Source organism: Pongo pygmaeus, chromosome 23 (assembly GCF_028885625.2).
Source record: "Pongo pygmaeus isolate AG05252 chromosome 23, NHGRI_mPonPyg2-v2.0_pri, whole genome shotgun sequence".
Taxonomy (NCBI): Eukaryota; Metazoa; Chordata; class Mammalia; order Primates; family Hominidae; genus Pongo; species Pongo pygmaeus.
Genome location: NC_085931.1, coordinates 60,799,211 through 60,869,742, shown reverse-complemented (window position 1 = coordinate 60,869,742; position 70,532 = coordinate 60,799,211). Strand labels below are relative to the sequence as shown.

The following is a 70,532-nucleotide window of genomic DNA, read 5'->3' as shown; positions in this document are numbered from 1 at the left end:
GCTCAGAATGGTCCCGGATAGTGGGCAGCATATGTGTTAGCTGTTTATAAGTTATTATTATTTTTAAAATTTCAGAACTGGGTATAGACATGTATCAGATGGATGCTGTATTTGTCATGTGATCACACAATCACATGATCTCGCAGCACCAAGAATCTCGGGGGGATCTGATCTCCTTCCACGGTTGGCAGAAGAGTCCAGGTGGGGGTGAGGGGCACGGGTGTGGCGGCAGGAACACAGCTGCTTCACACTTCTGGGCTTGTAGCTCCCCCCAAGGGTGGGAGAGATCTCGAACCTGCCAGCACGCCCGCTGCATAACGCTCTGGGCCTTGGGTCAGCCGAGTATTCTGCAAATTGGATCTGGGGCCTGGAAATCCCAAGTCATCACCTTGGACCCCATCCGTCTAGACCTGGGACTCGAGTCTTGCAAGTTCCCTGCTGACCGGCCCATCTACAGCAGCCTCCACGCAAAGTTCAAGAACCTCACAGCCAGTGATATCTGGGTAAACAGATTCTTCTTTCCCTCTTGCGTTTGAAATTATGCTTTGAGAATTACGGTTGAAAGTACAAATTATAACTCTGTCTGATGGGGTTTTCAATGAACATAAATGTATAAGATGACCACAAGAAGGGTGAGGATAAAGGGGCCTGACTGGCAGTAAAGTCTCTGTAATACACGTGAAGTGGTAAAATACGATTCTAAGAAGACTGAAAAGCTAACTGCGCGTAGTGTAATATAATCCCTGGAGCTATCACTAAAGAGGTTATGCAAAGAGATACAGTCAGAAACACAATAGAGAAATTAAAACGGAACACTAAAAAAAGTCCAGATAAACCAGACAGAAGGAAAGGAGAAACAGAAAAATGAAAACCAGAGGGAGGAAACAAAAAGCAAAGAAAATGGGAGATCTCAATCCAAATCTCAATGAAATGTATCAACAGTTACAATAAATGTAAATAATTTTATTAGACTGGGTATCGTGGCATGTGCCTGTGATCTCAGCTGCTCAGGAGGCTGAGGTGGGAGGATCTCTTCAGTCCAGGAGTTCAAGGCTGCAGTGAGCCATGATCGCACCACTGCACTCCAGCCTGAGCAACAGAGTGAGACTCTGTCTCAAAAAAACAAAAAGCAAAATAGAAAGAAAGAAAACATGTCCTAATCATGTGCTATGTACAAGAAATTTACTTCAAATATAATGATAAAGGTGGGTTGAAAGTAAAAGATAAAGAAATACATACAATGGAAGCACTAAACAAAAAAAGCGGGAATGGCTACATTAATATCAGACAAAACAGAGTTTAGAGCAAAGAAAATTATGACAGGAAAAAGACGGATATTACGTAATGCTAAAAAGATCAATTCACAGAACACGTAATAATCCTATATGTATATATGTACCTAACGAACAACAGAGGTTCAAAATACATGAAGCAAAATAGACAGAAATGAAATGAGGAGGAGACAAACCCGCACTTGTTGGAGATTTTGGCATCTGCTTGTACTGGGTAGAATTAGTAGAGCGCCGGGAAGGATACACAATAACCGAACATTATCATCAACCAACTGGATCTAATTGACATACTTTTCAAGAGTACATGAAACATTCACCAAGATAGACCATATTTTGGTCATAAAACAAACCTTAACACCTTTAAACGAATTGGAATCAAACGATGTATTATTTCTGAGTACAATGAAATTAAACTAGAAGCCAATCATCAAAGATAAAAAGGATACCGTCAAACACTTGTAAATTACATGTTTGAACAACACTTATCTAAATAATCCATGGATCACAAAGATGTCTTAAAGGAAACTTAAAAATACTTTGAACAAAAATTAAAATACGACATATAAAATACAAATTTTGTAGAGTGTGGCTAAAGCAGTGCTTAGAGGGAAATTTATAGCATAAATGCTTAGATCAGAAAAGAAGAAGATGGCCTAAAATTAATAATCCAAGCTTCCAACTTTAAAATCTAGCAAAAAATATTAAAAAGTCAAACAATAACAAATGCTGGTGAGGTTACAGAGAAAAGGAGACGCTCCTACGCGCATGCAGGTGGGAATGTAGATTAATTCAGCCATTGTGGAAAGCAGTTTGGCAATTTCTTAAATAACTTCAAACAGAATTACCATTTGACCCAGCAATCCCATTATTGCATACATACCCAGAGGAATATAAATCATTCTATCATAAAGTCACATGCATGCATACATACATCACAGCACTATACACAATAGCAAAGACTTGGAATCAACCCAAATACCTATCAATGGTAGACTGGATAAAGAAAATGTGGTACATATATACTGTGGAATACTACACAGCCATTAAAAAGGACAAGATCACTTCCTTTGCAACAATGTGAGTGTAGCTGGAAGCCATTATCCTAAGCAAACTAATGTAGGAACGGAAAACCAAATACCACATGTTTTCACTTATAAGTGGGAGTTAAACATTGAGTATATATGGACACAAAAAAGGGAACAACAGACACTGGAGCCTACTTGAGGGTGGAGGGTGGGAGGAGGGCAAGGATCAAAAAACTACCTATTGGGTACTATGTTTATTACCTGGATGACAAAACAATCTGTATACCAAGCCCCCATGACATGCAATTTACCTATATAACAAACCTGCACATGTACCCCTGACCTAAAACAAAAGTAAATAAAAAAGCTAACAAAAAATAGGGCAAGATAACCAAAGTCAGCAGAAGAACAGAAATAATAAATAGAAGAAACAAATAAAATTGAAACTGAAAAACAACGGAGAAAATGAGTGAAACTTAAAGCTGTTTCTTTGAAAAGATAAATAAGATTCATAAAACTCTGTCATGACTGACAAAAGAAAAAAAAGAAAGAAGATACAAATTACAAATACCAGGAGTGAAGAAGTGGCTATCACTACAGGCATTAAAACTACAATAGGGCAATGCTACAAACAACTCTACACACGTAAATGCCACCACTTAGGTGAAATGAACAAAACACAAACCACAGAAATGCACCCAAGATAAAATAGATGATCTCAACAATTCTATAACTATTAAAGAAACTGAATTTGTGATAAAAACCCTCTGGAGTGACTATTTTAAAAATTGAATTTGTAGTTAAAAATCTTCCTGAAAAAGAACTCTTTAGGCCCATATGGTCTCACTGGCAAACTTCACCAAATATTTAAAGAAGGAATAACACCAATTTTATACAATTTCTTTAAGGAAATAGGAAAGCAGGCAACATTTTCCAACTCATTGAATGAGGCCAGCGTGACTTTGATACCAAAACCAGATGAAAAATTAAAGAAAACTGCAGCCCAATGTCTCTCATGAAAACAAAAAGCCTCAAAAAATATTAGCAAATGGTATCTATCTATCTCAACAAGTGACATTTATCCTAAAAATACAGAATCAATATTTAAATATCAATCTATGCAATTCACCATATTAACTGTCTAAAGAAGAAAAAAACACATGATCATATCAATTGATATAGAAAAAGTAACATTCTTAAATGATAAAACTTCTAGAATAGAAAGGAACATCTTCACTTGGATAAAAGATAATCACGGGCCGGGCATGGTGGCTCATGCCTGTAATCCCAGCACTTTGGGAGGCTGAGGCGGGTGGATCACCTGAGGTCAGGAGTGCAAGACCATCCAGCCTGATCAACATGCCTGATCAAGATGGGGTGAAATCTCGTCTCTACTAAAAATACAAAAATTAGCCGGGCATGGTGGCACATGCCTGTAATCCCAACTACTCGGGAGGCCGAGGCAGGAGAATCGCTTGAACGTGGGAGGCGGAGGTTGCAGTGAGCCAAGATTGCGCCATTGCACTCCAGCCTGGGAAACAACAGCGAAACTGTCTTAAAAAAAAAAAAAGAGATAATCATGAAAACCTTTCAGCTAACATACTTCATCGTGAATGACTGATGCTTTTTTCCCGAAGATCAGAATCAAGACAAGGATGCTCAGTCTCACTACACTTATTCAACATCATGCTGGAAGTCCTAACCCAATGCAATAAGATAGATATATATATGACATGTCATATACATAAGATATATGTAATATGTATGTATGTATTTTTATATAAACATAGGCTGAATAAAGAATCCAGAAATAGACACACATAAATATGGCAAACTGAGTTTTGACAAAGGTGTAAAAGCAATATATATATATTATAGAATCTTTTATATATGTATAACATACACTGGAAAGGAAGGAGTAAAAATGTCCATCCCTAATCACAGGTAATATGTCTACATAGAAAATCCCAAGGAATCTATAAAACAATATCTATAGTAAATAAGTTTAGCAAGCTTGCAGGATAATGGTGAAAAAAACCCCCATCAGTTAGATTTCTATATGTTAGCCATGAACAACGAGAAACAAGAATAAAAAATGAATCAATTTACAATGGTTCCAAAAACGAAATATTTAGACATATACATATATACTTTTTAGGCGGAGTCTCTGTCGCCCAGGCTGGAGTGCAGTGGTGCCATCTCGGCTCACTGCAACCTCTGCCTCCTGGGTTCAAGCAATTCCTGCCTCAGCCTCCAGAGTAGCTGGGATTACAGGTGCATGCCACCACACCCGGCTAATTTTTGTATTTTTAGAAGAGACCAGGTTTCACCATGTTGGCCAGGCTGCTCTCAAACTCCTGACCTCAAGTGATTCGTCCAGCTCGGCCTCCCGAAATATTGGGGTTACAGGCATGAGCCACCGTGCCTGGCCAGATATAAATATTTTTAAAAAGTATGTTGTATGCTGAAAACTACAAAATGTTGATGAAAGAAAGCAAAGATCTAAATAACTGGAAAGCAATGTCATGTTGATGTATAGAAAATTCTGAAGGGAAGATGCCAACTTTCCACAAGGTAATCCATAGATTTAACACGATACCAGTCAAACTCTGCACAAACGCTTTGTAGATATAGGTAAGTTGGTTCCAAAATTTACATGGAAAAGCAAAGAAACAAGAATGTCTAAACCAATTCTAAAAAAGAAGAAGGAAGTTGGAGGAATCTTTGATTTTAAGACTTACGATGAATCTACAGTAGTTGAGAGAGTGTGGTGTTAGTGAAAGACCAGAAACATAGACCCACGGAACAGAGTGAAGAAGCCAGAAATAGACACACACAAATATGGCCGATTTTTGACAAAGGTGTAAAAGCAATTCAAAGTTTTAATGAATAGTGTTTTCAAAAATGGTGTTGGATCAACTGAACATCCATGACAAAAAAAATGAGCCTCAACCTGAAGCTTACACCTTACGCAAAAATTAGCTCAGAATGGACTATAGACATAAATGTAAAATGTAAAACTCTAACACTCTCAGGAGAAAAATCTTTATGACTTGCAGTCAGGCAGAGCTCTTTTTAAAAAAAAGTATTTAAAACTTTTTATTGTATTTTAAAGTGACAAATAATTGTACTCAGCATTGATACTCTGGGCCGCTTCTGTGGCGATTTTTGGATAATCATTACTATCCAGTTAGCTGCTTATTCTTTCTACATCGCAAGCTCCTTTCAGAAAATTACACTTTTCCCCGGAAGTCCTGTGCGCTACTGACACTTTCAAACACGTCCGCCAAGTTGTACAACGTGTTCTAAGCAGACATTTTACCAAAAATAACACATTTGCCATAGTGTTCTTTTGCAATTAAACATGTTTTGCTGGTTGATATGTTGTATTTTCCATTGGTTCTCAGAGGTTTAGCTAGTTTACTGGCTTTTTCAAAAAGGTGCGATTTTTCAATGATCCAGGGATAAAAGTCCTGGTTTTCCAATTCATTATGAAGTGCCATCTTCCTCCTATTTCTCTGTTCTAACTTCTCTGTTCTCCAGAGCTCCTCTGAGAGTTTTGACCCTGTGATCCCCTCCTGTTTTCTGAGTTGATAATTATGGCATCCAAACCTGAGGCGTCCCCTCTGCATTGAGCTCTGGCCAGGCCCTCTAGGTTTCCGCCCAGAGAATTCTTTTAATTTTTGGAAAGCATACTATTTAAAATTTTTATTTCCTTTTAGAACAGAATAAACAGAATCATATATGTTTTAAAATTGCCTATAGTTGGCTTTTTTAAACCTTATTTATTTTTGTGATGTTTTTCTGGTCTTCTTGTCTCAGACGAACAGAGCTGTCATTTCTGTCTCTTACAATTTATTGTAGTTTTCGTTCTGCAGCCTTATTTATGATGGATATTTGCAAATCTTTCATGACTTTTAGAGGAAAAGTGTGTGCTATGTCTATGCATATTTATTAAATCATCCTTATTAATCATCTTATTCATTTCCTTCCTACAATCTCATCTATCTCTGTCCATCTCAACATTTGAAGAGCGAGTGAAAGGTTAAATTTTTTCACTGTAACTGCTTTTCTGTCAAATTTGAAAATACTTTTGTCTTTGTCTTATATGAACATTTCAGTGCGCTGTTACTGAGTACATCTGAATTCTTGTAGCAGCTTCCGTATGTGGGTCGCGCCTCTCGTCTGTGTAGAGGCACCTGCTTTCCTTCCCTCTGCGGCATCTGCCTGGGGTTGTGTCTGCTCCCGTCTGTGGCCCCCCTACACTGTGAGTTTGCGTCCATCTCCTTGGTTTTGTGTGTCCTTTTGCCTTCTTAATCCCCATCATTTTAAAAATCACTCTGCCTTTTGTGAGCAGAATAACTCTGGACTTTGTTTTGCAACCGAGACTGGGGTCTTTGTCTTCCCATAAGGCCGTTTAGTGGCACTGTCACCCTTTGCGTTGCACGCCTCTATGACCTCCCTTCTGAGCTCAGGGGCTGGGCCACAGGGTGCCTGGGCCACGGGGTGCCTGGGCCATGGGGTGCCTGGGCTCCTGCCGCCTCCCTATGGCTCTCCTGGGGGGTGTCCCTCACACCCCCCGTGGTGCCATCCCACGTCTCTGGGGGCGGATTCGGACTGGAGCAGCAACATCAACAGCCACTTTCCAGAAACCGGCGGCCTCTGTCCCCATCATCGTCTGTGTTTATTCCTCCGCAGAGCCCAAGTTTCCTCTGTGCCCAACAGCCACTTTCTAGAAACCGGCAGCCTCTCTCCCTGTCATCGTCTGTGTTTGTTCCTCCACAGAGCCCGAGCTTCCTCTGTGCCCAGCCACCTACACAGGCGTGTGGGCCCACGAAGGAAATAAGCCTCAGTTTCCCTCAGAGGCTCCTAGGGCTCCGTGCATCTCAGGGTGGGGGAGGTAGACCAGTGGCTCCTGGCCTGTGCTGCCGGGGGTGCCTGAGCCGGCCTGGGGCTCCGGCTCCCACCCCTGAGCCGATAGGTAAAAAGGCTCCTGGAAAGCAGCGCTGTTCTGATTTTCATCATTTTCAAGGTTAAAAACCTAAATTCCCATATGGAAGAATTAAGTTTAATAATGAAGAGGTAAGGACATGTGTGTGTGTGTGCGCATGCACACATGTCCAGGCTGACAGAGCGCACAACTGGCTCTGCCCTGGAAAACGTCTGGAGTGTAAATATGTATTTATGAAGGAGTATGTTCTCCATAAATCGCTTATAAATAATTTCTTTGGAATGAAAATATACAGGAATTCAATTTCCCAGGCAGTCTCCAGGCTTCTGAGCACCCATAAGCTGCCTGGTTGTATATAAACACGTGAAATATTTATGCCAGACACAGGCTGTGGGCTCGGTCTGTGGTGTCTGATGTTTGGGAAGCGCTGGCCCCAGGAAGCTGGATCCCACTCTCCCAGGATGAGGAAGAGCCGGGTCAGCACATTTCAAGGAGACAGCAAGGGCTCCAGCTCAGAGAGGGGGATGCCAAGGCTTGGGCACTGAAGACACAGGGAGTGCCCCCAAAAGGCGTGATGAGCGCTCTGTGGTTGGAGGATGTCACCCACGTGGTCGGGCCACCCATACCTCGGCCAGACGTCCAGCTGCCAACACTTGTGTCTCCACTGATGCCCCTGCAGGCCTCTGGCAGCTGGGTCCCCTCTGCCTGGGTGGGCTGCTGGGGAATTAGGCAGCCCCTCCCAGGGTCCTGCTCAGGGGGCGGTGTTTGCTGTGTAGTGCATCCCCAGCTCCCTCGGGCCTTAGGATGGTAGCACTGGCCCTCATGTTCTCCACGGGTTCTGTGCACCCCCAGCATGGCCTGATGACAGGATCCTCCCCCGCTCTGTCCCTCCCCTGTTCACTTCCCTGCACCCCACAACGGTTTCCTGGGTCACCTCCCAAGTCAGCTACTTATACTCAAATCCTTTTCTCAGGGCTTCTTTGGGGGCACCCAGCAGGAAGGGAGAGAGGACCAGCAGCTCAGGCTTCATAGGGGAGGGCGCGTGCCCCACAGTGTCCACCCCAAGTGGCCAGCAATAGCTGCCTCGCCAGGAGATGGGTCACCAGGGCCATTCTTGGGCTCCACCTAAGACCCGCTGGGTTAGAAGCCGGGGGAATTGGACCCAGCAAAACCTGCAGGTGACTCTGCTGCATCCCAGCATGGGATCTTGCTGTAGGGTGTGGTGATCAGGGGGCCATGGGCAGCTCAATGGACCTGGCCTTTCCTGCTCTGTGAAGGTGGCCCCTCTGCCCACCTGAGGAGGGTTGAACAGGAAGTGCTGAGATCAGCAGGAGGCCGCTGCGGGGTCTGTGAAGATGAGGGCCTGGCATTGGGGAGGGAGGCTGGGCATGTACCTGGGGGCCAGCTTGAAGACTCCAGAAGGAGGTGAATCAGAGACATTGGGAGAGGCGGGGCAGGTGGTATGGACAGGGGTGCACCAAGGATGATTCTCTGCTGAACTTTGAGAGCTCGGTGGGTGAGTAGGAACTCTTCCTACATTTTTTGATATAATTAATTTCTGATGTATCTTGCAATCTTGAATGCATCATAGCTTAATGGAAAGCTTTAAAATATTCATTAACAATATGTAGGATAGCAGCTTTGATTTGTGAAATATCAGAAAACAACGTTTGGCTGTGAAACAACCTGTGGGTGTTAGGAAATGACAGTGGGTCACAGGAAACTTGGATAATGGCTCTTGTCACCAGTATTCAATATGCAGTTTTGTTACTGAGAAAATTTAATCTTCGTCTTGACACCTGTAAGCAGTTTTGAGCTGGCAAATGCTTTTATCAGCCAATTAACCCAAGAAGCAGCTTTCACACAACAGGGGCAGCAGTATACCTTCACAGCCTCATCTTAGGGCCAAGTCAGTGTTCCCAGCATCTGTCAGAATTAGGACTGGGTCATCTCGGTTCACCATCCCACAGAACATCATGCTGGTCAGCCACGCTGGTGGTATCATGTTGCTTGAGTCTGGTGAGCTGGAAGTAGCAAATATCTCAGAGAGGAGCGATCAACCCACACTAACTCAGGACCTCGCGACCTTGTTGAAATGTCCAGGGATCCAGTGATCCGAAGCAGGTCAGTGTGTCTCTACAAAGTAGAAGATACCTTGCTTCACTTTGCAGTCCCTCACATTGATAAAGAGACAGTGTGCTTTGGATGTTTAAGACAATATCAATCATCCTTCACTGTGCTTCTCTAATCCATTTAATGAGCAATAGATAAGCTGTAATCCTTGAAAAAAATTTGGTTACTTTTGAGTCTTCCCCTACCTTTTCTGAGATCAGAGATACTTCCAAAATGTGCCCTAAACTCATGCTCTGTATCTATTTTAATAAACGAGGAAAACTACCTGAAAGAAAGAACCCCTGTTTGTCTTGACTTAATGTAATTTATCCTATCCTCCTCCTCCTTTGGCCATGCCTGGACCACTGCAAGCAAGTTGTAGGCAGTTGGCTTACAGGCCAGGGTTGGGTTGGGTTCGGTGGATGGATACAACCCAAGGTTTGCACCAACTCAAGGCCAGAAAGATGGCGATACAACTGGAACCAACGAAGTATTCCTAAGTGGAGAAAGGAAATAACTCTTAAAGGAAAACCCATTTTAAGTTGTTAGTTCACATGCAGTCTGCCCCTCCTGAATGATTCTGTTTTTAGAGGCTGGACCTCTGGATATGCCATTCAGTTGGAATTCATTTCTCCAGTTTGCTCCCCACGGTGCACCCTCCCCTTGGGCATCATGATTTACTGTTAGACTGGGTAGGTTTTAGCCACACACCCTGGCAAGAATTTTCATCTCCTGTTTCTTTTTCTTTCTTTCCTTCCTTCCTTCCCTCCCTCCCTCCCTTTCCTTCCTTCCTTCCTTCCTTCTTTCCTTCCTTTCCTTCTTTCTTTCTTTTTTTTTTTGACAGGGTCTCAGTCTGTAGCCAAGGCTGGAGTGCAGTGGTGCAATCATGGCTCACTGCAGCCTTGACCTCCCCGGCTTAAGTGATCCTCCTACCTCAGCCTCCCAAGTAGCCAGGACTACAGGTGTGTATCATCCTGCCTGGCCAATTTTTACAAGTTAAATTAATTTTTGTTGTTGTTGTTGTTGTTGAGACAGGGTCTCCCTATGTTGCCCAGGGTGATCTTGAATTCCTAGGCTCAAGTGATCCTCCCGCCTCAGCCCCTTGTAAAGTGCTGGGATCACAGGTGTGAGCCCCAAGCCTGGCTTCCTCTCCTCTTTCTGAGTCCTCCACCCTCCCGGGGACTGTGCTGTGACACATTGCTACGAAAACGCAGTAATTTCCCACTTGAGTAATTGTCTTTATCCACTGGGCTTTCTCTGTCTCCTCTAACTGATGAATATGTAGCTACATTGCGAATGTGGAGGTCATCTGTGCTCTCAAGGAACTGGCGAGAGTTAGAGTTAGCGTCAGCTGGCTCGGCATGGAGTCTGGGCATCTGAGCTGCCTGGTGAGTTTACCAGGAACCCCTGCTACAGAGAAGGGCATTTGTGTCTGCGCACTGGCACCGTCACAGTATCTGATGATCTGATTCAAAGGCCCTTCCTCTCTTTGTGTCTTTTTTTTTTTTTTTTTGAGACGGAGTCTTGCTCTGTTGCAAAGGCTGGAGGGCAGTGGTGTGATCTCAGCTCACCGCAACCTCCACCTCCTGGGTTCAAGCGATTCTCCTGCCTCAACCTCCCAAGTAGCTGGGATTATAGGTGTGTGCCACCACGCTTGGCTAATTTTTGTATTTTTAGTAGAGATGGGGTTTCACCATGTTAGCCAGGCTGGTCTCGAACTGCTGACCTCAGACAATCTGCCCGCCTTGGCCTTCCAAAGTGTTGGGATTACAGGAGTGAGCACCGCGCCCGGCCTCTTTGTGTCTCTTTTACAAGCTCATGAAAGACATGCTGACAATAAGCTGCATCTTTGTTAAGTGGCCACGTTTGCGAGGGATTGACAACCTCCTCTCTGTGTGTTAATGCACTGACTGGAACATTCAAGCTGCGGTGAGGAAAGAGGTTAGAATTCCAAGCGAAGTAACATTCCTGGCTTCTCCTTGCAGCTGCACTTCTCTGAAGCTCATGGAGCCCTGAAGCGACATGAGGCTGGCTCCTGCAGAGGCCAAGCTCCGCGAAGCCCAGGGTGCCCCCCACTCGGTCCCGCCCTCCTGTCCCCCTCCAGGGCTCTCAGGGGTGCAGCTGATGACGGGGTACAGAGCGAGGAACTGAGGGAGGTTAGGGGTCACTTCACCGACCGAGGGGAGGTTTTGAAGGCTGAGACACTGGCCAACTCCAGTAGGACTTTCACTGCCGTCCATGTCCACTCCTTGTGCTGGGAGAGTCCAGAGCCACAGTGGCCTCTTGGAAGGGAAGTGGGGGGGTCTTGGAGGAGCCAAATGCTGCGGGAATGCTGGCTCCTTTCCTCCATGGGGGTGGGGGCGGGTTCTAGGGACTCCCCCTCCCCCTCCCCTCCCTCTCCCTCCCCTCCCTCTCCCTCCCTTCCCCTTTCCTCTCTCCTCCCTCCCCCTTCCCCCTCCCCACCTTCCCTCTTCCCCCCTTTCCCTCCTTCCCCCCTCCCTCCCTTCCCCCTCTCCCTCCCTTCCCCCCCCTTCCCTCTCTCCCTCCCTTCCCCCCTCCCTCCCTTCCCCCTCTCCCTCCCTTCCCCCCTCCCTTCCTCCTCTCCCTCCCTTCCCCCCTCCCTTCCCCCTCTCCCTCCCTTCCCCCCCCTCCCTTCCCCCTCTCCCTTCCCCCTCTCCCTCCCTTCCCCACCTTCCCCCTCTCCCTCCCTTCCCCCTTCCTCCCTTCCCCCTCTCCCTCCCTTCCCCCTTCCCCTGCCCTCCGTCTCCTTCCTCCCTTCACTTCTTTCTCCTCTTTTCAGAGGATCTAAATGTGCCAGACACTGTGCCAGGCCCTTGGGACACGTCCATGAAACACCACTTTCAAGATCACAGTCGCGTTTTTCAGAAAAAAAAGTTTTTCTTCTTGGAGAATTAATTGGAGCCCCGTGCGTTTGTGGGTGGCCGTCCCCGTGTGGCTGCCAGGCTGTGCCGGCACACTGGCCTCTGATGAGATCCCTGGGTCACTCGTTCATTCGCTGGACAGGCCCCCTGGGCGCCGGCTGTGTGCCAGGTGCTCGTTTAGGATTGCTGCTGAGAAGTGGACTCTTTATCAGTCGAATTCTGTTTTCCACAAATAATTTATTTCAGAATTAATGATTCCTCCTCTTTCTCCTTCCCTTCTCTGTGGTGAAGATGCTGGAGGGTGAAGTGGGGACCAGAACCTGCGCTTATGTCTGACGGGGGTTTAATCCTGAGTTCCCCGCGAGAAGATGCTGGAGGGTGAAGTGGGCACCAGAACCTGCGCTTATGTCTGACGGGGGTTTAATCCTGAGTTCCCCGCGAGAAGATGCTGGAGGGTGAAGTGGGCACCAGAACCTGCGCTTATGTCTGACGGGGGTTTAATCCTGAGTTCCCCGCGAGAAGATGCTGGAGGGTGAAGTGGGGACCAGAACCTGCGCTTATGTCTGATGGGGGTTGAATCCTCAGAGCTCCCCGCGGCTCCCCCCAGCAGAGCATTTCCTGCCTCAGAAGCCGCCCCCCGCCCCACCCCCGACCCCACCCCCGCTGGGACAACTTTCCTTAAGGGCCTTGAGGGGCTCGGTTTTTGAAGGATAATTGCAGCCCCCACAGAAGCTGAACGATTCCTGGTTGAGGAAACAGGGTCTCCCCATTTATCTCTGTTGGAAGTTCAGATCGGCTGATGCTGGTCAGAGCCCTCTCCCCTCACAGCCTGGCAATAATCCACGTGGAGAAACGTTGAGTGCTAGGATTTCATAAATTCATGAAACGTATTAACCAGAAGTGTTGCCAAAAGACCTTGTTCACAGTCCAATATCTGAGTGTTTATGCACAGAAGGGGTCTGCTTCCCGCCGGGACCCCCCTCACCAGCGTCTGCTGATTTCCCCTCCCGCTAAAGGAAAGTAACTGATGTGATGAGAAGGGACAGGTCGGAGCCGCCCCCTCCGCCCTGGCTCCAGCGGGGCTGAGGACGCTTAATGACGTTCTGTTCCGAACATCTGCGAACCCGTCATCACCTCCCAAACAGAACATTTTGGAGACATACTGCATTTCCATAGGTTTCAAGAAGTACATTCGAACCACTGTTCCCAAGCCAAGATGGAAAGCTACATTTCAGCATCTGAGTAGTTTTTGAATGACCCGCAGTGACTGAAGGAGAGGGATTTCCAACAGACTCGGGAAAGACAAACTCTCCCCGTCCGCTTTAGAACTGGAGAGCAACGCTCGCGGTTTGGAAAGAGCTTGGGGGGCATCTCATCTGGTTAAACATCTGCCCCCACCCGTTATTACAGCCTTGACTGTTTAACTTTTATGGCAGACCCTGGGCTGGGTGCTGAGGATTTAAGGATAAATAGGATTTTCTTGCTGCTAAAGGGCTAAGTTAGTGGGGGTACATCCACACCACAGATATTTGTTTCACGACGTGATACATGTGATGGGCTGTGTGTGTGACTATACAGTGAGAACAAGACAGGGATTTGAGAAGAAACGTCACAATCCGCAGGCCTCTCTCTCTCCGCTGACCTGTGGCGCGGGGCGGAGAATCCTGTGGTTCGTGTCCTGCTTCTCATCCCCACCCTCCTTTCGGGGGAATCCGAAGCGCTGCCTGGACGCTGGTCGAAGGGTGCCACCTGCCTGCCTTTTCATCTGGGGGTCCCGGCCACACCCCCACGTCCCTGCTGCTACCCTGTTTTGTTCCCCTCCGTGTGACAGGAGCGCAGGATTTACGTGGGGAGGGCAGGAAGTGACATGAAGGGCTGGGGGTGCAGAGGACACAGGGACGGCAGGGGCCGGGGGTGATGGGGGGCTTGGGTGGGGCTGGAGGGGGTCAGGGCTTGGTCGGCACCAAGACTCAGCCCTGTGGGAGCAGATGGTGGTCTCCAGCCTCCCTCCCCGTCCCCAGCCGGTGTCTGGGTTCCAAGTGTTTAATCCCCTCCCCTCAACCAGCCAGTGCTGGAGCTGGAGCTAGCAGAGGCTCCTGCAGGAAACACTGACCCCCGGGTTGAGAGCCGAGAGCTGGCCGGGGCAGGCTGCCCGCTGGGAGGGAGTGCTCTCCCGGGCCGGATGAGAGGTGACAGCGGGCTGGCGGCCCACGCAGCCCTCACTCACTCTCAGCGCCTCCTCGGCCTCGGCGTCCGCTCTGGCCATGCCCGAGGAGCCCTTCAGCCCGCCGCTGCGCCGTGGGGGCCCCTCTGTGGCTGGCCGAGGCCAGAGCCAGCTCCTTCTGCTTGCGGGGAGGTGTGGAGGGAGAGGCGCGGGCGGGAACCGGGGCTGCGCGGCACCCAAGGGCTGGCGCGAGTTCCGGGTGGGCGTGGGCTCGGTGGGCCTTGCACTCGGAGCGGCCGGCTGGCGCCCGGGGCCGGGCAGTGAGGGCTTTAGCACCCGGGCCAGCGGCTGCGGAAGGTGCGCCGGGTCCCCCAGCAGTGGCGGCCCGCCGGTGCTGCGCTCGAATTCTCCCCGGGCCTCAGCTGCCTCCCCGCGGGGCAGGGCTCAGGGACCTGCAGCCTGCAGTGTCGGAGCCTCCACGACGAGCGCCGCCCCCCTGCTCCGCGGCGCCCAGTCCCATCCACCGCCCAAAGGCTGAGGAGTGCGGGCGCACGGGACTAGCAGGCAGCTTCACCTGCAGCCTCCGTGCAGGATCCACTGGGTGAAGCCAGCTGGGCTCCTGAGTCTAGTGGGGACTTGGAGAAGGTTTATGTCTAGCTAATGGATTGTAAATACACCAATCAGCACCCTGTGTGTAGCCCAAGGTTTGTAAATACACCAATCAGCACTCTGTGCCTAGCTCAAGGTTTGTAAATCAGCACTCTGTATCTAGCTAATCTATTGGGGACTTGGAGAACGTTTATGTCTAGCTAAGGGATTGTAAATACACCAATCAGCACTCTGTGTCTAGCCCAAGGTTTGTAAATACACCAATCAGCACCCTGTGTCTAGCTCAAAGTTTGTAAATGCACCAATCAGCACTCCGTGTCTAGCTCAAGGTTTGTAAATGCACCAATCAGCACCCTGTGTCTAGCTCAAGGTTTGTGAATGCCCCAATCAGTGCTCTGTGTATAGCTAATGTAGTGGGTACTTGGAGAACTTTTGTGTCTAGCTCAGGGATTGTAAACGCACCAATCAGCACCCTGTCAAAACAGACCAATCAGCTCTCTGTAACACAGACCAATCAGCTCTCTGTAAAATGGACCAATCAGCAGGATGTGGGTGGGGACAGATAAGGGAATAAAAGCAGGCTGCCCCCTGCCAGCAGCGGTAACCTTCTAGGTTCCCCTTCCACTAGTGTGGAGGCTTTGTTGTTTTGCTCCTTGCACTAAATTTTGCTGCTGTTCATTATGGTGTTTGGGTCAGTAGTGCCTTTATGAGTTGTAAAACTCATTCCCAAGGTGTGTAGCTTCACTCCTGAGCCAGCGAGACTCTGAACCCACCAGAAGGAAAAACTCTGGACACACTCTGTTTAAGAACTGTAGCACTGCGAGAGTCTGTAGCTTCATTCTTGAAGTCAGTGAGACCAGGAACCCACCAATTCTGGACACACAGGGATGGAGCAGTGACCACCCAAGGGCTCTCAGGGCCAGGCCGGGTGCCAGCAAGAGCAGCTGCGTCGGAGCTAGGCAGCTTTTGGGGTCCGTGGGGTGCTGTCAACTGGCCTTTGCATCCAGGAAGCGTCGGTTCCTTTTACAGAGTGTCACTGTGACGGTGGGGTGTGTTCGTGTTTTACACGTTTAAAATGGGTGCTGGATGCCTGAGAGAGCCCTCATGACTGTTTAACACATTTTCTTGAAATCACAAAATTGACCCTAAAATGTTCCTCGGAAGTTTCCCGGACTGCAGGCATCCTGGAACACCAGCTAGTTTTCACCTGTTTCTGGATGTTGTGTCGTGGAGCCGTCTTTGTGAGGGAATCCGATCACCCGTTTTCTTTGCTGAGTCGCCTTCCACGTGGCTCTGTCCGTTCTGTGGTTGGGGCGTCTCCTCCCTTCCACACAGGGTGTGCTGTGCCACCCTTCGAGGGCCTTCTCCCACCGGGCCCCGCATCTCCCGCCTGGCCTGTGGAGTGGAATCCCTGCCCTTGCTGCTGCTGTAGCCTCATCTCCTAACTCAGCTTTGGCCTCCAGTGACGGCCGGAACCCTGGCAGGACCTCCACCATGGCAGCGACTCAGCTGTGGCCTCCGGTGACAGGGCCGGGACCCCAGCAGGACCTCCACCACGGCGACAAGGCCTGGATCCCGGGATGGGATTGCACTTCTGTGCGTGCTGGGGGGCTGCGTGGCCAACTTCAGGGGCAGGAAAGTGATGCTTTGTCTTTGGAGAGGCAGGACGTGGGAAAAGCCGGCAGGGACTTAGCTCCCCTTCCTCAACCTGCGTGCGCTGAGCCGGGGGCCCTGGGTGGTCAGGACCCGCCCTCCCCGCCCCCCCCCCCCAGCCCTGTCCCGCCCCGACTTGCATGCTGAGCTGGGAGGCCCCAGGATTGTCAGGACCTCCCCCCCACCTGCGCGTGCTGAGCCGGGGGCCCCAGGGTGGTCAGGACCCTCCCAGGCTGCGCTTTCTCTCGGTGCCTCCCCTGTCCCTGACCTGCCTTGTCCTGCGGGACCCCAGGCTGGCTGGGCCCATCCTAGGTAAGGCTGGGCTGCTCTTGGAGGGGGGGGTGTGGGTCCCCAAAGCCTAAGCCGAACCAGCACGGGACCCTGGGGAGCCGGGGTGAAGGGGCGTGGGGGGAGGGTGGAGGTGTGGGGGGACAGTGCGCTGTGGCTGCTCAGCGTTTGGATTTACATTTCCCTGTGACTTGGAACAGGAAGCGCGTTTTCCGCCCGCGGAGATTTCCGGTCTACCAAGTTTCAGTTCAAGACTTTTGCTGCTTCTTTGTTGCTTTTTGGTCTTTAAAGAGCTTCCTTTATTTTTTTGTTTTTGTTTTACATGTTGTGGATAGTTTTTGGGTGAACATAAGCTTTCGCTTTTAATGTAGTTGAATTTATCAATATTTTCCTTTTATGGGTAGGAGTTTTTCTTTGTGCCTTTTTAGAGGAATTCATTTCTACTCTGAGGTCATGAAGTTATTTACTGCCTGCCTGCCTCCCTCCCTCCCTCCCTTCCTTTCTTTTTCGGAGATGAGGTCTCACTCTGTCTGGAGTGCAGCGGTGCAATATCGGCTCACTGCAACCTCCACCTCCCACATTCAAGCGATTCTCCTGCCTCAGCCTCCCGAGTAGCTGGGATTACAGGTGCCTGCCACCACACCTGGCTAATTTTTGTGTTTTTAGTAGAGATGGGGTTTCACCGTGTTGGTCAGACTGGTCTCAAACTCCTGACCTCAGGTGAGCCACCTGCCTCAGCCTCCCAAAGTGCTGGGATTTACAGGCATGAGCCACTGCACCTGGCCTATCTTGTCTTTTAAGAACTATAGAGTTTTGTCTTTCATAATTAGGTCTGTGATTCATGAGGAATGATTTTTGGGCATGGGCAGGGGTCAGTGAGCTACAGCCTGAGGGCCAACTCCAGCTCACCACTTGTTTGTATCAATAAAGTTTTATTGGAACACAGCCATGCACATTGAGTGGTCGAGGCAGACACCAACTATGTGGCTTTCCAGGGCCCAAACGACTGTGGGGCTTTACAGAAAATATGTGCTGACCCCCGGTATGGTGTGAGGGAGGGTTCGGTTTTGTTACTGTTGTGTATGTCCTGGGTCGCAGCATCATTCATGGAGGGAACTGCTTTTCCCCTGGCTCCATGGTTCTGCCCTTTCCTACATGGGTATCTACACGAGGCTGGCCCTGCTTTTGGCCACTTCCTTTTCTTCTAGGCTATTTGTTGAGCCTCTGGCTGACGCCACACTGTCTGTCACTGTGGCTTTATGACAAGTCCTGCTGTGCGCGGGAGCCAGCTTTAGTGTCATTCTTCACTGCTTGCACTCTGGCATGAATTGTGGACTCGGCTTGTCAAGTTCCACGAAGATCAGCTCAGTAGGCTCCTGGAGGGGAGCTGGCGTCTTGGCTGCCCTGAGTCCCCAAGCTGGTTGATAGGAATGCTCCTCCAACTGTGGTGTTCTTTAAAGCTTCTCAGGAAAGTTTCATGAAGATGTCTGTGGATGTCTTGGACTCTGTTAGATATACTTCTAAATCTCAAGTATTTAAAAAATATTGCACATGGTATGTTTTAAAATCTTTCATTTTCTAGCTGTGGATTGATGTAGAAATAATGGACTTTGTTATGTTAATTTTGTCCTTGGCAGTCTTGCTGAACTCCTGTAATCCTACAGATTATTTATCTCATCATCTGTGAGTACATGCAGTTCTGTGTCGTCTTTGGAACTCTTACGTATTTTTTTTCGTCTTGTAAACAGGCCTCCAGCCCATTTCTGATGGGTGCTGATGGAAACAAGAATATTTGATTTTCTCTTCATGTCAAAGAGGCACTTTCAGTGGCTGTGTGATGTCTTTTGTAGTTTTTTTTTTTTTTTGGTAGTTTTTTACAAATGCCTTTCATTAGAGTTACCTTCTGTTCTTCATTAGCTAGAGTTTTTAATTTTGTCATGAAGGAATACTGGATTTTTTTTCAGATTCTTTTTCTGTATTGATTGAACTACACGTGATCTTTCTCCTCTCATCTGTTGATGGAGTGAATTGCTTTGATTCTGAGCATTCTATTCTCTATGTTAAACTGTGAATTTCCGGGATAAATTCAGTGTGACCATGATGTGCTATTCTAGTATTTATTGGTGGATTCAGTTTGATGATGCTTTATGATTTATATATCTATGTGTATGAGTGGGATTGATAATGCTTTATGATTTATATATCTATTCAAGCCGTTTTGTCCACCTGCCACCCACCTTCAGAGAAGGTGTAGAAAAGTGATGTGAGCCCCCCAGTGTCCCCGATCGTGCCGTGGGTCAGGCCAGCCCCGAGTGAGCCACAGAGCAGCCTGCGGTCAGTGGGGCTGGGGGTCAGCAGGGTCTGGAGTGTCTGCAGGCCTGGGGGCGGCGCTGGGATTGAGCAGGGCTCCTGAGCACAGGGGGCTGCCCTGCGCTCCTTGGGGCCTGCCTGTCTCGTGGCTGGATTTCTGCCCGTCTTGGCTGAGCAGAGAGTGCTGATGGGGCTCCTTGCTCTCCTCTGCTTGGTTCTGAGCTATTAAAATAAGAAGGCAGGAAGCCAGAGACACGTGCCCACGCCTCTTCTCTGTCTTGTTAAGGAAAGCAGCGCTTCTGATCAGAAAAACGACACAAGGATCTCAGAAGCAGGACAGAATGGGATCCGAGGGACCGCATGGTGTTTCTGGCCCCCTTCCCTCTCGATGGCTGACTTTTCACAGAGTGTTCACACCCAGCAAAGGTGCAGGCTGCTCTTTCCCGACTGGAGCATGGCATGCCAGGCCGCGGTGTTCTTTCTGGATCACTGGTTTCCTCATCAGCAGCGCTAACAGCTGCCCGGTGTGTCGGGCTCAATGCATCAGGTCTAATCAGATGTGGCAGCTGCTGAAACCCAAATGCCTCGATCCAACCAAAGCATCTCAATGCTGCCAGTGGTCTCTGGCTGAGCCGCCTCCGATTCAAACGCACGTGACAGGGTCCCTGGACTGTGGGCCCTATAGGGTCTCTCGCTGCAGCCCAGGATGGAGAACCTGGGATTAGAAGGCTGAGGCAAACTTGGGACAACCAAACCCAGGTCTCTACCAGGTGGTTGGGCCTGGCTTCACCTGTGCGTGGGTGGGAAGGAGCTGTTGGCCAACTGGTCTCTAGAGATGGAGACCCTGACCTGAGCCAGGAGTGACGGGAGATGCTGGGAGGACCTGGCCAGGGCGCCGTCTTGGTTTTTCACCCATCCCGTCTTCCTTTGCTGATCCATGACTCAGGTTTCCAATATTTAAAATACTCTCATCCTGGATCCTGCAATCTAAAGATGATTTTCTTGCAGAGGCTGAGTGAGCTGGCTCTGACCCACCAGATGTGCCGGGCCCTGAGCTGGACCCTGGTGTCCATAAGTGGACACGGCCCCTGTGGGGCTCCAGCCTGTGGGGTTGGGGGGGTGATGAGGGACTCCTTCGAGAACGGATGCAGTGCCTGGCAGGGCTGTAGGCTGCTGCCCACAGAAGGGTCTTTGCAGGTAGGCTGGGGGCTCCATACCTGGGCCTGGGCACCCTCTGGAGCTGGGGACAGAACTCAGTCACAGGCAGACACAGCTCCTGCCCCCATGGTTTTGGGGGCACCAGGAGGGTATTCCCTCCTCGATCCTGCTCTGGGGTCTGGGGGCTGCAGGGGCAGGGCTGCTGTTTAAGCAGGGAAGAGACAAGGTCCGGTCTGAGTATTGGGGGTCCCAGACCTGTGAGTGGACAGGGAGGCTGGGGGCCTTGGGTCCTTCGTGCAGGCAAGAGGCCGTGGCAATGGAAGGGGAGCACCTGTGGGCGCCAACCCGCGCTTTATGTTAATTGTTTAACTTTGGGTATTTCAGATGGAACTCTCCTAAATGTGTCTCTTCCTTTCTCAGTTGTCCCTGATGAAGTTGCCTGGGCACACCAGAGTGTGGGAGAGTGGACGGCGTGGCCCCCTCTGCAGAAGCATCCCCTCCTGCACCTGAGCTGCTCTCAGATCTTGGGCTGTGACCCCTGTGGGTGACACGAAGTTCAGTGATCGTCCTCCTTCTGGACCGAGCGACGTCCATCCACACGTGCCCCCTCCGCAGCCTGATTCCATCACATCCTGCTTGTCCAACATGGGCCTTAGACCCTGGGGTCTCTGCTGGGCGCCTCCCCTCTGAACGCCCAGCTGGCACTTTCATGGTGAAGCCAGCTGTCGTGGACACCAACGGCAGGTGGCCTTTCTGCGTTGTCTACCGGCTGATCTTGAAAGTGAAAACGGACATTGTCTGCCCCGTGGTGACTGCATGGGTGATGGTCCTGGGGTCAGGCCCTGCATGCACCTTCACCCAGGGATGGCTTCTTAGCTGACAGCGGCTCTGCCAGGAACCACGATCACTCTCCAGTTTGCTCTTTGTGCCGAATTTTATTGACATGAAATTCGCATGACGTCAGCTTTACTGTTTTAAAGTGAATGGTTCAACGGAATGCGGCACTTTCACTGGGCAGCATGACCCCACCTCTGTCTGCCTTCAGAACATTTTCATCCCCCACAAAAGGAGGAAGTGCAGTCCCCAGGAACAGTTACTCCTCATTTCCCCTCCCCAGCTCTGGCTTAGGCAACCACGAATCTGCTTTTTGTCTCCATGAATTTGCCTCTTTTGGATATTTCATGTAAATGGAGTCCCGTGATAGATGAGCTGTGTCTGCCTCTTGCAGGCAGCACAGTGTCTGGAAGGTTCTCCGTGCAGCCGCAGGGGTTGGTTCTTCCTTCCTCCGGAGGCTGACCCGGCCCCGTCGTACGGGGAGTCCACTGTGTGTGTGTCTTTCGGCTGCTGTGAATGGGGCTGCCATGAGCTTGGGTGTGCCGCCTGCTCCAGCCCATGTTTTCAGCTCTTTTGGGTGTGGAGGGAGGAGTGGAATTGTGGGATCATATTGTAACTTTAACTTTGGGAGGATCTGCCAAATTACCCCTCTAATTTGCTTTCAATTTTATTCCTATTTCCCCCTCACTTGTTCTTTCTTTTGACTGGTTAAAAAAAAAATGGCAAAGGTCTTCAGCAAAACAAGAAGTGAGTTTCAATTGAACCGTGAATTAAATATGATACATTCAAAATCTGACCAAATAATACATTTTAATTTTCCCCACACGTTTATGTCCACATGTTAATTTCATGGAAATCAAGATGCTTTTGCCTCTGTTCTAAAGTATTTATTTTTTTAAGACAGGGTCTTATTCTGTTGCCCAGGCTGGAGTGCAATGGCGAGATCGCAGCTCACTGTAGCCTCGACCTCCCAGGCTCAAGCAATCCTCCCGCCTCAGTCTCCTGAGTAGCTGGGACCACAGGTGTGCACCACCATGCCTGGCTAATTTGTTACGTTTTTGGTAGAGACGGGGTTTCACCACGTTGGCCAGGCTGGTCTGGAACTCCTGACCTGAAGCGATCCTCCCACCTCAGCCTCCCACAGTGCTGGGATTACAGGTGTGAACCACCATGTGCAGCCTGAAAGTATTTCTTTTTAGAGTTTCCTAAAAGTTTCATCATCCCTTTTGTTTTCCTAACAAGCTGTGAAACCCAGTGGGTTTTAATTGTGAATCGGCACCAAAACACATGCAGATTTAATTTTTAATTGAAATGATGGACAATAATAACTCAAATGCTCGAAGTCTGTCAAGCACGGTGCTTTGTCTTTGCCACGGACGTGAGAAAGCATTCCTCTCCGGACTTGAGGCTGGAGACCTTCTGAGTCAGAGCAGCCCCTCCCTCCCCACCTCCGAGGCTGTTTCCACTTTGCCATCTCTCCAGCGGGCTCTGCCCGTCCACCTGCGAGACACTTTGGCTCCACGGCTTGTCTTCTGCCTGCCCCCGGGCAGTGGGATTCGGTGGCCGGGCCCTCATTTGTTTCTCCCTCCTTTTTTCCCCAGCAGCTCCTGGCGTGGCGTGCAGCAGGTGCTCTGCTGAGTGAGTGGAAGGAGGGAGCATGGCCACCGCTGCAGGTGGTCTGTTTGGTGCTGGGAGATGTCACGCGTGTGTTGTCAGGCACTGGAACCCCCTGGGAGGGTACAGGGCAAGTTTAGGATGGCCACGTGTGCCCGGATCTGTGAGACCTTTGTGGGCTCGGCTGAGTTGGGGGCTGGGCAGAGCTTGGAGATCTCTTACTGGGAGCTGCGTGAGTGGCAGGGCCAAGGCTGTGGGGACCGCAGGGACTGGTGAGGAGGCATGTGCTCGGCCGTCATGGGACTGTCCCTGGGACCCTGGGACTCCTGCAGCTGGGGTAGGCTCCAGGCAGGGCTCTGAGCTGCCCACACACACGTCCTTGCACCCCCAGCTCCATGTACTGCTGGAAAGTCCCTGAGTGCCAGGGGGCACCTGGGAGGGGCCTGAGTCCTGCAGACAGACCTGGGATGGGGGTGTCATCCACAGGTGAGGAGTGGTCCATGACAGGGACAGGCAGAGCCGCCAGCATGGACCCTGCTGGAATCCCCGATTGGGAAAACCATCCCGCCATGGGAGGCAGCCATGGTGCGTCCCCCAGCCTATGCCTCGGGGTCCTGGTTCCATCCCCGCCTCTCCTGTGGGCCGCACTCAGTGCCTTTTCCATTTAACCCGCGCCGTGTGCGGGGCTCGGAGGAGGAGTGGTCGTTATGGGGAGCTGCGGTGCCTTTTCCATCTAACCCGCACCGTGTGCGGGGCTCGGAGGAGGGGTGGTCGTCATGGGGAGCTGCAGCGCGTCCCCTGATGTGGTGTTCACAGGCTCCTAATGAGGCTCTCGGTCTTGTTTATTGCGTTCTTACTGGAAGATTTTTTTTTTCTGAAACGTAGGCCCAGGATGAACTTGAAATATTGAGCTCTGCTTGAAATAAAAATGTCTTGATAATTAGAACCTTTGCCTGAACAGATTCCTGTGGGGCTGTGCTGTGCAGGCTGGTTACGGATGGGGCTCTGCTGCCTAGTGAGTCATTGCTCAAAGGCAAACGGGTCAAGCCACTGAGGAGGGACCCACCAGGCCCCAGACCCGGCAGCCGCCCAATCTGGCCATCCTCGCCATCCCAGCCCCCTCGGGCCGGCCGGAGCCCTTCGCTCAGCTCCATGGCATGGGGGCCTCTTCCTGGGGCACCCCCAGGGTGCCCAGGCCCAGGAGGAGGAGCAGCCACGTGCATGGTGGCCGTACATTGCTTCTTGACCGCGTTCCATTTAAAGTAAAAAGTACCTTGAACAAGTGAGAAACGGCTCGGAAATGTGCCTTGGGAGAGAAAGGTCCTGTTTTAGTCAAAGGACTGCCCCCCATGGGCAAAGGCCAAGAGGTCACAGGGGACCCCGAGACCCTGGCTTCTCACCTGAATCCCAGAGTGGGAACCGGTGACCTGGAGGTGCCGCGTGGCGTCCGCGTTTCTCCCCGTCAAAGATTTGAAACAAGCGTGGCATCAGGATCCAAGGCAGCCTTGTCGTCCTTCACGGCATCCCGTTAAGCACGGATGGCTGAGTGGGGCCGGATTCCGAGCCCTGCACACTCTCACACTCTGGCTTCCTGACCAGGGCAGGGGGAGCTGGTCGAGGGTTCAGCTTTCTCTCTCTCGTCATCCTACTTCTGGGCCAGCAGGATGGGACTGGAACTGTTTTCTGGCTGGCTGAAGGGCTGAAATGATTTAAATTCACACCGAGGACCTGCCGCCTGCACCCCCACTGCCTGGGGCCATCTCCAAGACTGAGGCCTGCAGCCACCTGTACATCCTGGCCAGGGCCTTCTGAGAACCAGAGGGAAGTTGGCCCTCGCTCTATCTCAGCAACCCCGACAGCTGGGCCCTTAGCGCCAGCTGAGCCTGCTCTGGAGGCCTGGTGGTGGGCAGCGGGTGGCTAGAGGCGCAGACAGGAGGGCACGGGGCCAGGGCCGAGTGTGTGTCTTATGGGATGTGCTGTGGATCTCCTTGGGCAGCCCCATCTCTGCCTGGTGGCTGACCATCTGGTTGAAGTGACTCTTGGGGTGTGAGAAGGGCCCCCTCGTCTCTGCAGCCACTGAGGCCGGCCCTCACCAGGGGTCACCCAGGGGTCATCTTCTGGAGCAAGGCTGGCCGGGTGGGCTTCCAGCTGCTTGTCCACCGCCCTGCCCCTTGGGACCAGGGAGATGTCTGCTTGGAGCACATGTGCTGAGATCCCTGAAGACCTTCTGCTCTGAAGATCCCTACATCCCTTCTCTGGGGTGCTGGCCTCGGGAACTGCGAGGCGTCTGGTTGGAGCTGTCGGCTGCAGCCCAGTGCCCCTGGGACTGAGGGAAGTGTGGAGCCTCTTTGTCATCAGGTCTAATTACACAGGCTTTCTTACTCGTAGGTAAAGCCCGCATCTGAATGCAGAGATATTCAACTCCAGCATTCTCCTGGGACCAGCAGCACTGGTTTCCATGCCTTCCTCCACCAGGGTTTTAAATTAAGCTTGATGGAATCGCAGCTGCTGCTTATTCATCTCCCTCGGGCCTTCCCGGGAAATCGGTGGCTCTTAATGAATGCTGAAGCTGACTCAGCAATTTTTTCTTACCTGTGGCTTAAAAAAACGGCCTCAACATTCTGCGTTCTTCCTTTATAAGCGGACTGCCCCATGCCCGACTCTCTCGCAGCTGGAATTCTGCTAGCGCTGTGGTGTGGGTTGAATGTGTCCCCCCAAAAAAGATGTGTGGACTTCCTAGCCCCCCAAGGACCTGTAAAGGTGAACTTATTTGCCAATAGGGTTTTTGCAGTTATAATCAAAGATCTGGGGATGAGATAGTCCTATCCCGGATAGGGTGCGCCTTAAATCCTGTAACCGGTGTCCTCATAAAAAAAAAAAAGGGAGAGAGGTTTGAGGCTCAGGGAGGAGGCCATGCAGACATAGAAGCTCTGATCAGGCCATGCGGCTGTGAACCCGGGAATTCCAGGGATCGTGGGGCCCCCGGAAAATGCAGAGACAGGAAGATCCCTCCCCTGGAGCCTCCAGAGGGAACGTGGCCCCATGGACACCTTGATTTTGGACTTCCGGCCTCCGAACTGTGAGAGAATTTCTGTTGCTTTAAGCCCTCGTTTGTGGCCCTTTGTCACGGAGGCTCCAGGAAATCAGACGGTGGGTCCAGCTTTCCTGGTGAGGGTGCACTCAACCGACAGTGAGGATCTGTGGCAGGAACACAGCTCCCCAGTGTTTGCCCTCTGCCTCCCTGTGGCTTCCCTGTAGCTGGAGGAGGAGCAGAGGGGGTTAACAGCATCCAGTGGGGTGGAGGAGGTGCAGGCTGGGCCCTCAGGGGCAGGGGTCTCAGCGTGGCCCACCCCAGAGGCCATCAGTCTTGGCCCTGCCCTTGGAGCAGGTAGGGGACCGAGGGGAACTGGGCACCCATGGTTCACGTTGTGTGCCAGGGAGGAGATGGCAGAGGGTTCCCCTGGGGTGAGGCTGTGCTGGCCAAGGATGCCTGGAAGGGGGCCTTCAGGGTGGCAGGACCAGCATGGTGGCAGGTAGAGGCCAGGGTGAGGCTGGACTCCAGAGAAAGCCGGGAGAGGCCTTGTGAGGACAGGTGCCAGAGGGCGTGTTTCTCAGGCTCACACTGGTGCTCCGTGGAGAAGAGCAGGGGATAGGTGGAACCGTGTGAGCCTTTGCGGAGGTGACGTCACCGGGTCACTGGCCAGGAGATGGCAGGGGCTGGAGGAAGGGCGGGCCTGAGCCCCATCTGGAGATGGGAAGGATATAACCTGTGGATGGGCTGAGAGGGGCTCTCAGGGAGGGGGATCGCAGGGTCCCGGGGCTCTGGCTGGAGCTTCTGCAGGAGACTGGGCAGGTGCCCAGATCAGGAGCCTGATCTGGGGGGTGTGCTGTGGTCTGGCTATGAGTCCACACCCAAATCTCAGGAGGGTTTATAATTCCCAGTGTTGGAGGCGGGGCCTGGCGGGAGGTGACTGGATCATGGGGGCGGAGTCCCCCTTGCTGTTCTCGTGATAGTGAGTTCCCACGAGATCTGATGGTTTAAACGTGTGAGGTCCTTCCCCCTCCCATTGTGTCTTCCTCTGCTCCGCCATAGTGAGAAGCGCCTGCTTCCCCTTCACCTTCCGCCATGATTGTAAGCTTCCCGAGACCTCCCAGCCATGCTTCCTGTACAGCCTGCAGAACTGTGAGTCCACCAAACCTCTTTTTAAAATAAATTACCCAGTCTCAGCTAGGTCTTTCTAGCAGCGTGAGAACGGACACATAGAGGGTGTGAGAGCCAGAAGACTTGAAGGAGAGGGACGAGCTGGGGCCTGGATGCCCGGGGAGGTGGACCTGGACCAGGACAGGTGTCGGCGGGCAGAGATGGGGCAGAGATGCGGCTGTCTACCCCCGACCGGGGCCGTGCCCTCTCGGGCTCGGTTGAGGAGCTGCTCTTCCTCCAGAATGCGCTCGGACGGAACGTTAGGAAGGCCCTGCTGAGTGGCCCCGACCTCCGCCCCCAGGACTGGCTCCTCCGGCCCTCTGCCCTTTCGGACAGAACAGCTCGTGGCTCTTCCAGGACCTGGGGCTCCATCTTGCTGAGGGGTGCTTTGTTGAGACGCCTTAGGGACGATTCTGATTTTCCCTGGAGCTGTACAATGGCGGTTTATCTTTCAGGGTCCCCTGGGCCTGGGCTCCGAGGCAACCACTTTCCCTGGAGCCCCTGAAGGAGGTTTGGACGCCCGCTGGGCTGCCTGCCTGTGGCGGGGCAGGAATGAGAGCTGGGGCGGCTGGGGCCCCTGGGTGCCTGGTCCTGCTCTGATGACGCCCACCCCTTGAACCCTGACATGGGCACCCAAGGATTCTCCCCACAGGCTCGCAGACTCACCTGATCACCGGGCAAGCGTGGGGCGGGCCTGGGGTTGGCTCTGGGAAGCTCTGGAGCTGTGGACCCTGTGGTAACCTCAGTGCCCATAGCTCACGTCGTGTGCCAGGCAGCAGATGGCGGAGGGTGTCGGGCTTCCCTGGGGTGAGGCTGTGCTGGTCAGGGATGCCTGGAAGGGGGCATTCAGGGTGGCGGGGACAGAGCACGGTGGCAGGTGGAGACCAGGGTGAGGTCCAGGCCCTGCCTCTCCGGGGCTGCAAAGCCAGACTGTCCCAGGCCAGGCCGCAGGGCCCTGGGGGCCTCTGGTGCTTTGTGGCGCACACCTTTGCGGTTTGCAGCGACTCACGCTCGTGCCGTGGGTGGGTTTGCTCTCCTCAGCGGCGCCGTGCTGCGACTCACACCTGCCATGTTACTGGGACATTTGACTTGCTTTTAGTTTTTTCTTCTTATAAACATCTTTGCACATCAGGTGGTTTCTAATTTTTTTTTTTTTTTTAAAGAATGTTCTTCTAGGAAGAGGAGACCAAGACAAAGTGTCTTGAGGTATCTTGGAAAATTGGCTTCTAAAAATTGTGCTTCATCTCCTCAAGGCTCTCTACGGAGCTTCTGACACCAAGCATGTGGTTACGGCTATGAAACCCCAGGGAATCCCATTTCACGTGTCTTGTTTGCTTATTAATATGAAAATTAAATCCCAGAGGAGTATAAATGAGTGGAGGGAAACCCGATGCCATATTTGCCTCAGATCGTTTCTATTTCTTTTTAAAGAAAGCACCGCAGACCTTTCCTCCTAAGACGTGCCTGCCCCTCTCGCTGCCAGGTACCCCATCCTTGGCTCTGCTGCGCGTTCACACGGTACCTGTGCGGCCGTGGGTGACTGGCCATCTTTTGGGTGAATGCTGTTTTAAACTTTGTAAAATGTCATGTGCTACAATTTGGTCTTTTATGTTTTCCAGAACTATCTTTTTGATTCTAGAGATCGGCTTCATTCAGGTTAACCGCAGTTTGTTATTGCACAATATGAAGGCACCAGCGTTAATTTCTGTGCCTTGCAGATGTGCAGGGTTCTCAGTGTTTCTAGTCACAGATGAGGCTGGAGTAGATGTGACGGTGTGTGTCTCACGGAGCTCAGTGGCAGGGTCTCTGGGCAGTCTCCCGAGGTGTCCCCCTCGCAAGCGACCGCAGACCCTGTTGATGTGCAGATTCCGACACTGGTCCCTGGGCCACGCTTTACCCAGCAGAGCTCCAGGGGGTACATCTGGGAGGAAAGTTCCTGGGCTGGAGGTGTGCGTGCTCCCAACGAACACTGCTTGGGTGCTGGCCAGGATCTTGGAGGTCATTGCCCCAGTGGACGCTCAAGCCAGTTGTGTGCAGGTTCCTGGCTCTGTGAATCCTCCCATCACTCCTATGTCACGCTGTGAAAGTTTTCTTAATGTGCATCTCTTTGCGGTTTAATTTTGGATTTTCAGATGAATAGACAGACTGAGACGCTTATATGATTTTTATTTTAGCTATTGGGGTCTCCTCTTCTGCAGTTTGCCTGTTCATCTGGCCAGATTTTAGGGTTGTTTTTCTTTCACTTATTTGTTTGCAGGAATTCCACATGTATCTGTATATTAGTCCTGTTTATGTTGTGTGTATTGCAAAATTTCTCCCAGTCAATGGCTCGTTTTTTAAAACAAATGGCGTGGGTGGTTGTCAGAAAAAAACTTCAAATGTAGAGTTAGAGGTATGGAATCTTTTTCTCTAGGATTTTTTATTTGTTTTGTTTGAAGAAATCCTTCCCTATCTCATGATTTAAGATATTCTCTTACTAGTCTTAAAGATTTCTTTGATACGCAGAATTTAATTCTGTGTACAGGAGGAGGCAGAGATCTGCTTTTTAACTTTACTGTTTGCTGAGCCTCAGCGCCCCATCCCCTGAGCCCGACGCCATCACGTCTGCATCTCAGATGAGTGCTGAGCTGCCTCTGGGCTCTCATTCCTAGCACCTGACCGAAGGTGGTTAGTTCTGCTAATTGTTCAAGTAGTTCTGGTAATTTGGATTGTTTATACAGATCATTACAGCACCTGAAAGCATTTTTTTTTTCTTTTTTTAATTCTTATACCTCTCAGTTACTTTACTTTTCTAACTGTCTTGGCTATGGCACCCAGCAAACGTTATAGGATAGAGAGAGGGAGAATCTCATCGTGTTTCTGATTTTTATGGAAATTCTTACAAAATTTCTCTAGCAAGCAAGCAGTTTGCTCCAGGTTTTGGTAGTTCTTCTGTGTCCATTTAGGCAATGTCTTTCTGTTTCTAGCTTGCTAAGAGGTTTTCCTAATTGGTGGTTGTGGAAACATTGTTTATGCCCCCCTTTTTTTCTTCCAATCTGTTGAGCTTGTGGGGCAGGCCGGGTTTCCATTAGCAACCAGACAGCCAGTTTCCACTAACCCTTTACTATAATTCTGACAAACGCATAAGCTGAACATTAAGGAACTGGAGAAGCTGGCGCCTGAGTGTGGGGGCTGCAATGCCACAACAAACCCATTAAGACCCTGCCTGGGTTTTCTCAAACGCTGAAGTCTGATCCAATAATAAAAGCATCATTGGGCTGGGTGTGGTGGCTCACACCTGTAATCCCAGCACTTTGGGAGGCAGAGGCAGGCAGATCACCAAATCAAGAGATCAAGACCAGCCTGGCCAACATGGTGAAATCCCGTCTCTACTAAGAATACAAAAATTAGCTGGGCACGGTGGTGTGCGCCTGTAATCCCAACTTGGGAGGCTGAGGCAGGAGAATCACTTGAACCCAGAAGGCAGAGGTCGCAGTGAGCCGAGATCGCGCCATTGCAGTCCAGTCTGGGTGACAGAGCAAGACTCCATCTGGGGGTTGGGGGCGGGAAGGCATGCTTACACATACACCTCCTACCAGAGCCCACTTAAGACTGAGAAACTTTCCAAGGCTCTAGAGAAAGCTTTTCAGACCCCAGACCCTCGCTAAAGATGAGATAGAGATCGAAAGAAACAGTCCTGCTGGCAGGTGCAACCCCACACACAGCATGGATCTCAGAGTGTATACAAGCTCTGGAGAGAAACTTGTCACTTGGAGTTGGTCTGGTGAGCTACTCCAACCTCCTCCCTGTACCTGACTGCTGAAATAAACTCCCTCCTTTCTCAGTCTGTCTGCATCTCGTTATTGGACCTCGAGAACAAGCAGCCAGGCCTCGTGCAGCTGAAAACACTTGGACAGACGGTCTCTTTCATCTGCTACTGTAGTGGAATATTCCTATAGGTTTTCTGGCACAAGGGCAAAGCCTTCTGATTTTTTTTTTTTTTTTGAGACAGAGTCTTGCTCTGTCACCTAGGCTGGAGTGCAATGGCGCAATCTTGGCTCACTGCAACCTCCACCTCCTGGGTTCAAGCAGTTCTCCTGCCTCAGCCTCCTGAGTAGCAGGGATTACAGGCGTGCACCACCATGCCTGGCTAATTTTTGTATTTTTGGTAGAGATGGGGTTTCGCCATGTTGCCCAGGCTGGTCTCGAACTCTTGACCTCAGGTAATCCACCTGCTTCGGCCTCCCAAAGTGCTTGAATTACAGGTGTGAGCCGCCACACCTGGCCAGATTTTTAAATAATTCCATTTGCTAACAATTGACTTAGTATTTTTCCCACTTTGGGTCTCCATTTGGTGAGAATCTCCTGTGATTCTCTTCTCTTCATTGTTGTTATTTCGTATTTCACATGCTGTTTTCTTCTCTTTCTCTCAAAATGGCTTTTATTTTTTATTTTTTATTTTTTTTGGAATCTTGCTCTGTAGCCAGGCTGGAATGCAGTGGTGCCATCTCAGCTCACCACAACCTCTGCCTCCCAGGTTCAAGAGATTCTCCTGCCTCAGCCTCCCTAGTAGCTGGGACTACAGGTGCACGCTATCACGGCCAGCTAATTTTTATATTTTTAGTAGAGACAGGGTTTCATTATGTTGGCCAGGATGGTCTCGAACTCTTGACCTCGTAATCCACCTGCCTTGGCTTCCCAGAGTGCTGGGATTATAGGAAGTGGGGGCCACCGCGCCCAGCCTCAAAATGGTCTTTTTATCTTTGATTTTTAGAACTTGGCTACGACGTATCCAGGACTGTTTCTTTCCCCTGTTTATCCTGCTTGGGGTTTGTTGAACTTTTTGCGTCTGTAAGTTAACATTTTCCACCAAATTCTGGAAGTTTTTGGCCACTGTATGGACCTGGCCAATGCATGCCCTTCTCGCTCCACTCCTGTAACGGCCATCGTCCACACGCAGGGCCACTGGCTCTTGGCCCTCAGGTCTCTGAGGCTTGGCTCATTTTTCTTCAACCTCTGCATTTTGCTTTTGTTTTTGAGACAGGGTCTCACTCTGTCATCCAGGCTGGAGTGCAGTGTTGTGATCATGACTCACTGCAGCTTCGACCTCTCAGGCTCAAGCAATCCTCCTACCTCAGCTTCCCAAGTAGCTGGTACTACAAGTGTGCACCTTCACGCCCAGCCATTTTTTTTTTTTTTGTATTTTTTGTAGAGGTGGGGTCTCACTATGTTGCCCAGGCTGGTCTCCAGCTCCTGGGCTCAAGCGATCTGCCTGCCTTGGTCTCCCAAAGTGCTAGGATGACAGGCGCGAGCCACTGTGTCCAGCCTTCTCTTCATTTTGAATCCGGCAAATTCTATTGCTGTGTTCTCAAGTTTATTTTCCTTGGCCACCTCCAAAGTGATGTCAAGGCTGTCTAGTAAATTTCTGCTTCATTTATTGCAGTTTCCACTTCTAGAATTGCCGTCTGTTTTCTCTAGTTTTCACTTCTCTCTTGAGATTTCCCATTTATTCATTGATATAATATTTTTCTGTACTTATACATATTTTATTATTTGGATATACTTTATTTATTTTTTATTTTTATTTTTTTTAAGATAGTTTTTGTCTGTCGCCCAGGCTGGAAGGCAATGACGCGATGTCAGCTTACTGAAACCCCTGCCTCCTGGGTTCAAGAAATTCTTGTGCTTCAGCCTCCCAAGTAGCTGGGATTACAGGCGCCCGCCACCACCCCCAGCTAATTTTTGTATTTTTAGTAGAGACAGGGTTTCGCCATGTTGGCCAGGCTGGTCTCGAACTCCTGACCTCAACTGATCCACTCACCTCAACCTCCCAAAGTGCTGGATTACAGGCGTGAGCCACCGCGCCAGTCACCTTATTTTAGTTTTTTAAGAACGTATTTATAACGGTTGCTTTGATGGTTTCTTTTGCTAAATTCACCATTTGGGTCCACTTGAAGTCAGTGTCTATCAGCTGCCTTTTTTCCTGACTGTGGGTGAGCACTTCCTGTTGTCTGACAATTTTGGGGTGAAAAGCTGATGTTGTAGGGAATGCGTTTTAGTGACTCTGAATTTCCTTGTGTTTTTCTGGGGGTTGTTTTTCGTTTTGCTCGGGAGGTGGTGAGCTGTTCTGGATTTGCTCTGCAGACTTGGTGTTCCTGGCTCCAGGGGGCCGTTTCATCCCTGCTCGGCCTTGGTGGCTCCTTGGGGCTGCCCTTCTTCTTTAGCCTGGCTCCTGATGTTCTCCTCGCTGCCTGTGAAATTGGGCAGACATGGGCCTAGCCTTCCCACTGGATTCTTCATGCCTGTGGTTTCTGCTTTCTCAGCGTCTCAGCCAGGGGATGTGCTTGGTTCAACACAGCAGCTGACTCGCGGGTCCGGCCTGTGGGGCTCTCCTCCCGGGAATGAGCTTCTCCTGGCCTCGCCTGCGTTGCCGCCGGCCCCAGGTGTCTTCCCTACAGTGCAGCTGTGGGTCGGGCTGGGTTTATGCCCAGAATTTGGATCTCACTCTGCGTCTCCCTAGGTGTTCCTCACCACGCTCCTGCACTCTGACTGCTCACCTCTGACTCCTTCACCCAGAAAGGTTGTGGTTTTCCTCCGCCCTTCTCCACACACAGAGCCGCGGGGCTGGTGGCACCCTCTTTACAGCGGACGCTCGTCCGAATGGACTCCTCTGGCCACCTGTGTGCACTGGGAGCCCCCGTGTCGTTCAGTCTGTTTAATCCCCTTTCTAGGATTGTTGTCTAGGAAAGGGCCGTGCGTGCGTCTCACTTGCCTGCTCTTATTTGGAGTAGTCCCAGCACTGTGTTTAGTTTTTGTGGGACAAGGTTCTTCCCCATTCATTTTTTCCAAAGCATTCTCAATGACTTCAGTGTATTTTTTTGAGGTTCAAATTCACTGTTGTGTGGAACTGCATTAACATGAAGGCGTTCGAGTCCGCCTCAGTGCCTCCAGAGCACTGCTTGTGTGATGGTTCGTGGCCCTTCCCTTTAGTCTGGTGGAAGGCCTTGGTGTGTCCAAGAGCCTGAGTTTCTTTAGTGAGGTAGACAGTGTAGCTCTGCGTTAAAGCAAATCAGTTGGGGGAAAAGACTATTGGTATTTGCATTGGGCTTTGTTAACTTATCCTTGAGCTGAGAGTACATTTCCCATCACATTATCTAAGACAACTACAAAGATGCTTACTCTGGATCAATTTCATCCTGGAGTGGCATCCACTTAACACCAGGGGCCCCCGTGCTTTTAGCTGAATAAAGGTCAAACCGTCAGGCGTCTGGATGGACAGCTCATTCATCACTCGGAGACAGACGTGCCCAGCGCTGGCCTCCGTGCCGTGCGGGAGGGCCACACAACAAAAGGTTAATGGATGCGAGGAACGGGATTTCACTCGATGAGCACATAATGATGCCTCAGTGCGGTATTTCCATTTTTATTCAGTTTAGAGGATGGATATTTGCGATTCTCAGCTCTAATTACCCCATTTAGGATGTTCGCCTGGGAAACCGTGTCTTGCAGGGGTCAAGACCACCCTTTGCAAGAAATCTTCTCCCCGATTATCTGCAGAAGTAGAAAAAGTGTCCCTGATGGAAACTAAGATGGTAAATTAACAGATGACAGGCCCCTTTCCAATAAATCCCAATAAATCATGTGCATTTTAATCAGCTCCTGTCTCCCATGATGGGGAGAGAAGGTGGCAGGTGACTCTCTCGGCTGCCTGTTCCCCAGTGCCCTCCCTGGCTGTGCCTGGGGTCACCAGCGACTGAGTTTGGTGTGATTAATTAAACCCGCTGCTTTGCTGCCGTGCCCTCCGACCCAAGGAGCAGATGTTGGGGACTCCATGGGTCAGCGCGTCATGGATGGGGTGGCCGGGAGGCGTGCGTGCTGTCTACTTGCAGTGGATGAAGACGGGGAAGTTTTCAGGGACTGGAGGGGCCATGGCCAAGGGGCTCAGTGCAGTCTTGGGTGTCCCCAGCTGCTGGGAGAGTTTTATTTATTTATTTATTTTTGAGACAGAGTCTTGCCTGTCGCCCAGGCTGGAGTGCAATGGTGTGATCTCGGCTCACTGCAACCTCTGCCTCCCAGGTTCAAGCTATTCTTCTGTCTCAGCCTCCCAAGCAGCTGAGATTACAGGTGCCCACTACCATGCCCAGCAAATTTTTTGTATTTTTAGTAGAAATGGGGTTTCACTGTGTTGGCCAGGCTGGTCTCGAACTCCTGACCTCAGGTGATCCACCCGCCTCAGCCTCCCAAAGTGCTGGGATGACAGGTGTGAGCCACTGCACCTGGTTGAGTTCTGAGAGGGATGTTCTGGACACAGCTCATGATGTCCAGGGGCAGGAAATGCAGACTCCCTGGGGTGGGAAACGCAGACTCCCTGGGGGGCAGGACACGCGGACTCCCGGGGGTGGGACATGCGGACTCGCAGGGGCGGGAAATGCAGACTCCAAGGGGCTGATGGACACACTGTGTCCCTGTTTCTGTACTGGGGCTGAGTGCTCATTGGAGAAGCCCCCTCACCCCAAGGGGGAACAGCATCCTACAGACACCCCTCATCCTACCCCAGGCGTATCCCGTGGAAACTCAGGGCAGTGAGCCTGTTTCAGACAACACTTTGCAGGGGTCTTCCGTGACCCTGAAGTCTGAGGCCTCTGCAGATCTGGAGAGGATCAGGGTGGGAGCTCCCCTCCATGTGGGTCCCTCTTGGAGCCCTCAGTCATCCAGCCTGTAAGATGGCCTTGGCCTCCTACACCTCTGTGGCCATGCCTGGCTCGGAAGGGTGTCCAGTCTCCTCTTAATGAAGCCGTCAGCGAGGGGTTCTTCTCGGGATGAGCTGCACCCAGGCTACGGCTCGGCCACGGTAATGGTGTTTCTGTAGCTGAGCCTACGCGGGAGGAGCAAAGTGCCCGACGACATCCCTGAACGCTGACCGGAGGGTCTGGGGGCTGGGCAGGCACTCCTGAGCGGCCGTGGCTTCTGGGCTGGTTACTCATGGGGCCCTCACAAGAGTTGGAGAGGCTCCAGGGAGGCAGGCGCAGGCTGGGCCGGTTACTTGTGGGTTCACCGTGGGGCCCTCACAGGAGTTGGGTGGGCTCGGGCCGCATAGATGGGCTGCCCTCCCAGGGGCTGTGGGGGCTCCAGGGCCTTGCGGAAAGGTTTGTTCCCCAACACTACCATCCACCTCTTTCTATCAAATGGGCCCCTCTGGCTCAGCAAAGTAGGTGGGCACCATCCTCAATCTGAAAGGGGCGGGCAAGGGAAAGGCTGAAAGTGACCAACTGTCCTGGAAAGGTGTCCTCATGGGCCCACTGCACCTGCCTGCCCTGCCGCCTGGGGGAGCCCTGGGGTTGGCTGCAGGGAAAGCAAAGTATGTTTCTCAGCCCTTTTTATTTGCTGATGCAGACTCGCCTGTCTCAGGAGGCAGCTGTGTGGACTGGGAGTTGATGATGCTTCCCACCTCCCCGGGCCCTCTGGGTTGGGACCCCCCTGTGTTGGGGAGGGAGGAGACCTGTCCCCCCTCCTGTCACTTCCTTCTATAGGGCCTGCAGTGTGTGTAGCTGGTGAGATTCACAACCCGGTTTTCCTGCATGAGAGACCCTCTGACGCATACTTCTCACTCTGTCCTTAGTGCAAGTCCCTGGGGCACAGCAGCCCCTTCAGGGTCTGGTTACACTGCAGGCTGGGAGGACACGCAGAGTGGGTGTGGCTCCGAGTGGAGGGGTGGAGGTCGGGTTGCTGCACACACTCACTCCAGCGGAGTCCAAGGTGGGGCTCTGTCACCTCTTGTCCCCCTCCCAACCCAGCTCCCACGCCGTCTGTCTCCCGGCCCCAGCTCACATCCCAAGGCTCCTGGACGCCACCTCTCATTCCTACAATGAGAGATCTGGGCTTGAATCCTGCCTCTGCCTCCTTTCAGCTCTCTGGGTTGTGTCTCTTTCTACCTTGGAGCTTCCAGGGCCCCTGTACTACCCCCTGTAGGGTACGCAGGTGGGAGGATGGCACAGGAGGGGCTCTGTGAATGTGCCCTGTGCCCCCGGGCCCCAGCCTCCTCTGCTCCCTCTGGGCCCTCTCCCTGAGGTTGTGCATGGTCCAGTCCAGCACCCGTCTGCCCCACTCACGGGGACTTGGGGGTGGGGCCTGCGTCAACTGGAAACTCCCTTCATGGAGGACTGGCTCCCCTGTCCCTCCCACACCTGGGGGGCCTGGTGTCACAGGGGTGAGGCTCTCGTCTCCCTGCCCCGGGGCTCATTCTCTGAATTCAGGATGACTCAGTTTGTAGAGCCACTTGGCAAGGGGAGGTCAAGATGCAGAACTTACAGTGTCTCCCTCCCTCCCTCTTTCTTTCTTTTGTTCTGTAAAATTCCTCGAAGCACCCTCAATTCAGTCCTCTCTGTTGTTTGGAAGATGATCCGAGTTCTTTGTTCCGTGTTGGATATGAGCACACACCTGGCTGGCAGATGCTGTTGGACTTACCTCCTAGGGCCACGTGGCTGGGGTGTGAGGGCATGGGGCCGGCCTCATCTGTGCACACGGGACGGTGATCCCATCCCCCAAGACACCACCTGGAGGGGACAGGACAGCTAGAAGTGGCCTCACAAACACAGCGTGACCACCGTACCCAGCTACAGGGCCTGGGGCATGCAGGAGTAGGGAAGGGCAGGGGGATAAGAGTCCATGGACCTGGATTCAACCCTCATCCAGGACAGGAGCCTCTGGGTGTGGCTTTGACATGGGACCTAGGACAAGAGCAATGGCTTCCCCAGGCCATGGTGGGCACTTGTGGGTTCCGTGCTGTGCTGGGCTGGCGTGGGACTCCTCTACTTCCCATCAAGCTTGGGCAGCTCCAGTGAGCTCAGTGGACCTGGTCATCAGCCCCATGTTACCAACTCTTCTCCTGCCATCGTGGTCCTGGGGGCGAGGCTCTCATGTTCCCTCCACCCCAGACCGAATGGATTGTCCCAGAAATGCTGTTAGTCCAAACACATTTATTTCACGCATTAGGTTGAGAAAGTTTGGTCTGTGCTTGCTTCATCCATCTGATAATAAATATTCCTAATGTATTCCTACCTGACACTTGAGCAGGTTCGGAGCAGGGTTCATTACGGCTGTGTCCCTTCCAGCGTCCCTCACCATGACATCTTGGCACCGCTGGTTTATTTCCTGTGGACCGCTGGTTTATTTTTGTTTGTGGACCCTGCCTCCGTGACCAGGGCCTGATTCAAGGCGCTGCAGATGGGGTCCATCTGCTCTTTCCAGGGGGGCCCTGGTGGGGCTGTCCACAGCGGGTGGCACTGCAGATTTGAAAAATAACCAGGAGAATATTGGGCTGCCCTCTCTTTCCCCTAGCACATTTTTAAAGCACTGTCACTCTCCCCTTTTGTTTTGGGAGGAGAGGTTCTAGGCATCAAGGCTAGGTGTTTCTCTGCTCTAGAAATTCCTTGATCTTCTAGGTTAATGGAGAGGTTTGACAGCAATATCAGAGACCAGCTGACCTCGGGCCGCTCCTCTGCCACACGCTGCTCTCTGGGTTTACAAGCACTATGTCACTTCATCCTCTACTAGCCCTGATAGCACCACATCCCCCAACTGTCCTCCATCCCTCATTGCCCATGGACCATCCACTATCCACCTGTCGTTCCATCTACCCATCCATCATCCACTCACCTACTCATCATTCCATCCACCATCCCCCATCTACTATGCACCCATCCACCATACACCATCCACTATCACTCGTCATTACATCTACCCAACCACCATCCACCATCTACCGTCCACCCATCATTTCATTTAACAATCCACCATCCACCCATCTACCCATAATTCCATCTATCCATCCACTATCCACCATCCACCCATCATTCCATCTACCCATCCACCATCCACCCATCCACCATCCACCTATCATTCCATCTACCCACCCACCATCCACCCATCATTCCATCTACCCATCCACCATCCATTATCCACCCATCATTCCATCCACCCATCCACCTATCATTCCATCTACCCACCCACCATCCACCCATCATTCCATCTACCCATCCACCATCCATTATCCACCCATCATTCCATCCACCCATCCACCATCCACCTATCATTCCATCTACTCATCCACCATCCATGATCCACCCGTCATTCCATCCAGCCATCCACCATCCACCTATCATTCCATCTACTCATCCAACATCCACTGTCTACCTATCCACCTGTCATTCTATCTATCCATCTACCATCTACCATCCATCGGCAGAAGGTCAGGAGGGCTGTGAGCTCAGGGCTGGGCTGTGGGTGCAGGGACTGCCCATGATGAGGTCTCTTCGATGACCAGGGCCTCGGGTGGCCGAGGTTGACTGGAGTGGGCAGAGTCAGAAAAGCTTCAAACCCCACAGAATGCCTGGCTCGCTCTCCGCCCACACGGCCCCCCTGGCCCCCATGGTGGTCACCACCCTCCGTCCCCACACCCACCGACCCACCCCCATCTCCAGACCCACAGTCTGTATGCTTGTCCAGGCATCCAGCTGGGCTGGGTGGGCAGAGGGGTCAATGCTGGGGGTCAGGGTGAGCAGGGGATGCACTTTGGCCCTGGAGGACAGGGCTTGTCGGGGACCCAGTAGGTGCCCAGGGGCCAGGTCTGGTGGCCTCTGTGGGAGTTCCATGGGTGGAGGGAGGTGAGCATGAAGGCTGTGGGGCATCCCACCAGGCAAGGCCGTTTCTGGAACCTTCTGGAAGCTCTGGGCCTTAGGATGGGGTGGGGGGCAGGTGTGTGGCTGCAGCAGGTGGAAATAGGACCCGGGTTCCTGTAAATCAAATGAGTGGCGGCATTGCTGGTCAAACCCAGTTCTAGAGCAAATTACCCAGAGCTACAGATGCAGTGGGAGAAGCCGAGGGCCTGGCTGGGACACTGGCCCTGCTGGATGCCCTGCACAGCGCGGAAGCAGCCTGGAAGGACAGACGGCCTGGGACGCGTCTGCAGCCAGGTGAGTGACTGGCCCTGCTGGATGCCTTGCGCAGCGTGGACACAGCCTGGAAGGAGAGATAGCCTGGGACATGCGTCAGCAGCCGGTTGAGTGACTGGCAGTGCTGCCCACGCCTTTGGCTGGGTCACAGGGACCCCTGCTCACCCCAGCTACCCAGCTGGGAGCTTCCGCACCAGCCTGAGCTGTGTGAATGGCCTGGAAGGGAATTGGGCCTGGCTCTTGGCTTCATTCATTTCTCAAATGCTTTGCTCACCAAGCAAATATGGCTGCCTGCCTCCCCATTTCAGCTGTGCAAGGATTTGATTTAGAATTCCAGCAGCAGGAAATCAGAGATGAGTCTGAGAACAAGGGGGTGTTGACGTTGGGCTGGGCAAGCCCCTCGGGGTGGGGGGGCGTGTGGGTGCCCAGTGCTGCCAGGGGGAGGAACTCACACCTGGGTCAGACTGTGTGTCCAGGGGGTACTGTCTTCTTCCTGTGGAGCTCCAGAACCTGGGAACTGGGGCAGGGCCACTATGGGCCACTCCTCTGCTGTTTGGGTAGGGAAAATGAGGCCCTGAGAGATGGTGGTCTGCTCCCTAGCCGGCGTCCACTCAGGCTCTTTGGCACTGAGTGGGAGGGCCTGCCTTTTGTGGCTTGAGCCTCTAGGAGGCTTGGTGGGCCTCTCAGGGAAGCCTGGATCGGCAGGCAGGAGGGACCATTGCCTGTGGGAGGCGGGACCCAGGGCTGTCTGTCCAGGCCCGGCCACAGGGTTTGCTGACCTCTCCCGAGGACACTGTCCCCGTGGGAGGGGCGTGGCCAGCTGGGGTCAGAACCACAGCTGGGGGGTGGGTGCGGCTGCTCCAGACTCCCTGCTAGGCAAGCATTGGTGATGCTTTGATGAGGATTAGAGGCCTAGCAGCTCAGGCCCTTGAGCAGGGTGCTCAAGCTCTGTGTGCCTCAGTTTCCTCTCCTGATGTCCTGGTACCTGGGAGTCGCTAGTCATGGGTGCATGGGGACTGATGGAGACAGACAGATGAGGAGCCTGTGCTGGGGTGATGGAGGAGTTGGCAGAGGGGACCCCTCAGTTCAGCCCCTATGTGGTGTAAATGCAGAGCCCAGGCTCAGGGGATGGCCACCTGCCAGCACTTTCTGTAAATGCCCTGAGTCAGTCACTCACGCTCGGCCCAGGGGCAGGCGGCACATCCTCATGTACTGTCAGCACCGCGAGGGAACTCGGGCACCACTAGATGCACAGCCCTGGCTTCCCTGGGAGCTCAGGTTCCAGACACCAGACAAGGGGGTGCTGAGATCCAGCTGGGCTGGCTCTATAGGAGGCCGGAGGGCAGCGAGTCTCAGAACTCCACACTGAGGTGTTCACACCACTGGGCAGATCTACTGAAACCATCAACCTCCCCTAAAAACGGGGTCCTGTTTACTCCTCGGGCCCTTCCCTCCTGTCCCTGCCTCTTGTGCAGGTGACACCCCTCCACACACAGGGCCACCTGTGCTGTCCAGGGGCCTATCTGGGGAGAAGGTGCTGGGCGACTCTCGAGGCCAGACCTCAGGCCTGTGTCCAGTCGGCTGTCTTGTGATGGGGGCTGAGTGCTGGCCCTGGAGACCCCCTGGACCCACAGACAGCGGTGGGCTGCCCAACCCCTCCTGAGGCCCTTGAGCCTATGCGCCTGGGCTGAGTCTCAGCTGGGCCCAGGGGAGCTGGATCCTACTCGCCTAGGGGAGGTTTCCAAGTGGCAGGTGGACCCCCACCAGGTAACACAATCGCACCAAGGGATTGAGAGCAAGGTGCTGGCCTTGAGCAAATATGAGCTTAAAACGTGACCATCCTTGTGTATGTGTTTAAAACGCCACCATCCTTGTGTATGTGTATAAAACGCCACCATCCTTTCGCTCAGATGGCACTGTCCTGTCTGATCGCCTCCCTTCCCCCAGCATGCGAGGTCATTTCAAGAAACTGGATTTGAGGCTCACATTCCAGGCGTGCGCCATTGCCTGGGTGAGGGTGAGCCCAGGAGGGAGGAGCGTGTCCTCCCCGCAACATCTACACCGATTATTTTACCTGATTGGATTCCTGGGCCTGCGATGGGGCTTCTCGCTGTAGTGTAGTTGCAGGAACGCCTGGGGACCCTATGTGGATAGATCAGACACGGAGCAAAATACATTTTCAAAATTAGGGTAATAAGGCCTTCCAGTCCCACTCAGCAGAAGAGGAGAGGAAGAGAGGCTCCGTCTGGCTTTGACTGTCACCCAGCCAGTCCTGTGTTTAGGAGCGTCACAGAGGGACAGCACGGGTGCACCTTTTCTGCTTGCCGACTGTGGGGCCAGGGCCCTCTGGGGGCCCCAGGAGGTCCCTACTGGACCCTCTGGCCACGATAGAGGAGTCTGGATGCTCCTCTCCAGGGCAGACGAAGTCTCTTCTGAAAGGCGGTTGTTTGCATTTCAGGTGGGATTTCCTGGGGACACCGGAGCAGACATGATGACGGTGCCCTTGTCCCTGGGGTGTCTGTGGGCAGGCCCCAGCTGCAGCTCCCACACACGTCTGCACCGTCCTGCTCCCGAGCACAGGGTCAAGAAACAGGAGGGTGTGGGCTCTGTCCTGGATCAGCAGGTGCTGATGGGGGCTTCTGTGGGCAGGCGCCTTGCAGGCCCATGGTCGGGTGCAACCGCCAATGCCAATTGATGGACCAATCCAAGATGCATCTTTCTCTGACCAAGATATGGGCTGGGCCAGGGAGGTGCCGGCCCGTGGAGGCTGGGGGTGAGCCTGGGTGCCTTCGGCTCCTCCTGCAGTTTGTGGCCTGGCCTTGGCTCTCTCATCCAACCTTGAGATGTCCTTATCCGGGGCGGGGCTGGAGGAGCTTGTGATGCTGCTCCGGTGCCTTGTGCGTGTTGGGACCACTCCGCGTCCTGTCAAGTCGATGGTGGGTGCCTTCGCGCTCCCAGCTCTGCAGGTCAGGAGCTCCACACCTGCTGGCCAGAGTTGGCAGAACTGGAGGCCTTGGCTGGCCCACATCCCCTGCCAGGCTCCCGACACTGCCATTGGACCCTGGCAGCCTGAAGCCGGTGGCTGTGGGAGAAACTCTCTTCTTAAACACAGGTGTGACCCGAGTGTCCTGGCCTGGCCTGCAGCATCAGCTGGTGAGCAGCTCCTGTGCGCTCAGCAATGGGGAGGTGTGGGCGCTGGAGGGGTCGGCACAGCAGGCCCTTGACCTCCGTGCTGTGGCCACAGGGCTCCTGTGTTGGCTGGGTGGCAGTCTCCACGCTGTGTCCTAGAGGGTGTGGCTGGATGGGGTGGCAGCCCAGTGGTGACACGCAGGCCTGAGGGAGCCCCCTCCCGAGACCCGTACCCTCTGGGGGCCTCGGTGACATGGGGGCTGCCTGTGCCTCTTCCATGGTGTCCCAGCCACGGGCAGGCTCGTACATGTCATCTCCGGTCCTTATTACACGACACCGGCAAAGGCACCTCTGCAAGATCTGAGGAGAGAGGGGCCCACGGCAGGGCCCAGAGCCTTGGCCTCCTGGGAGCTAGGCTGGGGCCAGTGGACCAGGTCCACCCGTCGCATGGCAGCCCCACCCCTCTCCCGACCCGTCCCCAGGGCAGCCCCATCCCTCTCCCTACCTGTCCCCATGGCAGCCCCATCCCTCTCTCTACCTGTCCCCATGGCAGCCCCACCCCTCTCCCGGCTGGCCTCTGCCTCCTCCCTTTAGTTGCCGTTGGCCGGATGCTCATCCTGACTCTGGGGGCTGGGGGCCCTGCACGTGGCTCACTCTGGGTAAGGACCCCAGAAGGCAGGCAGGGTGGGAGCTGCCCACGCTGTGAGGGCAGCCGGCTCCCTGGGAAAAGCTTGATCCTCCTGGACCCAGCTGGCCCCAGACCTAGGCCTGGAGGGGCTGCCCTCCTGGGGGCCTTTACAAACTGGGGGTAAGCAGACCCTGTCTGTTCTGTAACACGGTCTCCCCCGCATGACCTCCCTGCTGACCTGCTGACCTTCCGGTTACTTCTGGCTGCCTGTGGCATGGACACCAGCCACCAAGGACTTCATCCTAGGCCCTGCACTTGGGAAGTAGATTTGAAGTCCGACCAGGGCCTCTGTGTCTGGAAGCCAAATGCTTGTCAGGGTGCCACAAAAGCCACACAATTCCCACGTGGTGGTGTGGCTCTGAATGGGCAGGGGCGGTGCAGAGGGGCTGTGGGTCCTGCCTGGGGGCTCCAGGAAATGTTAGAGAGGATGCAACAGGCCACCTGGGTTTGAGGTTGTTTGGCAGATGAGAGACACCAGGCAGGGAGTTCTGGAAAGACGGACCCGCCTGTGACAGGCTGGGAGGCAGGGCGGGGTCCGAGGTGTCCTGGGGTGTGGGTGGGGTAGGAAATGACAGGGGTAGAGAGGGGGCATGAGGGCAGGGGGATGGGCACAGGGGCCCTGGGACTCCTGAGGCCCACCTGTGCTGGGTCCCCGCCCCTCCCTCCCCAGGAGCCTCTGTGTGGCTGCAGGGAAGGCCAGACTCAGCCTCAGTCCCTGCCAGTGTTTGATGGCAGAGGCTTAGCTTGATTTAATAAGCTCTTCTCTTTGTCTTTAAACCCTATCAGATGAATTGATTGCTTATTCTGAGATCTATGGAGAGAGCTGATTTGAATAATCGTGGTGCGACCGCCCGGGTCAGGGGCGCTGGCGGCCACCGGCGTTTCAGGCAAGGCCAGACTGCAGATGAAGCGGGCTTTATCCGGCCTATGGCCTGGGCTGGTGCTAAATGATTCATTCTTTGCCAGGACCAAAGGACGCTTGATCCGCCTTTTCAAGCCTGTCATTGAACAATTCAAATCAGTGGATGGGATTACCGGCTGATAGAAATGGGGGTTGTCCACGCTCAGAGAATGACAATAGGGGCTGCTGGGGGCTCCGTCCGCCCGAAGAGCCGTACTCGGGAGACGCGGAGGGGAATGAAGTGGAGCAGGCTCACCTTGTCGGGCTCCGCTACACTCCCTGGATGTTTTTAAATAGAATGCATTATTTCAGAGTAACATATTCTTATTTTAATGAACTTTTGATGTTTCTGAGCTTTCAATTATCCACAGAGCCGAGAGAACCACTCTGCCGGCTGGAGCAGGCTCTGTGATCCCAGAAAGTGTTGTGGATGCGCCTTGGGGCTCGTCACAGGCTGCTGAGCCTTAGTTTCCCTTCTCACAGAGCCTCCTTTCTGACTGATTCTTGCGATGACTCCCCAAATTGACTGTGAAATCAGTTTTGAGTACCTTGAAAAATTTCTAAGAAGTTATGGTTTTGACGCAGAAAGTTAGCTAAATAATGCAGCAGGCTAAATCACATCTGGAAGAACCGAGAATTTGATCCAAGAGTCTAAACACTGAATCAGCAAGCGGTTTCTCTGGCTGTTCTGTGGCCTGTGTTTTGGGGGCACTCGTGGAGGTCTCAGACGCCGTGGGGACCTGTCCTGTTGGGTGGTTTTGGATGAGGCTGGGCTGATCATTCAGGGAGCTGATGGCCTAGCCACAAGGGGCGGCCCTCATGGAGGATAAGCTCGAGACCCAGGAAACGGCGAGAGCTGTCAGCGGGGAAAATCCGTGGCTGGAAAATCTAGGTGCCCAGACAGGGTGCCCGGGGCAGCTGCCCAGCAGGCAGCGGATGGGTCTCAGAGCCTGGACTCTGGAGCTGTGTGGCTTCCTTTGAATTTCTTTTGTGACCTGGAGCTTGTTCCTGACTCCCGTGGGCCTCCGTTTCTTCATCTGTACATTGGGGACACTGAAGATCCCTCCCAGGGTGGCTTCGAGGCTCCACTGGGGACACGCCTGTGGGACCTTAACAAGAGTCCGGGCGGGAGGTGCCGTTGTGGAGCCTGTCCACGCTCTGCTTCTTGGCGTTAAATGTGACGATGGTTGGGCAAGTGGGGCCATGCAAAGTTATCTTTAAAACATTTCATCAAAACATTGAACGTTGTCTTGTTATTGGTTATAATGTATAAAGAAAAAGTAGTGAAGTCAATAGTGTAATTTAAACCCATAGAACCTTGAGCACTAAAGCACTTTGTTCCCTGTGGGACGTGCAGCCGGAGGCGTTAGAGCAGCGCTGGCTCCCCGTCCTGCGGCCACACAGAGTGCGCTCCTCCCAGGACCCGGAGCTGCCTCGCTTCTCCTCTCCGAGTGTGGCCCGGCCTCCAGCGTTCTGTCCTCGGCACCGTCAGTGCTGGGAAACATCTCCGAGGGCCTGCAGCAAGAAAGCCTCCAGGCCTGGCCTCACCCGGAGCAGGGCGGGTGCTCAGGGAAGGGAAGCCAGGCTGTGTGTATACCCGGGAGGAGGCTGAGTGGGTGGGCTTGCCGCTGTGTCCCTGGGCTACACTCCTGGGGTGTCGTGGGGTGGGTTAGCTCCCATGTGCTCCTGTGCCGGCAGCAGTGGCGGTGGGGCCCTCTTAGTGGCCCTCCCGGAGGAGGGCGCAGTGAAGGATGCTCCTGAGCTGCTCCTGGTTCTGAGGGTGCAGGCGTCCAGGTCGATGCTGTGTGAATGGGCCTGTGTCTGCACTACCGCTCCCCTGTCCTGCCTAAGATTGGAAAGAGACGGGTGGTCCAGCTGTCTCTGCAGAATTCCCGTGTCCTACGAGCAAGGCGTTGGTTTGTGGCTTTATCTGGTTTGTGTCCAGTGGGTTTTAATGACTGACCCTCTGCTTGCTGGGAGGCCTTCTGAACAGCAGCTTTGGAGAAGTCAAGGGTGGTCGTCCTGGGTCCTGGGCTGAGTGAGATACCAGGGGGTCCAGCTCTGAGGAATCCCCTGAGCCCAGGCCCCTGGCAGGTGGCTGGAGGGACGTGGCTGGGCATCGGGTGAGGCAGGAGTGGGAAGCAGGTGAGCCCAGGGCCAGCTTCACAGAGGGACATCCAGACAGAGCCCTGTGGACCTGCGTCTGTGTCAACACTGAGGGGGCGGGTGGGGTGAGAGGGCGGTCACGGAGGGCAGGATTCTGGAAGCTTCTGGGCAGTGTCAGGGGTGCCTGTGATCATCACAGGCTTGGTTTGTATCACAGCTGCCGCCAGGATGCACTCAGCAGTAGGCCGAGGGTGCTGCCCAGGCCTGGGAGCTCCTATGCGCGGGGACCTGGGCTGGTTCCTCCCCTGGACACACAAGCCCCACCCACCCTTAATTTTTGCCTGAGGACCTTATCAGGGCCTTTAGGTCATGAATATGAGTCTGACTCCAAGTAGGGAAAAGCACCGTCCAGATTTTCTGACCCGTGCTTTCCCGAGGAAGGAGGCCTCATGGGGCTCGGCTGCTCCGGACCCTGGGGGAGGCTGGGAGCCTCCCTCACCCGTCGCCTTTGCAGGGTCCTGCTTCGTTGGCGAGGCGCTCCCCACATTCCTGGGCTTCTTTGTGACCTTGCATGGTGGTCAGCTCCTCACCCCCTGGGGTGCAGAGGAGGAGGCTGAGGCTCTGCAGGGAGCCCCCTCCCCAGGGCGGCCCACCCTGGTTGGGGGTCTCCTTGCCCTCCGTCCATCTGCATGGCTGGGATGCCCTGGATCCACCTTTTGTTCACACTCATCACCTTTTTGGCTGGTTGGTTTTTCTTCTACCAGGGAGATTACCCTTAAAGAAAATGGTCCCAGTGCAGAAGCAGAGTGGTGGGCTTGCTGGTGCCTCGCCCTCCGCCTGTGGACAGGACCCCCATGGCCTGCCTTACGCTTCCGGGCAGGTGCGTGTGGACCCTAACCCCATTGCCCTGCGCCTCCACCCAGCTACGGGACTTCCCCTTCCGTTGTCCTGGACCCTCCTCTCCCCAGGCTCCCTCCAGAAGATCCAGCCCCACCCCACCCCCACCCGGCTACAGGACCTCCCCTTCCCTCATCCTGGACCCTCCCCTCCCCTCCCCAGGCTCCCTCCAGAAGGTCCAGCCCCGCCCCACCCCCACCCGGCTATGGGACTTCCCCTTCTCTCTTCCCTCATCCTGGACCCTCCCCTCTTCAGGCTCCCTCCAGAAGGTCCAGCCCCACCCTGCACCCCTCACCCCTGCGGCACCCCAGCCCCGCGGCAGACAGAAGCCATGGAGGTAAACCGGCAGCTGTGACCGCATCTCATTTCACCGAGAATGCAGCTCAATTTGAGTAAAGCCACCCTCCAGGAATCCATACTTTCCCCATAAACCTCCGGGCTGGCAGATGTCAATGCTGTCGGGATTGAGGTGCCATTCAGACGTCAGGCCTGTTAGATGAAAATGTCTAATCAGAAAAACATTGGGGGCTTAGAAGAGATGGACCAAACAATTCCAAAACAATTTATCTTAGAAATTAATTCCAAGGAAAACTTTACCCAGTGGGGCTGGAGCTTAAAGTTTTATTTTCAATTTATTAAAACTCTGACGCTTCGTGTTCTGCGCGAGCCTGGGCTGAGCCCTGGGTGGCTGGAAGTCAGCGTGCTCCTGGGTGGGATTCTCTCTGTCCCCGGGCGGGATTCTCTGTCCCCCGATGGGATTCTGTGTCCCTGAGTAGGATTCTCTGTCTGTCCCCAGGTGGGATTCTGTATCCCCTGGTGGGATTCTCTGTCCCCTGGTGGGATTCTGTGTCCCTGAGTGGGATTCTGTGTCCACGAGTGGGATTCTCTCTCTGTCCCCAGGTGGGATTCTGTGTCCTCAGGTGTGATTCTGTGTCCCCAGGTGGGATTCTGTGTCCTCAGGTGGGATTCTGTGTCCCCAGGCAGGATTCTGTGACTCTGAGTGGGATTCTGTCCCCAGGCGGGATTCTCTCTCCATCCCTGGGTGGAATTCCAGTGTCCCCAGCCACCTAGGAAGCTACACCCTCTATGTTGCGCATCCCAGACACTTGTGCCACCCCAGGTCACCTTTGCTCTTGGTGACTTGTTCTTCAGCCCCCCGTCATGACTTCCAGTGGTCGGCAGAGGCCCGTTGGCTCCTCCTGAGGACACAGAATCCCACCTGGGGACAGAGAGTCCCACCTAGGGACACGGTGGCCCCGGGCGCTGTCCTGACACCCATGCCCTGAGCCAGATCCTTGGGTTGGTTCTCGGCATAGGCTGCCACCCCGTCTGAGCCGGCCCCTTGGCTGCACACCCAGAGAGTGGCTCTGGAGCCACAATGTTGCCAAAGAGCTGTGTGGCCTTGGGCAAGATGCCAAACCTCTCTGGGCTCCACTGGCATTAGCGGTAAGGTGGGATGGTGGTGATGGTGCCCGGCTGACAGAGCTGTGATTAGGATTAGAGGTGCGAGCAGCTCAGCTCATGGAAAAGACTCAGGGCTGATGGGTGGAGACACATCCATGGACCCCGAAGACCCTGCCAGGAGCTTGCACAGACCCTACCGGGAGCCTTGGGGGCAGGTCGGACTGGCTCAGGTGCTTGGATGGCTCTGGGTTGGCAGCTTACTTGGAGGTGGAGGTGCTGGGGGAGGGGAGGCCCTAGATGTCCCCAAACCCCACCCCAGGCCCCATCCCCAGCGAGGAGAGTGAAGGGCCGCCGGCCCTCCCTGGGTGGGCACCTCCCACTCCTGCGGGCCTGGTGGTGAATTATAGAGAAAATGTGCTCTCGGCCTGACTGTTAGCTTTGAGCTGCTCTGGTTGGGAATTGAGTTTCTTAATAAACAGGAAAATGAAAAAAGTTTTGAGCTACTAGAAAGTCAAATTCTTAGTAGGTAATAAATGGAGCTATCTGGAAAAATGAAAGAGAATTTGCTCCCCAAGACCAGAGGCCTCTCGCCTTAAACGTGAGTGACTTCACACATGATTCGGGGGGCATTTATTGAAATGGGAGGCAACTGAGCTGCCATCAACATTTGAAAAACACGGCCGGGCGCAGTGGCTCATGCCTATAATACCAGCACTTTGGGAGGCCGAGGTGGGTGGGTCACTTGAGGTCAGGAGTTTGAGACCAGACTGGCCAACATGGTGAAACCCGAATCTACTGAAAATACAAAAATTAGCCAGGCGTGATGGCAGGCACCTGTAATCCCAGCTACTCGGGAGGCTAAGGCAGGAGGATCGCTTGAAACTAGGAGACGGAGGTTGCAGTGAGCTGAGATTGCACCACTGCACGCCAGCCTGGGTGACAGAGCGAGACTCTGTCTCAAAACAGCAACAAAAAACCCCCCAAAAAACCCAACAACTTGAAAAACGAAGGAAGGAAGGAAGGGACCTGGCTGTTGTCCTTTTCTGAGATCCTGGGCAGTCCTCGGTGCCTTCCCAGGGTCCAGACCCCTTCACAGATTTTGAGGGCCGAAGGCTGTCTCCGCCTCAGTTTCTGCCGCTGGCTCAGCGCCCTGTGGGCAGTGGGAGCCGGTGGGGGGGATCAGAAAGAGCAGAGGAGGTAGAGAGGCCAGGACTGGGGAGGGACGCAGCTGCCTGTGGGCCGGACCCTGTCCCCAGCGTCTGCCTCCTGCAGGGTCCCCGAGGGCCCGGGGCTTCCTCCAGCGAAGGGAGGCCTCTTGCAAGGCCTGGCCTGGGCCCAGTGGCTTCGCAGGGATGGGGATTTTGCTGCCACAAACACCAGAGCCAGAGATTGTGTTTCTCCCGCTGACTGGAGGCTTCCAACCCAGCAGGTGTGATGCAGCTCAAGCGGGGACTCCAGGCCCTGGAGGATGCCTCTCCCCAGGAGCTCTTGTGTGCAGCTGGATTGGTTCCCTCCGGTTCTGAAAACAGCCCCACAGACTCCAGGCCCTGCTCAATGGCAATGAAACCCACTTCTGCTAAACGCAGGAGCACCTATTTGGAGGAAGATTTTTTCCTTCAAATGATTCCAACTAATTTCATGCCTTTCGTGTAAGAATTCTTGGAACTGCCACGGCCCTGCTTTCCTCCTTTGTTCCTGCAAACAGCTCTGTTTCCTCCCGAGGACGAGGACGGGCGGCCTCAGGCCTCCCTCGACACCCACACCGGCTCCCTTGGCTGCCGCGTCCCAGCAGGTGGCGCTGAGCCACCGCCTTTCAAGGCGACGGCGCTTCCCGCGATCGGGCTGGCTTAGATTTTCCTCTGACGCAACAATTTACAGAACCCACTGTTGATTTAGGGATCTGGGGAGCCTAACTTAAAATGAAGTAAATACATAAACCAGGGAGCCAGTGTCTTCCAAACACGAGCGTTCATCGGCACCTCGGTCCTCGGGTGAGGCCTGGCCCAGGCTGCTGCTGGCGGCTGGTCCCTGAAGGACACCCTCGCTCCGGGAGAGCAGGATCCCCGGCCTTGCACGGAGCAGAGGGACGAAGGCACCGCAGCCCAGGCCTCTCCCAGGGTGGTCTTTGAGACACTGCCCAGACTGGACACAGAGCGGGAGGACCGAGACGCACGCCCTCCCTATGGCCTGCAGCGCCTGCCTGTGCGGTGAATGGAGGGAGGGGCAGAATCGGCTGGAAGCTGAGTGCTTTCAGGGCAGGGTCCACACCCTGCCTAGCCCGAGGAGGGGCTACTCCGATCTGGGAGCCCTACTCTGGTGGCTCAGGGAAGGAGTTGGGAGCTTTGCACCCAGTAAGAGATCTGCATCCTGGTGTGCCCCGAAACACACATGTGTGCTCCGAAACACCTGCACCCCGCGTGCCCTGAAACACACACGCCTGTGCCCCGAAACACCTATACCCTGTGTGTCCTGAAACACACACGCGTGTGCCCCGAAACACCTGTACCCGTGTGCCCTGAAACACACACGTGTGCTCCAAAACACATGCACCCCCCGTGCCCTGAAACACACACACACTGGGGTTCAGTCCTAAGCCCGGCTGGACCCTGAAAAATCACATATTTCAATTCATTTATGTCCCAGAACTGCTAATTACAAGGACATTTTGGCACAAGACTAATTATTTTTGCTTCCCAGTTAGCCCAGATCTTCAGGAGAAGGTGGGCCCGCGTGGGTTGGGTCCAGGGCCTCTGTCCTCAGAGCCAGGTGCTGTCCGAAGCATCATACCCACAGGCAGAGCAACTGGCCTCAGTTCAAATCTTCAGAGAAACAGAGAAGAGCATAGCGCTGTTTCCCCGGAAGGATGCGTCCCAAACACTTGCCTTGCCAAGGAGGGTGCTCAGGGTGAGCCCCTCAGAGGGGCTGGTCCCAGCTCAGATCCACCCTGGGGCTTGTGGAGCTGCAGATGGGGCCAGATTCCTTCCCCACAGGGGTCTCTATAGGGCATGGGGTCATGGAGGGGCACGCTCGCTCCTGCCTTCCCTGGGGTCTAAAGAGGAAGAGGGAGGATTAGCTGCTGGTTCCTGGGCTTCTCTCTGGGAAGGAGCCTGTAGCTCCTCAGAGCCCATGGGGCAGCCCCTTGTGGGAGCTGGAGCCCTTGCGGAGGGTGCCCAGGGCCCACGTGGCGCCCGCCCGCTCCTGGCTGGAGGGAGGCAGCTCTGCCCGTGCCGCTGCTGCAGAGGCCTGGTATAGGCAGCTTCATGGAACCCAGACCCCATCCAGGGAAGAGCGGAGTGCTCAGGGCCCCCATTGTTACCCCCGTCTGTGACCTCGCCTCCCAGGGCTGCTCGTTCTGGGCCCTTCTCCCGGGTACGTAGATCCCCTGGCATCTGTCCGGCGTCCCCACACTCCAGCTCCGATTCTAAATCCTCCCGCTGAGTCTGTGCAGAGCTTGGTTCCCTGAACTCCTCCCCCCACACCCAGGGTTCTTTTTGGTTTTGCTGGTGGTAGTGGGGGGGCTCCTCCCCAAGGGCCAAGGGTGCAGCCATCCCGACTCAGACTCCCCTCCCACCCCTCCAGGTTGTGGGGCATGGAGCCTTGCTGAGCTTCCTGGGAACAGGGCCCAGGCCCCGGCCACTTTCCTGGGAGCTCAGAGCCGCTGGTCTCCACTGGGCGCCGGGCGTGATTACCAAGGCTGGTTGTGGACGTTTCTGTGGGGTGGGGCTGTGGGCAGGGGAATTGCAGAAGTAACCCCACCCTGAAGGGACGGGGACTGGTCTGTGGCTCGAGGTCTCCTCTGGGGACTGAAGCAGGGATGAGGCCTGGCCAGCACCTACCCTGTGGACGCACGGGGGCCGCGGGCATCACCACCCTCTGTGGCTCAAGGGCCATATGTGTGTCCAGCATAATCTAAAGGGTTGGAGAGGCTGCGTGGAGCTGGGCCAGGGAGAAGGCTCTGGAAACAGCACATAGGGGATTAAAGCCCTGCCCGTGGGCCTCACAGGCTGGAAGGGATGAGCTCATGAGAAAACAGCAGATCTATCTGAGTGGCCCAGCAGGGAGCCCACGCCTCCACCTGCCAGGGCTGAGGCCCACACATGTTCTGAGGCTGGCCAGCCCTGCACCCCAGCCTCCCTATTCCAACCCAGCCCTGCACCCCATCCTCCCTGTTCTAACCCAGCCCTGCACCCCAGGGTCCCTGCTCCAGCCCAGCCTCCCTGCCAAGCCCTGTACCCCAGCCTGTCTGCTCCAGCCCAATCCTGCACCCTAGAATCCTGCACCGTAGACTCCCTGTTCCAACCCAGCCCTGCACCCCAGACTCCCTGCTCCAGCCTAGCCCTGCACCCCAGCCTCCCTGTTCTAACCCAGCCCTGCACCTCAGCCTTCCTGCTCCGGCCCAGCCTTGCATCCCAGCCTTGCTCTCCAGCCCAGCCTTGCACCCCAACCTCACTGCTCCAACCTAGCCCTGCACCCCAGCCTCCCTGCTCCAGCCCCGCCCTGCACCCCAGCCTCCCTGCTCCAGCCCCGCCCTGCACCCCAGCCTCCTGCTCCAGCCCCGCCCTGTACCCCAGCCTCCTGCTCCAGCCCCGCCCTGCACCCCAGCCTCCTGCTCCAGCCCCGCCCTGCACCCCAGCCTCCTTGCTCCAGCCCCGCCCTGCACCCCAGCCTCCTGCTCCAGCCCCACCCTGCACCCCAGCCACCCTGCTCCAGCCCCGCCCTGCACCCCAGCCTCCTGCTCCAGCCCCGCCCTGCACCCCAGCCTCCCTGCTCCAGCCCTGCCCTGCACCCTAGCCTCCCTGCTCCAGCCCCGCCCTGCACCCCAGCCTCCTGCTCCAGCCCCGCCCTGCACCCCAGCCTCGCTCTCCAGCCCAATGCTGTTGGTTCTGTGACAGGGTCTGAGAGGAACACGGACTCTCCCCACCCATTCTCTGCCTCCTGCAGGCTCAGTGAACAGGGACCACACAGCAGCCTCCAGTCCAGCCCAGGAGGCATTGCTGGCTCTGGGTGGGGCTCTGGGACCTCCAGCCGTTGCCCACCATCTCACTCTGTGCTCCTCCCACTCACACAGCGGAGCCCCCCACATGGAGCCCCTGACTCTCCCAGAGATCCTCACACTCTGGAGCCAGGGCTGCTGTCATTAAGACCTAGGACTAAAATTTGGCAGCAATTAAAGGCGTGCTTGCTGCTGTCCACCCACAGCTGTCAGGCTCCGCCAGAGGCCGTGCGCCTCCTGGATGCGTCCACAGAGCTGCCCCTGGGAATCCTTCATTAACTCGAATTACGCAGTAAGTCTCAGTGCTTGACCCCATGACCCCTGCCTGTGTGCAGAGAAAACAGAGCATTCAGTCCTAATTAGGAGGCCTGGAAGGCGGGGCGGCCTTCCCTGCAGCAAGCTGGCCTCTACCACCCTGATTCCTGAGTGCGTCAGTTCAATTAGGAGGCGTCCCCAAAGCACACCTAGTTGTTTCTGGCAGCGATGTGTCCGGTTGGCGACGACGCTTCCTGTCTGCACAGCCAGGGCGTCGTTGGGTTGGTGCCCTTAACTAGGCCATTGTCGGAGCCGATTGCAATTTGCTGAGTGAGGGTGAGCATGGGAGCCGCGAGCGCAGACGACAGCGGCCACCCTGGAAGGTGGTGATGGGGGGTGTTCCCACAGAGGGCGAGGGCTGGAGGACCGAGAAGGACTTAGCGTCACCTGCAGTGCTTGAGGCGATGCTCTCGTTTCAGGGGGTGTCCGGTGCAGTCAGAGGGGCGGGGAAATAGGAACAAAGATATTCTGGGACAAAGGGTTTGGTTCAAGTTAAAGGAAATGCTACACTTCGGGTCCCCAAAAGTGAGAAGCCAATTTACGACCCAGCTCCTTCCCATCCTGGAGACTTCAGCAGGGACCCCCACACCTGCCATCTGACAGAATCCTTTCCATGAGTGTCAGAGTGGGTGGTGTTCCCTTTGTCCCAGCCGGTCCCAGAGCTGGGAGCTGCGGGCCTGGAGTCATGGGTGGGCCAACTACAAGGGGCCCCCCCTACCTCACTCCCATCCATTCATTCCGCATCCTGGGCCCTGCCTGGGGCCTGGAGTCATGGGTGGGCCGACTGTGAGGGCTCCCCCCGCCTCGCTCCCATTCATTCATTCATTCTGCATCTTGGGCTTTGCCTGGGATTTTGTACCCAAACAGCTGCATGTGTCATTTCCCTGTCCCTTCCTTGTGAGGGCAGTGTGGTGACATTGCTGGGCTGAGGAGCCTGAAACAGGACAGGAGCCTCCCAGAGACCTGGGCAGCTCAAACCGAGCCTCCTTCTGCCTCTGCCTCCTCTGGATCTGTGAGCTTGGTTGGCATGAGGGCTTCATCCCCCATTGAGAGAACCCAGAATGCCTCCTCAGCCACCTGCCCCTGAGTTCCCTGTCAGGGAGGACCCATGTTCTTGGGCGGTGCCCGGGGCTGACCCAACCATCCCTCCTGTGCCCAGCTGCCCTGCCCCGTGCCCTGTTGCCCATTCTCTGACCCTCAGCTTTTCCTCTCCAGCCCCTGGGGGGGGGGCACCCCTGCCCTGCCTTTGTGGGGGTCCCGAGTCCTGACTCATTCTTTCTGAGATTCCAGCGGTAGGCGAGACCCTTGTCCAACAGGCCCCCAGGGTTCCTGTATGTTCGCCTGAATTCCTACCTGCCTGGGAAAAACTGGAAGGGAAACCGTTTATATCCAAAACTTACAGTTTGGAGAGGAGCCTGTGGATGGAGCCCCCTGCACAGAGCGTGGGCCCCCCGGGTGGATTCCCCCCTGCATGAAGCATGGGTCTTTGGATGGATCCCCCTGCCGGGAGCGTGGGCCCCTGGGTGGATCCCCCCTGCATGGAGCATGGGTCTGTGGATGGATCCCCCTGCATGGAGCGTGGGCCCCGGGTGGATCCCCCCCTGCATGGAGCATGGGTCTGTGGATGGATCCCCCTGCATGGAGCGTGGGCCCCAGGTGGATCCCCCCCTGCATGGAGCATGGGTCTGTGGATGGATCCCTGTGCAAGGAGCATAGGCCCGTGGGTGGGTCCTGCCTCGTCCTTGCTGTGGATGTCCTGGCTGTGTGTCCTCGTCCTCCACCCCTGCCCTCCTGGTGGGAGGAACTCCTTCCTGTCTCTTTGGCGTGGCCGGGCTGAGTGGTGCTGCCTGACACTTGCCTTCCGTCCACAGGAGATGTTTGAGAAGGAGCCTGTGTCAAAGTGTAGGCATCAGATGAAAATTTACCTTCTTGTTACCTATGCAAACAGGCCAGGCTCTACGAAATCCTTGGCTGAGAACGGTGCCACTGACCGACTGAGCTCCCGAACACTCTGAGAGAGGCTCACGTGCATGGTGGATGTGGAAGGCTTTGATGATGTTGGTGAAGCTCTCTCTGGTGAGCTGGGAGGCAGCCTTGCCACGCCCACCGCTCCGACCTTGCTGCGGATGGGTCACAGGTGACCCCACTCCTCTCAGGAGGAGCTGGCCCCCCGGCCTGACGTGACCACACCCTGGCCTCCCCACCCTGCACCTCAGTGGGTGGGTCAGGCACACCCAAGCCCCTCCCCTCCTTAGAGGCTGGACCTGGAGCCGCATTGCATTGTGGGGTCGGCTCCCACCATGCTGCAGAGGCAGGAGCAGACCCCTCCAGATGGTGCTTTCAAGCCCACAGCTCTGCAGCAGAGAAGCCCAGTGTCTCCCTGGGATGGGCCTGGGCCACCACTGCAACCTTGTTTAACAACCGCAATGTCCCCTGTGCAGCCAAGGGGGCGCCGGGGGTGGGTCCAGAGGTCTTGTGACAGGAGCAGGAGACAACAGGGGCTGGGGAGACCCCCCAGGGTGGCATGGGGTTGGGGGCCCTGCTGTCAGGCAGTCTCCCTTCGGGGGACTGACCCCTGATCACCATGCAGTGCCCCGTTTGTCCCTGATACGGGTCCTGGCTGGGATTAATCACACCTCCTGTGTTTTGCAGTAGTGTTAGCGTGGTGTGTCATTCTCCAGTGCTTTCTTTTCGTCTATGTGTGTCTTTATATTTGGAGGGAGCTTCTTGTGGATGACATAGAGTCAGGTTTTTTTTTTTTCTTTTTTTTTTTCGAGGAGTCTCTCTGTCGCCCAGGCTGGAGTGCAATAGTGCCATCTCAGCTCACTGCAACCTCCGCCTCCCCGGTTCAAGCGATTCTCCTGCCTGAGCCTCCCGAGTAGCTGGGACTACAGGCGCCTGTCACCACGCCTGGCTAATTTTTTTTTTTTTTTTTTTGTATTTTTAGTAGAGATGGGGTTTCACCATATTGGCCAGGTTGGTCTCAAGCTCCTGACCTCGGATCCTCCCACCTCGGCCTCCCAAAATGCTGGGATTACAGGCGTGAGCCACCGCACCTGGCCCAGTCTTTCTCTTTTGATGGGTGCACGTCAACCCCTGACTTCTGAAGTGATCATCCACATAGCTGGATTCCTGTTGGCCACATTGGTTACTGTTTGCTGTTCCTTGGTCTCTGTTTCTTTTTTTGTCTTCCATTCTTTTTCTGCCTTCTCTGGTTTTGATTGAGAATTTTGTATGATTTCATTTTCTCTCCTCTCTTAGCAAATCAGTTACACTTCTTGTTTTCTTTCTACCTTTTTTGTTGGTTGTCATAGAGTTTGCAATATACATTTACAGCAAACAGAGGTTCACTTTAAATAGCGTGGTGCCACGTCACAAGCAGTGCAATTGCCTCATGGCAGAGTGTTCCAATGCCTTACGACTTTGGGGTCATTCATTTTACTTATCCATAAGCAATAATCGCCAAATATGTGGTTACTATTATCCACTTCTCTATTTATCCATTTATTTCTCCATTTATCCATTATTTCTTATCCACTTTAAGAAGATAATTTAATTGGGTACAGAATTATAAGTTGTTGGTTTTATCCTTTCAACACTTTAAATGGATACAAACGGTTTATGGCTTGGGTTAGTAGTAAATGTGTAGCATCGGTGGCTCAGAAACGTCGCCCCAGAAGGCACTTCCTCTGGTGGGAACAGGATGGGAAGTGGGCTCACAGGGAGAGGATGCCCAAAGACCTCACAGCACAAGGTTCCTGGAGTGTGAGGCCTGGTGCCCAGGCAGAGATTGTCCCAGGATGGTGCCGTCAGCCCGGGGTCAGGGTGGCCGTTTGGGGGCTGGTGGCAGCTTTGTGCTCCTGTCTGCAGACACCGTCAGAGATGGATTGGGGACACTCCTGCGGGAAGGTGCTGATGGGGGGAGCTGCGACAACCGGCCCCACACCAGGTGGGTGTCATCAGAGGCAGCTGTGATAAATGGAGGGGTGAAAAATATATTTACAACTGGGCAGTGTCTGAGGCCATGAGATTTATGTTCCTCTGGTCTTGGTGGCCTCCCATGTCCCTGAGGGCTCTGGAGGGAGCCTGGCCGGCTTCATCAGTTTTCTGTGCTGCGTCTTCCAGAAAAAGCCGGGGGCCGCTGAGCCCAGGCCACCAACAGGAGCTGTGGACCCAGCCTGACCCCTGGACCGAGGTGCTTTCAGGGCACAAGGGGGATGCGGGAGCCTGTGGCTGCTGTCGCTTCTGCCCTCAGTTCATAAACACACGCTGTGCACATCCCCTGTGCTTGGCAAGGGGCCTGGATGGAAGGGCCAGTGAGGAGACGCCCATCCTCCAGGCACTGTGCCTCCTCCCAAAGGTCAGCAGCCCTGAGCATCACTGTGCTTCCCTCCCAAAGGTCAGCAGCCCTGAGCATCACTGTGCCTCCCTCCCAAAGGCCAGCAGCCCCGAACATCACTGTGCCTCCCTCCCAAAGGTCAGCAGCCCTGAGCATCACTGTGCCTCCCTCCCAAAGGCCAGCAGCCCCGAACATCACTGTGCCTCCCTCCCAAAGGTCAGCAGCCCTGAGCATCACTGTGCCTCCCTCCCAAAGGCCAGCAGCCCCGAACATCACTGTGCCTCCCTCCCAAAGGTCAGCAGCCCTGAGCATCACTGTGCCTCCCTCCCAAAGGTCAGCACCCCGAACATCACTGTGCCCTCCCCCCAAAGGTCAGCATCCCAAGCATCACTGTACCCTCCCCACAAAGGTCAGCACCCCGAGCATCACTGTGCCTCCCCACAAAGGTCAGCACCCCGAGCATCACTGTGCCCTCCCCCCAAAGGTCAGCACCCCGAGCATCACTGTGCCTCCCCACAAAGGTCAGCACCCCGAGCATCACTGTGCCCTCCCCCCAAAGGTCAGCACCCCGAGCATCACTGTGCCTCCCCACAAAGGTCAGCACCCCGAGCATCATTGTACCCTCCCCCCAAAGGTCAGCACCCCGAGCATCACTGTGCCTCCCCACAAAGGTCAGCACCCCGAACATCACTGTGCCTCCCCACAAAGGTCAGCACCCCGAGCATCACTGTACCCTCCCCACAAAGGTCAGCACCCCGAGCATCACTGTACCCTCCCCACAAAGGTCAGCACCCCGAGCATCACTGTGCCTCTCTCCCCACAAAGGTCAGCACCCCGAGCATCACTGTACCCTCCCCACAAAGGTCAGCACCCCGAGCATCACTGTGCCTCCCCACAAAGGTCAGCACCCCGAGCATCACTGTGCCTCCCCACAAAGGTCAGCACCCCAAGCATCACTGTACCCTCCCCACAAAGGTCAGCACCCCGAGCATCACTGTGCCTCCCTCCCCACAAAGGTCAGCACCCCGAGCATCACTGTGCCTCCCCACAAAGGTCAGCACCCCAAGCATCACTGTGCCTCCCTCCCCACAAAGGTCAGCACCCCAAGCACCACTGTGCCTCCCCCCAAAGGTCAGCACCCCGAGCATCACTGTGCCTCCCTCCCCACAAAGGTCAGCACCCCGAGCATCACTGTGCCTCCCTCCCCACAAAGGTCAGCACCCCGAGCATCACTGTGCCTCCCTCCCCACAAAGGTCAGCACCCCGAGCATCACTGTGCCTCCCCCCAAAGGTCAGCACCCCGAGCATCACTGTGCCTCCCTCCCCACAAAGGTCAGCACCCCGAGCATCACTGTGCCTCCCTCCCAAAGGTCAGCACCCCGAGCATCACTGTGCCCTCCCCCCAAAGGTCAGCACCCCGAGCATCACTGTGCCTCCCCACAAAGGCCAGCACCCCGAGCATCACTGTACCCTCCCCACAGAGGTCAGCACCCCGAGCATCACTGTACCTCCCCACAAAGGTCAGCACCCCGAGCATCACTGTGCCTCCCTCCCAAAGGTCAGCACCCCGAGCATCACTGTGCCTCCCTCCCAAAGGTCAGCACCCCGAGCATCACTGTGCCTCCCCACAAAGGTCAGCACCCCGAGCAGGGCCCTGGGGAGAGGCCAGGAGAGTGGAGGATGGGAGGGAGAGTCGGAAGCGAGGGGCCCGGACTTGAATAGGATCTGGCTGGCACTTGAGGGTTTCTGTGAGGTGGACTCATGGGCGGGAGAGCGGTACCCCAGGCCCTGGGAAGCTGGAGGTGCCAGGAGTCCTCGAAAGGGGCGCTGCATCTGTAGGGGGCCTGGCTCTCGGTTGCGGCCCGCAGGCATGGGACCAGCTTGCTCTCAGGCCAAGGGGAGAGGGGGCAAAGCGCCCACAAGGCCAATGTCTGTGACCCTGTGTCCCTCACCCAATGTGGGACCTCCCAGAACCTTCCTCCAGTGGCACCAGTGACCGGGGGCAGCTTTGAGGGGGAGGGAGATGATTTGGAGCAACAGCGGGCAGTTTGCCCATAGCTACCTGGCTTGACACACTTGACCGGGTCACCACAGATGTCTCTGAGCTGTGGCCCAGCAGGTCTGGTGTGCACGGCGTCTGCCCTGTGGTTCTGCGGTGCTGGCTGTGGCCTGAGGCTGGGGTTCAGCTGTGCTGCTCTTTGTGCGGGGGAGGAAGAGGAGGGGGCCCCAGCGAGTGTGCACATTCGTCCAGTATCTCAGGGTGGACCTGACCTTGGTGGAAGGGGCTGGTTTCAGCTGAGGGCATTTCCTGAGGATTCGGCTGCAAATGAGTGCCTCCACTCCTCGCAGCCCTTGGTCTGGGGAACCTGGCGTCCACCGTGGCTGACCTGTGTGGTTGGTCGGCTGCTGTGGGGCTGTCAGTGACCCAGCTAATGACAACTTCAGCTAGATGCCTGTTGCCTCAAACAAATGCTGGAGTTCGCCTTCCTTCTCCTTTTTGATTAATATTTATAATTAGAATTGTTGATCAAAAATACGGGTCATGTTCACAGATAGAACCACGCTCGTGAGGACAGCTCTGTGACCGGGCCACGGGGAACACACACAGATGGCAGTTTTCCCAGAATCCCCCGATGGCCCGGGGCCCCGACCTGGCTCTTTCCTCCCTGATTTTCCCCCAAAGGGTGCAACAATTCCTGTTTTCCCTCTCTGTAATCTTTCCTATCTATCAAATGGGAGTTAAGATGCAGTTACTTATTTATGAATGAAATTAGAAGAGACATATTAATAAATTATGTGAATCCATTTTTTCTAAAAATATGATGGCGGAATTAGTTGACATATTAGAAATGCTGTGATTTTTATATTGTGATTACTTGTTCTTTTAAAGCAAAATGCATTTTAAACAGCTTAGCAAATTGTCTAATTAACCACTTTGTTTACATAAAAACATGCCTGGAAAGTGGGGGGAGCTTGCCTCTGGGATTAATGGGAACAGTGGGAAAGTTCTTGACAGGATCTCTACCAAGGAGACAATTTCTGTTGAACAGGGAGCAGGTGCTGGGGTCCGTGAGTTTGAGCCATGGTTGGTGTGAGCTCTGCCAAGGCTCAGTTCTGCGGCACCAGGGGCCTGAACCTGACTTGTTTTCAAGATGTTTCTCTTGTTGTTTGGGAGAAGTCCCAGGTAAGCAGCATTTGTGCCCCTCCGGCCACAGCTCCCAACGTGAGCAATGGCCCCCCGTGAGCTTCTCCTTTCTAGCTCCTTCAGTCTCAGGGCCTCACGCATCTGCGACCTGCCTCCTCCACTTGGAAGCCCGTGGGCTTCCTGGAGATGTTCTCAGCTCCCAAGCACAGCCTTGGAGGCAGTGAGAAGCTCTGTCATGTTCTGGGCACCAGGAAAATCTCCATGATGCCAGCAGGCGTGTCCACAGAGGAAGGGGTGAAGAAAATGGCGAATGGACAGGCGACAATGGTGAATGGACAGGCGACAGGCATCCCACCTAGCTCGGAAGAGGAGGACATCCTGAGATTTGCCACAACCTAGAGGCGATTGAGCTCGTGACAAAAGCCAGACACAGAAAGACAAATACCACGTTCTCATTTGTGCATGGGAGCTAAAGTAGTTAAGTTCATAGAGGCAGAGGGTGGGGAAGGGGCTGGGTGGGGGGAACTGGGGAGAGGTTGGTCGAACGGCACAAAGGCTCACTTAGGAGGTGACAAGCTCTGGACAGCAGGGTGGCTGTGGTGAACAAGAACGTGTTGGGTACATGGATTTGCTGTGACCTGACCTCAAGTGCTCTTGCCATGGAACCCAGGTGCTCCCTGCTAGAAAGCCACACACGGCAGAGGAGAGCTGGCGAGAGGAAAAGCAGGTTCGACTCAGCGGCCTTTGGAGACGGCAGACTGAGATTGTCACAGAGACCATCTCAAGTGAGCACGAATTCCAGGCTCTTTTATATTAAGGGCAGGGGGACAGGGAGGGGTTTGGGATCAAGAGGTGACAGGTGACCGCAAACATCTGGGTGCCAGCGAGGGTCCGAGGAGGCTGGGGATGCCTTCATTGTTGGTCGGGTCATGGAGCTCCTGTGAATCCACAACAGAACAGCTGTTCACAGGCTTCCCCTTTCATCCGGGAGTGAGTTTCAAAACCTGCACTACGACTACCTCTGTGTATTTTCTCCGGCCTCTAGTATGATCCTAGGCTCCGTGCAGGAATGGGTGAAGGCCTCTTACACAAAAACAAAGTCAGGTCCTGAGTTCTTTTGCTGTTTGTTTGCTTTCTCCTGCACACTCGAAAAGGTGACTGGCGGAGGTGAGGCCGCGCTAATTAGCTGGATTGTGGTGACCCTTCCACAAAGCACGTGTATGCCGGCATATTCACTGGGTCATGCACCTCGAATACATATTTTTACTTGTCAGTTACATCATAATAAAGGAAAAGAACGAAAAGAAAAAGACAGAGTGGAGCCTGCCCCCTGCCCCGTGAGGAGCTCGCTGCCTTGATCCTTCCTGGGAAGCAGGTGCAGATGCAGGGGCGGCCCCCGGACCTGCTCGCCTGCCCTGGGTCTGGGCCCTCCTATTGCCCTGTGAGGCCACCCCTGGGCCTGGTGCTCCGTGCACCCCTGCATTCTCTGGACCTTTGTCCCTCGTCCAGGGCCCAGGCTGAGTCGAGGCTGCCCGCAGCCAGGCGCCTTCTGTCCTGTGCACATGTGCCGTCTCAGCTGCCTGGGTCGGTGCCTGAGGAATAGAAACTACCCAGGAAATCCTGCTTGAGAAGCTGTGTTCAAAGTGGCTCTGTCCACCAAGCACATGGCATGTAGACTGCACGTGGCTGCCTAACTCGAAGCACATGGCGTGTAGACTGCACGTGGCTGCCTAACTCGAAGCACATGGCGTGTAGACTGCACGTGGCTGCCTAACTCGAAGCACATGGCGTGTAGACTGCACGTGGCTGCCTAACTCGAAGCACATGGCGTGTAGACTGCACGTGGCTGCCTAACTCGAAGCACATGGCGTGTAGACTGCACGTGGCTGCCTAACTCGAAGCACATGGCGTGTAGACTGCACGTGGCTGCCTAACTCGAAGCACATGGCGTGTAGACTGCACGTGGCTGCCTAACTCGAAGCACATGGCGTGTAGACTGCACGTGGCTGCCTAACTCGAAGCACATGGCGTGTAGACTGCACGTGGCTGCCTAACTCGAAGCACATGGCGTGTAGACTGCACGTGGCTGCCTAACTCGAAGCACATGGCGTGTAGACTGCACGTGGCTGCCTAACTCGAAGCACATGGCGTGTAGACTGCACGTGGCTGCCTAACTCGAAGCACATGGCGTGTAGACTGCACGTGGCTGCCTAACTCGAAGCACATGGCGTGTAGACTGCACGTGGCTGCCTAACTCGAAGCACATGGCGTGTAGACTGCACGTGGCTGCCTAACTCGAAGCACATGGCATGTAGACTGCACGTGGCTGCCTAACTCGAAGCCCCCAGGAAGCCCATGCCAATGCCCAGGTTCTGAGAAAACCTCAGGTTCCCTCTGTCCTGGGGGATGGGGCATGAGATGCCTTCAAGTAGACATGAGAAGCTGGTCATGCCAAGTCCTCCCTCCTCTGACAGCTGGTCACTCTGTCACCTTCCATTCTCCAATGGCTGGTCACTGTCTTCCTTCCTCCTCTGCCGGCTGGTCACTGTGTCCTCTCTGCACTGGTCACTGTGTTTTTCCTGTACTGGTGACTGTCCTGCCTGCACTGGTCACTCTGTTGTCCTCCCCCTCCCCGTATCTACAGCCCCAGCAAGTGCTCCACACCTGCCTGAGCCGAGCCTCTCCCTGCTGGTGCCGCGTAACCAGGATGTGGCCAGAATCACCTGTGCCCCGATGACATCTGGCCCACCCGTCACCCAGGCCTGGAGTTGGGGCAGGAGGTGACTGGTCGTTTGTATTTGTCACAGCCTTTCCCTTTCTCCTGTCGGTGAGCCGTGCTCCGGGATGGGAGCTGTGGAATTCCCGTGGAACAGCCTCATGATGTCGCAGGTTCCCTGGATCGTGGCTGGCAGAGCCCTGCATGCACCAGACGCCTGGTGCCTGAGTTTCCTCCTGGCTCTGAAGCAAGAAGCTGCAGCCTCTGCGTTCTTTGGGTGGAGCTTTGAGCTCCTTGTGAAAGCCCTTGGGACCCCTGAGACTGCTCCCCCAGGTGCCGCACTCAGCCCTGGATGTGGGTTGAGAAGGAGACGGTGGTGAGAACAGGGATGCTGTGGGCTGGGGGCCCGGGGCTTGTGCTGGGGGTGGCGGGTGGGCAGGAGAGGAAGAGCCGCGGGGGTTTTAGGCTCTCAGGACTCTGCATGAGGCGGCTCCCCTGCACCCCTGCCAGTGGGACCTTCAAGCCAGCGTGGCTGGTCGAGAGGGCATGTTCATCAGACCTGCAGGCACGCACGTTATTCTTGCGATGTTCAGGGATGTGTGGGCTGAGAAGGGGCTCCGCATCTTCCTGGTTGGTAGGGCCTGGGCCGTTGTGGTGGAGGACATGGTACATGTGATGCTTCTGCTGTCCGGGAAGGCAGGGGGCAGGCAGCATCCCGGGAGCTGCTCTAGGAACTGGCTTCTTGGCTTCCTGCAGTGGTGGGGGCTACTGTGGGGATGGCCTGTGTGTCCCAGACACCTGGACTGTGCACTGAGGCCTGGTGTGGCTGTTGCAGTCCCTGAGGACTGGAGTAAAGCCCCCCACTTCCAAGTGAGCCTGGAAGAAAGACCCTGAAACCCCCCAGGCATCAAGGGTCCCACAGTGGAAGCCTAGCAGAATGACAAACTGGGAAGGAAGAGGGCTCACAAAGGCGAGAGACTTGATTTTCATTCCTCTGGACTTTAATGTTTCTGAACTTTAAATTGCAAGGGAACTTAATATTTAAACCTTAATTTCTCCTTAAAATTTTTGTAAGGTGAGAGAATGCTTGCATTCAAACTGGGGACGTCTCTTGTCATTCCATCATAGGAGTGCTTCCTGTGTCTTTATTGGATGGTTTCACTGCAGAGCCTAGGTAAGCCACGCTGGACAGAGCGCTGGATGCAGTTTGGGGTGGATGAAGAACTGGGAGTGGACCTGGAGGGGGCCGCACTGTCCCCAGAGGCCCAGGAGGACCCAGAGCCGCCGGGGCACAGCCTCCTGATGGGGGAGTGCCAGCTCTTCGCTCAGAGCCAGCTGCAGCTGCTCACCCCTCACCAAGGGGATGCTGAGGCTGGTGGGTAGGGAAGGAGGGAAGGAGGCTGGCCAGGGGTGAGTCCTTCCCACTGTGACATTCTCTTGGGGGCACACATGCCCCTGGGAGGCAGCTGGACTTCTCAGACTGTCAACACGAGGACATGAAGTAGACGCAAGGGCCTGGCTGGCACCTGGAGCAGCCCGGGGCAGCCTGGTCAGCGTCCTCGGCCGTGCGCGTCCTCGGCCGTGCGCGTCCTCGGCCGTGCGCGTCCTCGGCCGTGCGCGTCCTCGGCCGTGCGCGTCCTCGGCCGTGCGCGTCCTCGGCCGTGCGCGTCCTCGGCCGTGCGCGTCCTCGGCCGTGCGCGTCCTCGGCCGTGCGCGTCCTCGGCCGTGCGCGTCCTCGGCCGTGCGCGTCCTCGGCCGTGCGCGTCCTCGGCCGTGCGCGTCCTCGGCCGTGCGCGTCCTCGGCCGTGCGCGTCCTCGGCCGTGCCTCCTCCCCGGTCTGCTCCTCCTCCCTGGGGACCGCAGCCCACACCAGCCAGCGAGGTGTTGGAGCCGGGGCCTCAGAGACAGCTTCGGGGCCTGGAGGGTGCCCGGATGTCAGTTATGGGTGGGGACAACTGGGTTGGGCTCAGGGTGGCGTCTGGGTGGTGGAGGAGGTCCCTGGAGCTGAGTGGTCCAGGCCAGGGTAGTGGATGGAAGGTCACGGGGATGCCCCTTCCTCTGGGATGGCAGAGGGGTGAGGGCCGCAGAGTCGGGTACCAGGATCCCTGAGCGAGGGGCAGTCGGGGGCTGGAGACCACTGGGACAGGGACAGTCTGAGGGGCTCCCTGCCACCCGACGCTGCCTCTGCCTGTAGGCTCCTGACGCTGCCTCTGCCTGGAGGCTCCCGAGCCTGGGGCTCCTTGGGTAGCTTCAGCTTCAGCTCCAGCCCCGCGGCACCGCCGTCTGCAGTAGATGCCCTTGCTTCTGGCCTCCTGTTACTCTCGTTTGTTTCTTTATCTTTTCTTGAAAAGATTCTAAAATGTCCCCGCCTGTCAGTGCCCTGATCTCCTGCAGGCCTGGTCCACGTGGAGGGGAATTCTGCTGCTGGGACCTTCTGCTCCCGGGGCTGTTTCCCGTCCTGCTCTGCGCTGGCGCAGGCTGCGAGGAGCTCTGAACCCAGTGGGTGCCGTGCCCGGCCTCCCTGCTCCCCACCTCTAGGGAGACCCCCTCTCAACACACGGTGCTGTGGACCACCCCTCAGTCCCCTGGGTAGCATCCAGGGACTTTCTGGGGTCTCTCATTTCTGTCCCAGAAAGCACGACCCCGGGATTAGAGAAGATCGCCCTCCACCCTCCAGAGACTTTGGACCACATGATGCCAAGTTTATGGACAGACCCCTGAGTCGTTAGGAAGCATCTTCCTCCGTGACGTTTTTAAAAAGTGGTGTCTATTTGGAAATGGAATCGGGCTGTGCTGTTGGATTGCGGGAATTCTAGGAGATGCACTTTATTTTGCCTGTATTCCCCTCCGCCCTGGTATATTTTGCCTGTATTCCGCCTCTGCCCTGGTAGCAATGATGTCCCGGGTTCGGATTGACCTGCCGCGCCGCAGTGTTTTCCCAGGTTCGGGTTGACCGGCCGCGCTGCGGTGTCTTCTGGGTTCGGATTGACCAGCCGAGCCGTGGTGTTTTCCAGGGATTAGGATTGACCGGCTGAGCTGCAGTGTGTTCCGCGTTGGGATTGACCGGCCGCGCCGCGGTGTTTCCGAGTTCGGACTGACCTGCCGAGCCGCGGTGTTTTCCGCGGAGGCGCGGAGTTTCTTCTTTGCACGTCGTGGTGTTTGGTGAATCGTGAGGGGAGGTGTCTTGGGCAGCCCGGTGGGAGCTCCCAGCTTCTGCCGTGTTCTGACCGCACCTCATTCTGCACAGGAGACGATCCTCCCTGGCCGGCGGGATTCATGACCCTGCGCGCAGTTGCCCCGTCCAGATCCACGTGCAGGACTGGTCTTGCGTGACACACGCGGCCGGCCCCTTTCAGACGGAAGTGGAGGGGCTGCCGTGCCGTGGGCAGAGCTCCAGCCAGGCAGCCCAGAGCGCGCGTCACGTCCGTGTCCACGAAGACGGTGTCTCTGTGTACAGGTCACTGCGGGGGGGAGAGGAAAGAGCTTCGTGGATCTTGCAGGACGCAGCCTGTGGGGAAGGGGCTCCCGTTCTCGTCTGCATTGCGCAGCCCTGGGGTGTGGTTTCCTGTCTTAAACCACCTCCATCAGCCTGGATTATGTTCAAATTGTGGAGCACAGCGCCGGAGGGGGCCTGCATCCCCACTGTCCCTTCATGTCCAGGTGCGGTGTCTCCGTCCCAGAGAAACCGCATGGAGTCCCCCCACGGTTCCCACTGGAGCCAGACCTCAGACTCGGAGCTCCTCAGTCTCTGCTGGGTCAGAGGCAGTGCGTTCATTTTAGGAGCAGAGTTGAATTCAAATTCGGATGAGCACACGAGGCCCCAGGTGGAGCTATTCCTTCTGCCTTTGAAAGTTCTGTTGAGAAATTGCACATAGTGACGTCAGCAGTCTTAACTAGGCATAGGATGTTTTAGTGAATAGACTTCCGTTTCGAGTCATCTCTTATTTTAAAACATGTCTCTATTATAGAACTAAAAAATGCTCATTATAGAGGGAAATATTGGAATACAATGAAATAAACAAAGAAGAAAATTAAAATAAATAATCCATAACTTGGTTATCCAGAGACAACTCCTATTAATTTTTTTTGATGTATTTCCTTCCTAAAGTTCTATGTTTTTAAGATTGTCAGTGTAGGGAACACAGGAATCACGTCCCATGCCCCCTTCCTTTCTTAAAATAGCATAGTTGATGCCTAATTAAAATCCTTATTATCATAAGTAATACATTTCAGCCAGATTTGCATGTGTGGATTGCATATTCTCTTATTTTCTCTCTTTTCATGTTAAATTATTGATGCTGTGAATAGAAACAACCCCCTCCCACACTTGCCTTGCTTTCCAATTAAAGCAAAATGCAAAGCCAGTCCCGTGTGCCGAGTGCCACAGGTCGCTGGGGCTAACTTTTGAAGAGCAAGAGAGAGGAGCCCTTTGGGAGGTGAGACGGCTCCAGGGAGGGGCTTGGTAAGGAGCTGCCGGGTCTGAGTCACAGTTTCTGCAGTTCCGTGGGGATCCAGGTGTGCTGGCTGGGAAGCCTCTAGGAAAAGATGGGTGAATTATTTCAGGCAGGGCGCAGCTTGCTGTGTGACAGGGGCAGCAGCTGGGAATGAGAGAGGCCTGGCTAATGTCATTCTAAGACCCCTCCCGGGTCCTTCCTTCACTCGGGGCCACCCACCAGGAGCCAGCCCACCACATGTTCTGGGGGGCATGCCAGCACGGGCCCGGCGTGCTGTGCAGGAGCTGTGAGTCTAATTTCAGAGTCAGCTACTGGAGTGAGCTATGTTTTCCCAGTGTATGGGGTGAGAACGTTCACACCTGGGCTAGGGGCTCAGACACTTGAGCTGGCTTGACAGAGGCAGCCCTGACCCATATTCTCGTTGCCTTTTTTTTTTTTTTTTTTTGGTTACCTCCCATCCATCATCCAAAAAAACACATACCCAGCAGAGAATCACTGCTTCTGCAGCCTGCTTCTGGCTGATTTCCGGGCGACCCATGCCTGTGTGGCTATGCTTCTTGTTAAGATATTCAAAAACTCCAGTGCCAGTTGGCAAATAGCGCAGTAGTAGCTGGAATGAGTAATGGTATTAATTAGTAACGAAAATCCTAATGTAACTGCACTCATTTGAGCCAGTTGTCCTAAGCGCCACAATTACCCTTGGTAAATGGGTCTCTACTAGTGTGGTTTTAGTCAATAGTAGAATTATTAAATATATAGAATTGTTTAGTAGCATTATAAGGTCCAGACAAATTGGGGATATAACTGCTGTTAGTTCAGGGGAAGCTGAAGAGGATTTGCATTGCAAACAGCATTTTTGATGCAAACATACATTCTCCCCTGTAAGTTACCTAAGGACCTGGTCCACAGGAGATGGGCTTGGAGCCCTGATGGCTGATGCGGTGGTCACTGAGTGGACAGAGGTGGAGCAGGTGGAGGTGGGTGTGTCTGCACTTGAGGAGGGGTGAGCAAAGGCTGGGGTGGGAGAGCAGGGAGCAGGCAGTACCCAGTGGGTGTTGAGGGGTCAGGAGGAGTGCAGGCTCCCAGGTCCAAGTCATGTGGGTATGTACCTGGCCATTATGATCCAAAGCATGTCCAGCTGTGCTCCCGCTGGCACCAGGACTTACGACTGCCCATTCCATGGGAATGTCTTTGGAAAAGTCCAGTGCCGTTCCTTGTGTCAAAATGTGACCCAAACAGGGTCATCATGTAGCTAGCAATGGCCACATCAAAGATACTGTTAACAATTTTAAACACCACCACCAACAAAATCATTTATAATAGCATCTGAGACAAGAAATACTGAAGAATAAACAAATGTGCAACACACACACTGACAAATGTAGTGTACTCATGAGAGAAACTTAACAAAGAACTAAATAGA

General features: G+C 54.4%; 1 long non-coding RNA gene across 1 annotated transcript; it reads left to right on the top strand.

The window, feature by feature from the left end:
• Positions 1-26,959: 26,959 nt before the first annotated feature.
• LOC129023265 (uncharacterized) lies at positions 26,960-63,237 on the top strand. The gene is made up of 4 exons (XR_008496745.2): positions 26,960-27,075; positions 58,326-58,404; positions 58,581-58,815; positions 62,191-63,237. It is a non-coding gene; the product is annotated as an uncharacterized LOC129023265 (long non-coding RNA).
• Positions 63,238-70,532: the final 7,295 nt, after the last annotated feature.